The 70813-nt window shown below is 42.7% G+C and overlaps 6 protein-coding genes across 6 annotated transcripts in view; 2 read left to right on the top strand and 4 right to left on the bottom strand.

Moving 5' to 3' along the window:
* The first annotated feature begins 14214 nt into the window (after positions 1-14214).
* LOC115809395 (piwi-like protein 1) lies at positions 14215-21827 on the top strand. The gene is made up of 20 exons (XM_030771020.1): positions 14215-14283; positions 14656-14770; positions 15069-15197; positions 15507-15721; positions 16014-16135; positions 16252-16332; positions 16488-16685; positions 16909-17017; positions 17121-17247; positions 17833-17950; positions 18141-18255; positions 18632-18819; positions 18926-18998; positions 19280-19480; positions 19873-19976; positions 20232-20302; positions 20561-20714; positions 21082-21207; positions 21430-21577; positions 21711-21827. Exons 1-20 carry the CDS (start codon positions 14215-14217, stop codon positions 21825-21827), a joined length of 2580 nt encoding a protein of 859 aa, XP_030626880.1.
* Positions 21828-26883: 5056 nt separating this feature from the next.
* unc119b (unc-119 lipid binding chaperone B) lies at positions 26884-29490 on the bottom strand. The gene is made up of 5 exons (XM_030784858.1): positions 29274-29490; positions 28297-28410; positions 28000-28108; positions 27286-27458; positions 26884-26996 (listed from the first exon to the last, which is right to left on the bottom strand). Exons 1-5 carry the CDS (start codon positions 29488-29490, stop codon positions 26884-26886), a joined length of 726 nt encoding a protein of 241 aa, XP_030640718.1.
* A 4396-nt stretch (positions 29491-33886) lies between these two features.
* mlec (malectin) lies at positions 33887-37706 on the bottom strand. The gene is made up of 6 exons (XM_030786624.1): positions 37585-37706; positions 36964-37220; positions 35857-36035; positions 35386-35562; positions 34723-34780; positions 33887-34255 (listed from the first exon to the last, which is right to left on the bottom strand). Exons 2-6 carry the CDS (start codon positions 37166-37168, stop codon positions 34011-34013), a joined length of 864 nt encoding a protein of 287 aa, XP_030642484.1. The 5' UTR covers positions 37169-37220; positions 37585-37706; the 3' UTR covers positions 33887-34010.
* A 3740-nt stretch (positions 37707-41446) lies between these two features.
* cabp1a (calcium binding protein 1a) lies at positions 41447-55584 on the bottom strand. The gene is made up of 7 exons (XM_030780236.1): positions 54883-55584; positions 44218-44248; positions 43704-43847; positions 43457-43566; positions 42271-42345; positions 42054-42126; positions 41447-41472 (listed from the first exon to the last, which is right to left on the bottom strand). Exons 1-7 carry the CDS (start codon positions 55582-55584, stop codon positions 41447-41449), a joined length of 1161 nt encoding a protein of 386 aa, XP_030636096.1.
* A 6231-nt stretch (positions 55585-61815) lies between these two features.
* On the bottom strand, positions 61816-64844 carry asphd2 (aspartate beta-hydroxylase domain containing 2). Its single transcript, XM_030783227.1, has 3 exons — positions 63503-64844; positions 63013-63126; positions 61816-61977 (listed from the first exon to the last, which is right to left on the bottom strand). Exons 1-3 carry the CDS (start codon positions 64395-64397, stop codon positions 61868-61870), a joined length of 1119 nt encoding a protein of 372 aa, XP_030639087.1. The 5' UTR covers positions 64398-64844; the 3' UTR covers positions 61816-61867.
* Positions 64845-69825: 4981 nt separating this feature from the next.
* ggt5a (gamma-glutamyltransferase 5a) overlaps positions 69826-70813 on the top strand; it is an 8249-nt gene continuing 7261 nt past the window's right edge. The window contains exon 1 of the mRNA XM_030777381.1: positions 69826-70001. Within this exon, the coding sequence (XP_030633241.1) occupies positions 69826-70001 (176 nt within the window). The remainder of the gene's footprint in view (positions 70002-70813) is intronic.

Genomic DNA, 70813 nt, shown 5'->3' with positions numbered 1-70813 from the left:
TTCTTCACCAGACAGGAAACCCGAGGGGGGGGGGGGGGGTGGTTACACAAACCCAGCATTCTCATCTCTCCCCAAAGAAACATTTTCTCCTCTTACTCCACCACCATCCAACACGACATAAGAAAAATGTAGCCACATTAGCTGACTGAAAGCGTTACATAGATATTCAAAAGACTGCAACACTTTGTAGTCTTCAGTTTGAGCACTGCATCCAATAGACTCTGATGTAAGTGTTGGTGTAAAAGTTGTGATTGATGGGGTCCCCCATACAGCCACGTCCGCTTAAGAGGGTGAAGTCAGAGAGAGGGGACGGAGGGGGGGTCAGGGGGGTCGGAAGAGAGGGCAGTGCACATTGTCAGGCGTTTGGAGGCCTTTTTTCAGGGGGTTTCGGAGGACAGGGCCAGTTCATTGATATTCAAGGATTTGACCCCGAGACAACAGTGATGTCGCTGAGGTTAAGACAGCTTTGCCTCTTCTTAGAGCGCTCTGGTGAGTGTACACACACATCACACGCAATCTACACACACACACACACACACACACTTGCTCTGTTGTCATAGTGAGAAATCAGGAGAGCAGCAATTGGCCATACTTAACTTAGTTCTTCCTCTCTCTCTCTCTCTCTCTCTCTCTCTCTCTTTCACTCTCTCACTGTGTATGTGTGCATCTGTTGTCATTCTTAGCATCCCTCTCTCTGTCACACTCCTTTTACTTTAACCTGAAAAAAAATTCAGTTAACACAGGATACAATTGTCTGGTAACATGTAGCATCTCCCAGTGAAGAATGGCAAATGAACTTAGGGATTTACGGATATAAAAACCACAACTATCTCTATAATTACTGTGAACTCTCAAGTATGCAGCTGTCATGCACACAGTTGAGTTGAAATGAATTTGCGTTGTGCAACACAACACCCCAACACATAACTATGCCAAAACAGACCATCCAGTCAAAAATAAAAGCATGAGAACACACACAAAAGCAACAAAAATACCAAATTCTGGGACACTGTCTTTTCAGATGAACCTACATGTCTCTGCTTTACCTGAAATAAACCACAGAGAGAGAGAGAGAGAGAGAGAGAGAGAAGGGTGCAGGGGTTGGGGGGGGTTGCTGAGAGACAGAAAGAGAGAGAACATAGGATAAAAGCAGAACAGTGATAAGTAAAGAAAATGAGTGAGAGTGAGGCTTTGCCCTTAGGCTTTTAGGAGTCTTTAGCACATGTCTATGCACACATACACACACACGCACATATGTACACACCACACCACAAACACACACACGCACGCACACACACACACACCCCACACACACAAATGCCGCTCAGAAATTTGGTATTGATTCCACAATGGATGATGACATTCCCTGGATCAACAGGTTTAATATTACAACATAAAGAAGTATTCTCTCTGTCATTTCTCATATACACTCACTCTGTCAGGCACACTCACACACACACACACACACATACACACACACACACACAATGAAATCAGTCTTACTAGAATTGTCTTAAATTGTCTTTAATAGTCTTACATAATGTATCTGTCTCTATAATTCTTCTTTGGAACAGATTTTTTTTTTTTGTAAAATATGTTTTGGTTTTGAAATCTCCCTCTGTGGTGGAACTTGTGTGGTTTATTTAATGTGGCCTTCTGTTTTCTGTTAGAGCGCCATTAGTCGCTCGCATAACGAAACAGGTCCCGGCTGAGTTTTAATCACGCTGTTAGTGCAGCTGCTACGTCCCATTACAATGAGCATTCCAGAACATTCCATAAGTCACATGAACGTCGCACAACCCTCAAGGATCATTTCAGCCAAGCGTTGATATATAGAGACAGGATTTGGTTCAAATATTCTTAGCTATGTTCTCAGCTGTCTCGTATAGATTTCGCACCCTTTAAAAAAAAAAAATTTACTTTGTCGTGTTATTTTTGTGCCGTGACGTTTACATTGTACTGTGGTTTGCTGTGGTCACTTTTTCATTGTTCCCTGAAGAGAAATGAGATACACCAGCGAACGTAATGGTGAACCGGTTTTGCCCGTGCTATCTCGCACGCTTTTCCATACGGTTCACACCGGTGTTTTTACTGTGTGCGTCTTGTCCGGACTTTGTCCACACTGAGTTTGATATGACTGTGCAGCGTACAAGGCTCAAGTATAAAAGCTGTTCTGTTGGCATATGCAAAATTTCATGGGTCTGTAGTGGACTTAATCACATTCCATATCTCAATAAAGCTCAAAGAAGGATAATTCTCCAACTCTAATACCGTACAAACACGCTTCATGACTCACCAATTTTGCCAGTACTTGGTCGCATGTGGGTGCTAGCGTTGTTTTGTTCGTGCATACAAACCTATAGAATGTATCATCCGTCATACGTCTTTATGGGAAGCGGTTTTTCTGTCACCTCTACTGCGTTCAAGGTCGTTCCCTCTCCCTCACTCGAAGACAGCGCAATCAAGACACGGGCTGGCCTCCGCTGATCCTTAAAATCATTACTGCCAATACCAAGGATCTTTTATAACAGGTTCCAAGGACCACAGCTTACTGTTTAAATAAAACATAAACAAGGAAAATATCAAACCCATTAATCTTTCATTAAGCTAGCCAGATAAAAAAGAATCGCTTAAAGTATCGTTCGTTACCATCACTGCAAGCGCTCAGGCCCCCCTGCTAACTTCAAAGGGTTCCTCAAAGAAAAAAGAGGGGAGAGAGAGAGAGAGAGAGAGAGAGGGAGAGAGAAGGAGAGCTATGGTCGGATAGTTTCCCATTTGGCGGAGAACCAACTTGTGGTTTGGTTTTTATTCTTTCTGACTCAGAGACAGAGAGAGAGAGAGAGAGACAGAGAGAGAGAGAGAGAGAAAGAGACAGAGACAGAGACACAGACAGGGAGAGAAAAGGGATTAGAGTGGAGAGGAGAGGTTTGGAGCACTACTATGATAGTTCCTTTTAGGAACGACACACACACACACACACACACACACACAGAGCAGAGCTTCCAGTTGTGAGGATCGTCGCGGGCCAGTGGTGTCGCCACGGCAATAAGGAGTCACTGCAGGCCGGACAAGGCAGTAGAGACAGATTATTTATCGCCATAGTGATCTGGTGTTGGAATTTCATCCTCTGTAAAATATGTGAGTGTATGTTTGTGTGTGTGTGTGTGTGTGTGTGAGCGTGTATCTGTGTGTGTGTGTGGGTTGCTATTGGATGTCACGACTGGTCATGTTTATATTTCCAAAAACGTTTTTTCCAAAACGTTTTTTTTTTTTTTCTCTCTCAAGGAAGGCAGAACACGCTATGCACTGGAGGCATCTGGAGCGCTCTGCTTCTCGTTTCTCTTTGAACCTTTTCGTCACTACACATCATTAAAAATGTAAATCAAACACCCTGTCCCTGCCTTGGCGGATGGTTATCAACACCTCCCAAAAAAAACCAAACAAACAAAAAAAAAAACACAGCTGTAGTCAACAGCAAATCACAGACGCACACTTTGATATGTTACACGCAGGCTTAGACGTGGGAAGGTGCTTCACCTGTAATACGCTGATATGAGCCACGTCAAGTGGCAGCTTTGTAGCCGTGCCAACGAGACAGCGATACGGGCGTATGGCAAAAAAAAAAAGAAGAAGAAGAAGCCTCCATAGGGGTTGGACTGGCATTGCTGTGACACCGTCTCTGTGCCAAACTGCCAGATGAAAGATCGTCGATAAGATCGACGGACATATTTTGGATGCCCGCTAGGCTAAGGCGCGCAACGCGGGGTCGGGTTCTTTGACGCTACTCCGTCTGTTTTTTACGGGACGGTTTTTTTTTAACATAGAAATTCAAAAATTCGTTGCGTACTCGAGAAGCGCTTTTCTTCCTGAGAAGCACCGATAAGGAGAAAAGCAGGGCAAGATACGAGGTACGAGAGCCCTGGTCTTTACGGAAGACGTCGTCGGGCAAGATGCTGGCAGAATGGACGAGTACAGTGACGAACTGGTAACTGGCATGCTGCTGAATCGGAGAGCAAGAAATATCACAATAAAACACAATACTGAACACCTGAAAGAAAGAAAGAAAGAAAGAAAGAACGTCACTCACGTTAACAGTTCACGTCGGCATAAAAGCACACAGCTCATATGAATTATTACAGACAGCGATGAGAGGAAGATTCAAACAGGAAGGAGAGAAGAAGGCTGAGCGAACAGCGTTTGTTACACAGAACCCGCTGTGACGCTGCTTTCAGGACAATGGTTAAATGTTATTTAAAGAGAGAACGCTCGAAAAACGTGTCTAAACTCTTTCGAATAAAAACAAAGTTGTCCTACTTCAGCATCAAACACAACAAGGCCTCTGTCTCTCATATTCCTACTCTTTCTTTCCATTTCTCCTTTTTTTTTTCCTTTTTCTTTTCTTTTTTTTTTTTTCCTGAACCCTCTTCTGTCTCACCATCATATCTGACTGCTAAATCTCATAGGGGATTTCCTGTCTCCTGGAAACAACAGAAATGGAGTCCCTATCTGTTTACCAATTTCCATTTCAACACATTCACCAAACAATCTAATTGGCTGAAGGATGTGAACACAGTGTGTTTTTGGGTGTGGACGCCCTCTCTGTGTTAGTGGAAACAGTGAGTGATGATGTTTTTCAGGGATGGATGGGAGAATGGATGGATGGATGAAAGAGGAGGGGTGCTGTGGACTAATGAGGTGCCGGAGCAGTGGGAGAGACTGTTTTAATTACTGCAGAGGGCTCGTCTAAAAAAAAAATCGTGTGTGTGTGCGTGTGCGTGTGCGTGTGTGCGAGTGTGTGTGAGAGAGAGAGAGAGAGAGTGAGTGTGTGTGTGTGTGTGTGTGAGAGAGTGTATGTGTGTGAGTGTGTGTGCGTGTGTGAGTGAGTGTGTGTGAGTGTGTGTATGTGAGACAGTGTGTGTGAGTGTGTGTGTGTGTGAGAGAGAGAGAGAGAGTGAGTGAGTGTGTGTGTGTGTGTGTGTGTGTGTGTGTGTATGTGTGTGTGCGTGTGTGAGTGAGAGTGTGTGTGTATGTATGTGAGTGAGTGTGTGTGTGTGTGTGTCTGTGTGTGTGTATGTCTTAGGGTGGGAGTTCATAGTACTTCAGGAGCATGCTGAGACTCAAGGCCTTTGATGCTCGCTTCTCTGCTGTTTTTTGTCTTCTCTCTCACACACCCAGTCTGTCTCACTCTTTCTTCATTTTAGCCTACACTCTCTCCCTTTCTTTCACTCTCTCTCTCTCTCTTTGTGTCTTTTTCTACTGACTCCCCCTTCCTGCTCTTGCTGCTTATTAGATTGGAACTGCACGACACCTCCCTACACCTCCTTTTGTTTGAAATTGTTCATGCTTTCGACCAAGGCAGGCACATAAAAAAAATCTCAATTTCAAGTTGTTACAAATAGTTGTTATCACTTGCATGAAATGGAAGTTGATGTTTTGTGTGTGTGTGTGTGTGTGTGTGCGCGCGTGCACAATTGTGCATGTGTGTGTGTGTGTGTGTTTATTTAAATTATGACATTGTCAAAAGAAGCCGGAGGTACTGTTACTTCCGGCGGGATCAAACCTAGAAGCGTCATCCGCGAAAAGGCAAAAAAAAAAAAAATGTCTCCACGAACCACGAGCCACATCCAACGCGAAAAGTGTAAAATCACGGGAGTAATGATAAATAATTCAGACTGAATAAATGACATATCTTTATCTTTTATATTTAAAAAAAAAAAAGAGAAAACAGACCCTGTGAGAGATGAGTCTTGTGAATCAGCGCTGCAGTCAAGCCCCCTGCTCCCTCCGCCAGAGACTGTTGTTACGCTCCATCCCTGTGTTCGCCCTAGCCACCCAGCTGTGTCACCACTCTTTTGTTGACTTTGAAAAAAGATCACATAGCTTCCCTGCTCAGCATGGGAAGTGTGTGTGTGTGTGTGTGTGTGTGTGTGTGTGAGTGTCTGTGTTTGTGGAAAGGGGAGGGACATTCAGAATAGGGTCTCAAAAGGATTCTGCTCTGGTCAGCACAAGATATAACAACACCACCCCCCCCCCCCCACCGCCACCCTGCGCACACAATCTCCGACCCCTTTCACATCGCCCTCAACCCTCCCAGGTCCACGAGATGAAGGGACAGCAGTGCAGTGAGCTAATGTTTGCACGTGTGGGCCCCAGGCGGAGAACAGAGAAGCAGCAGTCAGGAAGAACCCAGCGTAGAAGACAGTTCTCAGTCCTGGGACTTTCCACCAAAAAACACCTTTTAAAAAGAAAATCTCACATCAAAGCTTCTGCTACTCCGTCAAACTATAAACCGTCGACTTTGGTTCGTTTTTATCATTCCATTCTGCAAGTGTAACTGTAAGTGTGAGATCTGTCTGCCTTTAGAAATGTGAGGTTAAAAAAATGAAACCGCTCACAGCTCTCAAAGCCACCATTAACACACGGTGTTCAGGTGCCAGCGAGTACACTGTTACCACTCTGAACCAAATGGACCGACCCCCTGGATTCATTGGCTTCATGTTTATGTCAATAACCTCAGAGTTATCACCCATTAACACAGGTGATAGCTATGGAATTTTTCAACACATTCACACATTCTCATAGTGTTAGTGTTTGCGTTCTGTTCTCAAAACCATACGACATGTTCTGTTTTCCCAGAATGCTATGGGCACCCTCATTCTTAACAGAGAATCCCACATCCTACCCTACAGTAAAGTCACCCATCTCCCCTATGACCTTTCCTGACCTTAATCTCCCTCAGACTCTCTCTATAAACAGCCCCTAGCACACTGACACACTTGAAGCCAGTCAAGGGCACTATGCTGGCCAGCCCTGATATGTTTTATCAAGTGTTGGAGGAAATAGCCTATGCCAAAAACCACAACACGCCTGAGGAGAATGTGCACTTGAGTCTTTGAAGGTTGCCATTGTTTATGTATTCTATATAAAAATGTTTCTATGTGTTTAACGAAGGAGAGGTTTATTTGGCACTGGAGCTAGTCCCCCTGCCCCCACACCACCAGAGTGAGCATTCATAACTGCGTTATCTGAAAATTTGCCCCCCCCTCCCCTCTACATATACATCCTGTGATATTCGTTATTTGAGTTTCACGATTTGACAAACACTAAATCGGAGACACATGTTAAAGTCACACTGTCTTGTGTGGACCATTGGCTGATACGATAGTCTGCCCCTATGAGCAAACTCTCTCTCTCTCTCTCTCTGTCTCTCTCTCCCTCGCTGTCTCTCTCTCCCCCCTGTGACTAATCGTTGTGGCATGCGCACTGATAGCTGAATTTGTCACAACAGTTTAGCCTCTGTGGTTAGCATGGCTAACAGTAGATGCTTTCAGTGAGCGGATCTGTCAGAAATGTGTGTTCTGCACAGTTTTACAAAAATCACAGTTTGACTTGTTCATTTTCAAGTTTCTTTAAAAAAAATAAATAAAACAAAACCAAAAAAAATTGGACTTGTCAGCCTCAGTCACACAGTTAGCCAATCAACTCTGTATATATATATATATATATATATATATATATATATATATATATATATATTTTTTTTTTTTTTTTTTTTTTTTTTTGTCTTTTTAAGCTCAGTGGACTTTCTCAAGGGCAACAAATAGTAATAATACTATAATGCTGAGTTACAATCAGTTGAATGTAAGAAGTTCAGGAATGAAGAAACATTAAGCTTAAAGTGTACAGTCCATCTTGAAGTACAGGCCTATGTACATTGGACAAGATCGCACTTGTCATTACATAGTATCAGTTCATGGCTTTTTTTTAAAGTCCCCCCCCCCCCACACACACACACCCCATTAAATTTTTAATTAAAAATTATCTGAAATTATTGGATGAAACATGGTAAATGCTACAGAAAAAAAACCCTCTTAGGCCCAAAGCTGCTGCATCTTGAGACAGGTCAAATTCATTTTGATAGGCTACTTTGGAACGACTCGTCTGAACGCCGTTTTTTTTTTTTTTTCCTCAGGCCCAGATAAAGACCCATTTTCATTGATCTGCACATCTGAATGATTGAGACTGTGTTAGGGACTGGAACTGTTTATCTTAGAGGAGCTGAACTTCGTTCTTTTTTGCTCTTATTTCCGAAGAGTGGTGTCATTGCTGGGCACTTTATCCCCGAGTTACGAAAGACTCCTCACTTAAGTCATTAGACGATTACGCCAGTCCCTCGGTATAAATCTTTGCTACCATGTTAATAGCTCCCTAAAGTGTATACGGTTCAAAGCTTGGAGTAAAACAGGGGGAAAAATTGCTCTCCATTTGCTCCACTTACTCCATGTACTTCAAAGCTCTCTTTCATCTCAAATAAGATAATTGAAACGCACTCATATTAAGCAGAATAGCCTACATCATATTTCACATGGCGTTGGACAGGCTAGAAGGCTAGAAAGGCTATCGCTTTTGCCCTGAGTCAAACTTGTGATCAAAAGTATTTCACTGTTCCTACGTTTCTCCACAAACGTAAAAATAAATATTTCTTTTCTTCACCTCAGTGAATAAATTATGCATAAAACCAAACCGTACTGACCATTCAGACACTAATATTTCTCTTTTCTCTTTCTTTCTTTGTTTCTTTCTTTCTCTTTTTTTTTTTCAAAGATTGTCACGGTAATGTAAAGCAAAGCGCATTTGTCAGACTTGATCACTTCACTGGCTGTGTTAAGATATGACATTTCAGCACTTTCTTTGTGCTTGGCTTCCTCCAGAGAAATCTTATCAGGCATTTGTTTCCACTTATTAGTTCAAAGCAGCTTCTTCATGTTGGTCAGTGCTGTTCAGAGCAAATTTTTGTAGATTTTCATTTCTTTTGCCTTATCAGAGAAACCGTGACGTCTTTTTCATCCCACTTTTATTTTTTACCCCAAAGAAATTCGGTTTTGCCGCCAAGCCTTTGACAATGGTCCGTTGCAGAGAATTTGGCCAAGAAAAGTGACTATAGATTATAACTAGCTGAGCAGGACTCAAAACATTTGTTTGACCATATTTGACTTTTTTCATATCACACTTGTGGGTTGTAAAGCAACTAGGGTTATCGAAGTTTGAGAGTTTGAGCGTAAAAAAGCGTTTCACTGTAACCGATAGAGCATCTCTAGTTCTCATGTGTGAGTATGGCGTCACAGATGGGCCAACACCCAGTAGGCGATTTTAAAGGGGGATGAGAGGGGGGGGGGGCACAGCCCTTGTTGGCAAAATGACCAAAAGGCATCCGCCCTTTTAATCTGTCATCCCCCTATATACTCTATAGAGTAGTTCTGAGTAACCATTGGGCCATCCCCCCGTTAAAAAATAACAAATCGCCAACAGCCTACACCGTTTCCCTCAAAAGCATTATAACAATGGATAGTCATATGAGAGAAGACCATACAGGTATCAAAACCAGTAAGATCCAGTTTAAACCACACGACGGTTCGTATCAGACAAAACACACATTCAAATGCGCACATTCTCTCCAGAGATGACACAACGCAATTTACCACTTTAGCAGGCGAACACGGCGGAAAGATTAATCTCTGCAGCAGACGACACAGTAATCTAATTTTCATAACCCGCTTACAAATATCATGCCATGATACCCTTATTATGCTAAATTCCTTCTTGTTCTATTTCTGCAATCAAACGCTCGGGCAGATGAGTCCACTGCTGGCGCGCGCGCTACATGGCATGATCCTATTGCGTTTAGTTACCTCCATACAAATGAGTCAGCGATGATGTAACGTGTTTTCAATTTTTCATTTGTATTTTATTTTTTGGTAGGGTTGCTTTGTTGGTTTTTTTTTTATTTTTGTAAAGATTTGCATGAATTTATTTGATTCAAGCAACAAGAAGACTAGGATTGAATCACAACCTCAACATATAAGTTAACATATATGTTAAGTTCTTTTCAAAAATCTAAACATATACTGCGTTTGATACAAGTTTATTACCAGGGATATGACACCAATTTTTAGATATCAAACTAAACATGTTGAATATGGTCCTACTGACATCGACGTGTTGTTCCGCTCCCTTACTTATGACACTACCCTTCTCTCTCTCTCTCTCTCTCTCTCTCTCTCTCACTCACTCACTCACTCACTCTCTCTCTCTCACTCACTCACTCACTCTCTCTCTCTCTCTCTCTCTCTCTCTCTCTCTCTCACTCACTCACTCTCTCTCTCTCTCTCTCTCTCTCTCTCTCTCTCTCTCTCACTCTCTATCTCTCTCTCTCTCTCTGTGTCAGGCTGTTCAGAGGCCTGTGGTGCATTCATCAGCGGGGGGGAGCATTTAGCCTTAGCTCAATGTTTTACAGCCCTTTCTTCATTTCAACCTCTTCTGTCGTTTTTCCTCATCTTTCTTTCATTATCTCTCCGCTCTCATTCCTCTCATTGTTTTTGCCTCTCTGTTTTAATTTGAGAGGGACATGCAAGCAAGATACAAGTTTCAGATTTTTTTTGGTGTAGGGTGATACTGTTATATTTGTGTGTTGGAGCAGGGTGGAAATTAATAATCTGATTATTATATAAGGAGTATTTTAAGTAATGGTCCTTTTTGTTGTTTTGTATTTGTAGCTGAATGGAGCTTTTGGATCACTTGAACTACTTAAATGGTTCCTACTGCTACGTTTTTTTTCATGCTGCTAGCTAACTGTTTACATATGCTGGGAAAACAGACAGTAATCTAATCTTCCCTAAACAATGCAAGAGACATCAACTATGGCATAAATCTTTCTCTTTGTAGATTTCAACAGCCTTGTTTTGACAGTAGCATTAAGATTTACTGTCACACACTTCCGGTTTCTCTCGAATGTTCAGCACAATAAATGTCAATTCTGGAAGATTCTATAAACTGCATACTATGACAGGCTAGAGAGCTGTCTGTCCACGTCACACTGTGGAGTGCGTCGCTTGGGAAGAATGTCACAAAACAACTGCACAGGAACTGAAATTTTCACTCTCCAAAGTCCTTTATCTATTAATTAATATTTAGAAGACACAAGTTCATATTAGTAGGGATACCTGAAAGTGGAATGGACTTGAGTTGTTATCATTAGTGGATTTTAAACTTGTGAGCTTATGCTATCTTTGTGTCAAGTGCGTTTGCATCACCGACAGATTTAAAGATGCTGTAATTTCCAGCAGTGTCCCTCCAGACATCACTGAACGATACTGATAACTGTTTGAACCGAACCAGACATTCAACAGCAATCCAGTATTTCAAAGGAAGAGTGGGATAAAGGGGGGGGGGGGGGGAGAGACAGAAGATGCATTACAAGAGATCAAAGCTGTCTGTCTGTCTGTATACAGCACTCATTTGCATAAAGTATAACCCTCAATGTTCATTAATCATATTCATTAAGGAAGATTGTCTTGTTTCTACACAAATAGTCAAGGTGACTTAATCAACCTAACAAAATAATGGTTGATCAATAGCCCAACACGCAAACCTGCACTAAATATCTCACTCTGTCTCTCTCTCTCTTTCTGTCTCTGTTGTGTGCGTGCGTTTATGTGTGTGTGTGTGTGTGTGTGTGCGCGCGGGTTTGCGTGTGCGTGTGTATAGAGACGACAGTGATGGAGCCTGTTCACAGGCAGGTAAATAGTGACGGAAGCTTCTCTCTCAGCTCTGAAATACCTCGGGTCAGAGCCCCTAATCATTCTCAGATCTCAGACATGAAAGCTTGCCGTTGATCTGTCTCCAAATGCCCTCCTAGGTGCCAAGCTCTCACTCGCAAGGATGAGGGTGTGAGGGTGAGACTGTGAGAATGGATGGGTGTGCGTGCAAGGGGTTCAACAGGGGCACAGTATATTTTGTCTTAACAGAGAAGGGGGGAGGGGGGAGACAGACAGACAGACAGACAGACAGACAGACAGACAGAGACAGAGACACCATGACTTTGCAGCAGAATCTTTAACATTTGAATCATTAATCTTTCATCAAAGCCTTCATGGAACAAGAGAGGTAACGGCCTAGTCTAAAAAAAAAACCGAGCACTCCTGAAATAGATGGACACCAATTTGATACATATCAGGGGTGTTAAAAAAAAAAAACGTTTGTTCCAATTTCGAGCGCTGAAGAAATAGATAAGGAACTGAATATGTAATTAAAGGGTTCAACAAATGAATTACCTTTGACTTCAGAGAGTTGGATTAGGTTATAAGTGTACTACGATTATTATTTTATGGAATAAAAGAAAGTGATTTCAGATGTAGTTATAGGCCTGCTACACCATTGCACCACTAATACTCAGCATAAGTCTGCAAACACAGCCAGCGAACTGTTAAAAAGCCACAACAACAACAACAACAAAAACATTGGAAATCTCTCTTGATGCAGATTGACTTCCCTTTGAACATGCCGGAAGAAATGAGAAGATCCATTCATTCAGAATCCATGTCAAAGCCTGTTTATGTGTATCCCCCAGCCCGGCTTTTTTCTGATCTTGTTTACATCAAAACAAATGATGTGTGATGAAATGTGAAATGAGACTGCATTGCACTGTTGGTGGTGGCAGTGGAGGTGGAGGTGGAGGTGGCGGTGGATGGGGGGGGTGGGGGGCGGTGTGGGCTGTAGGTTGGCAATTTATTTTACTTGCGAACTCACAGGGTCTGTTGCGTTCATCATTTATGAAGTAAATATAATGTAACGACAAAGTTTCAACAGACTCATTTAAAAAAAAAAACATTCAGGCGTGTATATATATATATATATATATATGTATTACTTGGAGTGCATATGGAGTTCAAACGTAGTGTGCAAACTGATTAATTTTCTACAATAAGTGATTTATTCACTCTACATCTTAGACTCAGTTGGCCACGTGGAAAGCTTCCTATAAAAACTGAGAGTGCATACCGACAGAGTGACCCAACAAGTTTAAAAAGGATTTGAAATTACCCACAATAAATGTATTACTGCTCATTTTTGCGCTATTGAATACATGTGTTTGAGATCGCAGTTGAAAACCTGCTGATGTGAACTTAGTTCAGCGTGTGTGCTAAGGTATAGTGAGAAGTGCACTTTCAATCGCTGTCACCTAAATTCTTCGTAAATTAGGGTAAATGGCCAATACAATTCACTTGGGGAAAATTTCATTTACAGGATTTGCAATGGTTGAGCACTACCTGGTGGGTACTACTTGCACTGCACGGAACAATATTCTGACAGTTCTACACGTTTACTATAGGAAAAAATAGGCACCTGCCGCATGACCTTTCAAGTAATTTTATCTCCTCCGCGCTTTGGACAACATCGAACATCATTTTAAACTGTGCTATTTGTTGGAAAACTCAAGTTAATAAAAGTAATAAAATGCAGGAAATCAAGATAGATAATGCAGAGACACTGAGTGGCTGAAAAGATGTTTTATCATTTTCATACAATAATTATGTGTTACCACAACACATTTGAAGGCGGAGAGATACTTAAGAGAGGAAAAAGTCTAGTCACTATAGTGCTGACTTGGTCAAACGCTGAAGTAAATTATTAAGGTGCAACTGAGAGCGGACGGTAGTGAGTAGAGAAGCCTCAACGCATGAAAAATTTATACCAGTGTCAGTTCGATTAGTTATCATTTCAAAATAATTATTTTCGCTTTTACAAATATACTGGTGGTTATGTTTTAGAGTCACAATTTGTTTGGGGGATAAAGTTCCTGTAAATAGCTCGCCAGTATCGCTTGTATTGCTTTACCGTTCGCTAATTTGCTACCGTTTGCTAATTTGCTGATGCAGTGTGATTCAGCAGTTTATCTTTGGCACCAGTACTTCCCATTCTGCTAAAGAATTTATGATTCTGAACTAAACATTTTCAGTGATAACGTGTATTTTTTTGTCATAATCATCACGTGAAAAATGATGCTAGGCAGATGACTTTGAAAGTGACGGAGGAGACGCGAACAGAACGCCGCAGCTAGGCGAAAATTCGCCACGTGGCTAGTTACCGTTATGCATAAAATCACACTCATTTTATAATTTAAAGTAACTAAACTCAGGTAATTGTATATTGCTTCTTTTAAACTGGAATGTTACCCCACGAAGTCTCGTTTTCCTAATGTAAATGGTAGCATAGAGGGTCGGTATGTGGTTGCCCGCGAAATCACATGGTCACGGCGTGACTAAGACGGGCTTATAAAAGAGCGCTCGCCACCAAATCCTGAACGTCGTGGTCGAGTTGTTAATGTCATTCTATCTCTTTAATGCGTGTGTTTCAGGGAATTGATAAAGTTTCAGTATGACCGGACGAGCAAGAGCAAGATCCAGGGGTAGAGCAAGAGGACAAGAGGCTGTAGCCCCTGGCTCGGTGAGAATCTTTTAGCGAGGTTAAGGTTTCTGAGACAAGTTTTGCTAACTGTGCAATTGTATTAAAACAGTGTCGTTTAATGACATCAAGAAAGTTTGAAAATGCCCGTGTATTACAGCGATAGTTACAAATACAGTGGGTCGTCAACGATCTATTATGTAATAACTCTGGGTAACGAAAGCATATTAATCAAAGTAGATCCACTAAAAAATTGTCATTGCTCCAAAAGTGGCTAGTTCGGTGTCAAGTGAATTGCATCATGCAAAAATCGGTGAAAATGCTCGTCTTTCCCGGTACGGCTGTACATCATAGACAATTAGTGGTACCTAAAGTTATGATCGTCTTAAGTGTGACTGACATTTCTGTCTGCAGTCCTCATCAGCAGAGGCAGAGAGGATCGTTCAGCCTCCGTCGGAGGGGGAACATGTAGGTCGGGGTCGCCAGCGAACTGCCCCAGGACCTGCTGTGAGCGAAGGTAATCGGCACTGTGTGTATACCTCACTTATAACAGGAAAAAAGGGCCACTTAACGTGTAATGTTTTCAGGTCTGTTTATTCACATTACGTATAACCGAAAATCATCGCCATGTAGAGGTTCCTATAGACTTTGGAATTGTATTCCTTGTTCGTTACACTCCATCAGCACCTCGGCATTCCTGTGAGCAACTGAAAATCAAGACTTTCATATCTTACGCGCAGTTGACCTAAGACGTCGACCTCAGACGTAAAGCACGGGTTGTCTTTTTGGTTTTTTGGGGGGTTTTTTTGTTTGTGTTTTTCTTACAGCGGTGTACCAGATCTCGGCCGGGTTCCAGCAGGTGAAGATCGGAGAGAGGGGGGGGCGGAGGCGAGACTTCCACGACGCCGGAATCAACACTCGCCAGCTGATCGAGCACGTCAAAGAGTCCAAGACAGGTGAGTCGGAGAGACGGGAGGAGAACCGGCCGTTTGTCGGCAAGAGAGGGGAGGGGAGGGGGGAGGGGCCGCCTGGCTGAGTGGAAAGTCCCGTTTTCACGAAATACCTCAGTCGCCTCAATGAGAACTGAAGCCGCGACGTTCTCGATCCCTCTCCGTATTCAGAGGGACAAGGTTAGAAAAGTTTAGAAAGTTAGAAAAAGTGCAGACTTTTGACCTGCGGGTACAGTCTGCTGAGACAAATCGCCGTGTGGGAGAAGCGAACCGGGGAAGGTGGACAATACACCTTTGACATTTCGCTGCCCTCAGGGACGTCTGGCTCCCCCATCGAGCTGAGGGCCAACTTCATGCGCCTGCTGTCTCGGCCGCAGTGGGCCCTGTTTCAGTACCACGTGGACTTCAACCCGCCCATGGAGTCACGCCGCCTAAGATCCGCTCTGCTCTTCCAGCATTCCGAGACGCTGGGCTCGGCACACACCTTCGACGGAGCCATCCTCTTCCTCCCTAACAGACTCCAGAATAACGTATGCCCACCCACCGTTCACCCTCACACACACACACACACACACACTATCAATATCGTGAACAGTTACAGATCTGCTCCCTGATGGGAATGCGATACTATAACCCAGAGCTCCCTCTGTGGGCCATTTAAAAGAATTTCATGCGCCCCGGCCTCTGGCCTCATTACCTATATCCTGATTTGAGGCTTTGTTGAATCCTTATATGTAGGTAACTCTAGAATTTTTTTCCTCTTTCTCTTTCTCTCTCTCTCTCTCTGTCTCTCTCTTTCTCTTTCTCTCTCTCTCTCTTTAGGAGACAGTACTGTGCAGTGAAACCAAACACGGAGAGAAAGTTCAAGTCACAGTCACGTTGACCAATGAGCTTCCACCCACTTCCCCAGTGTGTCTGCACTTCTATAACATCATCTTCAGAAGGTCAGAATATCTGACACAAAGCCATCGAACCCAAGGCTCATACTGAGTTACATCAGTCAGCGTGTTAGTAGTGAGACGTGTCACTCAGCGGGGTGTGTTTTTTCGTATATCTGTAGAGTCCTGCGGATGCTGAACATGCAACAGATTGGCCGTCATTACTACAATCCCGACGATCCACTCAACATCCCCCAGCACAGGTACCACTGCACCCAGGTGGGTGTGTGTGTGTTGAATGAAGTGAGTGCATGCCGTGTATCTGCCTCTCTCTCTCTCCCTCCTTCTTTCTTCCCCTCTCTCTCTCTCTCTCTCTCTCTCTCTCTCTCTCTCTCTCTCTCTTTCTGTCTCTCTGCAGGTTGACTATCTGGCCTGGGTTCATCACTAACATTCTCCAGTATGAGTCTAGTATAATGCTGTGTACAGACGTGAGCCATAAGGTTCTGCGCAGTGAGACGGTTCTGGACTTCATGACCAGTCTGAGGCACCAGTGTGGAGACCAGCGCTTCCCTGAAGTCTGTACCAAGGAACTGGTGGGACTTATCGTCCTCACCAAGTAAGAGTCCCAACACACACGCGAACACACACTCTCACACACACACACACACAGTTTTTCCTACATACATGCAGAGTTTCTGATAAAGATAATTTGTCAGAGTTCATTATTTTGATAAGTCTTTCATATTTATAATCTCCTCTCCTCTATATCATTGTAAAGTTTTTATCATTATGTATTTTTCTGTTTGTTTGTTTGTTCGTTTTTTTTTAACGTGTTCAAGGTATAATAATAAGACATACAGAATTGACGACATAGCCTGGGACCAGACGCCCAAGAACACCTTCACCAGGAGAGATACTGAGATCTCCTTCAAGACCTACTACAAGACGGTGGGTCTCCTCCCTGCCGCGTCGTCGAGGAGCCAGATCCTGCGCTCCACACACGCATGACATGTATGGTCACACACTCCTTCTGCTCCTTTCCTTTCCTCAGCAATATAACCTGGACATCAGAGATGAGAACCAGGTCCTGCTGATCAGCCGTGTGAAGAAACTGGGCCCTGCTGGTGCCCCTCCCCCAGGCCCCGCCCTGCTCATCCCTGAGCTCTGTTACCTCACAGGTCAGTGACGCGTCAGATAACATTTCACTGACAGCATAAGCAAATACATATGCCCTCGCTCTGTGTGTGTGTGTGTGTGTGTGTGTGTGTGTTTATACCTCTGTTTTTCCTTCTGCTACCTCACAGGTCAGTGTCACGTTAGATATAATTTCACTGACTACATAAGCTAATATATGTACACTCACTGTGTGTGTGTGTGTGTTTGTTTATACCTCTGTTTTTCCCTCTGCAACCTCACAGGTCAGTGATGCGTTAGATACGATTTCACTGACTACATAAGCTAATATATATACACTCACTGTGTGTGTGTGTGTGTGTTTGTTTATACCTCTGTTTTTCCTTCTGCTGCCTCACAGGTCAGTGATGCGTTAGATACGATTTCACTGACTACATAAGCTAATATATGTACACTCACTGTGTGTGTGTGTGTGTGTGTTTGTTTATACCTCTGTTTTTCCCTCTGCAACCTCACAGGTCAGTGGTCAGAGACACATTAGACAAAATCTCTTCGTTACTTTTAGGATGCAACCAAATACACTGTGTGTGTGTGTGTCTGTGTTTTTGTGTGTATGTTTCCCCCCCCAGGTCTGACTGATAAGATGCGCAGTGACTTTAACATCATGAAGGACTTGGCCTCCCACACCAGACTGACTCCAGAACAGCGGGAGAACAGACTAAGCCGATTCGTCTCCAACATTCACACGTAAGAGTTCTCAGCTCTGAGAGAGACCCGCTTCCAGAAAGCCAGAGACAAACACGGAAATCTCAGCCGTGGCGTACCACGCTCACAGAGCACACCTGAGCTCCTGTGTGTCGGTATCACGGCTTTTGGGTTAACGGTAGTTAGGATGATTATGTCGACGACTTGAAATCGTATTGGCTGTGTTGATCAGGAATGAAGCTGTCCAGGCTGAGCTGAATACCTGGGGAATCAGTTTTGAGAACAAACTCCTGAGACTGACAGGACGAGTGTTACCCGCGGAGAGGATTGTACAGGCAGGCAGAACGGTGAGAGAGAGAGAGAGAGAGAAAGAACCACTTCATAGAGCCAGTTCTGTTTACACACACACACACACGCATCCAAACCGCATCATCACTTGGCACCGCTTAACATTTGGCCTTCACAGCCTGAAGTGAGCATCCCCATATTAAGTATTTATTTAACCACATTCTTTCCAGGTTTTGTTTTAATACATACTTAATCTAAGGAGGTTTTTAAATTAATACCCACTCTCACCAGAACGCTGAAGGGCAAACTTTCAGAGCTCATATTTCACAGAACACCAGCTTACAAGGACACAAAATGAATTCAGATCTTTCTCTCTCTCCCTCTCTCTCTCTCTCCTTCTCTCCCTCTGTCTCTCCCTCTCTCTCTGTGCTGCAGTATGAGTATAACCCCTGGGCGGCCGACTGGTCCAAAGAGATGAGAAACGTCCCTCTGATAAGTGCTATGCCTCTGGAGAAATGGATGATGTTCTACACGCGCAGGAACAACGACGTGGCTCAGTCTTTGCTCCAAACCCTTAACAAAGTGGCTGGGCCCATGGGCATCCGCATGCAAAGAGCCGTCACGTGAGTCCATTACGGCTCAATGCTTTATGCCGTCCGTGTGTAGGACGCGTTACATTCGCAAATGTCTTCCTTCTTTTTTTCTTTTTTCTTCTCTCTCTCTTCGCAGGATCGAGTATGAGGATCGACAGGAGTCTCTCCTCAGGGCTCTCCAGCAGAACGTGCGGCCAGGGACTCAAATGGTGGGTCTCGTTATCAAAAGCAGCGGCTCCTTCAACGATTGTTTCCTTTTTTTTTGTGTGTGTGTGTCTTTTTGTAATGTATGTCAGGTTCAGTTCATCAAGTGTAGTATGTGGAGTGACCCCATGTCTGATTTTTAAAGTTTCGTCAAACTTTGGCATGTCTTGCGACCTGATCAAAGGGGTCGTCGAAACCTTGAACCCGTTGGCTCAACTTTGAAAGTCGTTTGAAAGACGTTGAGGCGAATTTTTGCTGTGTGTTGGTTTTTTTGGAAACACATCAGGTGGTCGTGATCCTGCCGACCAACCGTAAGGACAAGTACGACTGTGTGAAGAAGTACCTCTGCCTGGACTGCCCGACTCCCAGTCAGTGCGTGGTCTCTCGAACCCTCAGCCGACCCCAGGCCCTCATGACCGTGGCCACTAAGATCGCCCTGCAGATGAACTGCAAGATGGGCGGGGAGCTGTGGAGCGTAGACATTCCGGTAACACCCACATATCCACTTGCCAACCAATCACGTCGAAGTTGTTATATCTGTGACCGCACCACCAGCTGACTGACTGGTACTATCATCTTTTTTTTTCCCGCGGGCTTTGCCAACATTCAGTGTTTCCATAAACGTAGGCAGTCATCAGACTTAGCTGGTTAAAGGTGACAGTCAGAAAAAAAAAAAGAGTTAATCAACTTATCTCCAGCCGTCAAGGACAAATGGTAATAGAATGAGCCGTGTTGTGTTACGATCCACTTATTATGTAGTAATGATTAATGCTGAATTTAAAAGTGCCTTTAACAGGGAGCTGTATTTAAGAGATGACCTTGGCGTCTGGAAGGCAGGTGAGAAAGTGGTCAGCGTTTAACCCTTGTGTTCTCGCTCAGCTCAAGCAGCTCATGATCGTGGGAATCGACTGTTACCACGACACCACCGCCGGGAAGAGATCAATCGGTGCCCTGGTTTCCAGCCTTAATCAGAGCATGTCCAGGTAAAAGAGCTGAAGGTCTGTGGCACTGTTCGCCCACACTAAAGGACACATTTTAAAAAAACATGACTCTCCAAGGTCCCACCTCAGGACGTGGTGACATTAAAGGTTTTCAGTCGAGCACTAGTCACATCACGTGTCAGCTGCTAAGTTCCAGATCGTTTTAAAGGGGAGGATGCTACGAGTAAGGGTATGCTGATTTAAGATGAAAAGGAATTCTCCGGAACGTTTTAGAGTTGAATTTCCACGCTGTTCTAGGTGGTTCTCCAGGTGCGTTCTGCAGGACCGCGGTCAGGAAGTCATCGACGGCCTGAAACTGGCCTTGCAAGGTAAAGACTTAAAAAAACGACCTTTAAAAAAAGAGAACAGCAAAGGCCTACAGCTGTTTATTCTGCTCGAGTGTGCACGAATGTATCAGTAAGCAAGAGCTCACTTGGCAACAATCACTCCCAAACCCCCCCCCCCCCCCCCCCCCCCCCCCCCCCCCAACTTTACAGCTACGCTTTCCATCCGTGATATCAGAAAGCAGCGATAAGAACACGTTGCGTTGCGATGGGTCTGTGAACACCATGGTTGTGTGCACACAGATGCCCTGAAGGCCTACCTCAAGCACAACCGGTGTTTCCCCTCCCGCATCATCGTGTACAGGGACGGGGTCGGAGACGGCATGCTTCAGAGCGTGGTCAATTACGAAGTGCCTCAGATCCTGCAGTCCATCAAAGCCATGGGCACAGACTACGAGTGAGGCCCTCCCCGCACGCACACACACACACACACAAACACAGCGCTGATGGAGAATCACTCAGACAATAGCTGTCATAGTTAGAATGCTTAAGCAGAATGTGCCAACAATACACGTCTTGAATTTCTTTTGGGTTTGTCTGGTGTCAGGCGAGGCAGATGTAATTGAGGTAGAGGTGCTCATGAATGTTAAGCGTAGGCGACAGCTTTAAGAACTGATGTAACACAAAACCCAGCGCACGCGTGTTAACCTCGGTCATAAAAGTTGACTCATTTGGTGAGTTGTCATCGGTCTGTATGGCTGTGTTATTTGTTGTTGTGTTGTTTGTTTGTTGTTGTTTGTTGTTGTTGTTGTTGTTGTCTTTAGCCCCAAACTCTCAGTGCTCGTCGTGAAGAAGCGCATGTGCTCCAGGTTCTTCGCTTACATCGACGGCAAGCTGACCAACCCTCCGCCTGGGACCGTCATCGACACAGAAGTCACCCGACCTGAATGGTGTGACCGCGCTCACCCACCGTCCTGATCGAACACACTTGACGACAGTTGCTGACTTTGTTCTTTACCGTATAATGGGTTGAAGTCACTGAAGCACTCATACATAGCTTGAATCCTGCTACAGGATCATCTACATAGAAATAAGCTCATAAATATATCTTGTAAGCAGACTATGAGTGCAGTATATTAATATGCTCCCCCCCCCCTCACTCTCTCTCTCAGGTATGACTTCTACATAATCAGTCAGGCAGTGAGACTGGGCAGCGTGTCACCCACCCACTACAACGTGGTGTTTGACAGCAGTGGCCTGAAACCAGACCACATGCAGAGACTCACGCACAAACTCTGCCATTTGTACTACAACTGGCAGGTAGCACCTGACTCCAGCTGCACTGACACACAGTACAGATCATACAGTCCATCCACATCACACTCACTGTGAGCCTTGTATTTCCTCTCCGCCGGTTCTTATCATTGCATCTGTGTGGTGTTTATCTCTAAAGGGGATGGTCCGTGTGCCAGCGCCCTGCCAGTACGCCCACAAACTGGCGTTTTTGGTCGGCCAGAGCATCCACAAGGAGCCCAACGTGAATCTGGACGAGTTCCTGTACTACCTGTAGGCTGGATTGAGATAAAAGACCTTAAGAGGTCAAAGTTTACCTTAGAGAATAAGTTTCTGTAGGCTGTTGCCAAGGAGTTGTGACCTGTTGCTATGGCGTTGCTGAGCACGACAGTTTACGTTATTACCAAGTTTACCGCTTAGAGTATTACCGTAATGTTTTTGTATTATGTATCTTTTGTATTGGTTGGACAAGATGTTATAGGAAATTCGTGGTGCAAACATTGTTTGGTGACCCTCATCTCTGCTTTGGATAATGATGCAAATGTAACTGCACTTTCTTTTTAACTTCTGGAATACTCTTGTTTGTTTGTCTGAGGTGGTAACACTGATTAGGTTTGTTCAGTTAAAATGCTAAGAGCGACGAGACAGGTACAAATCGCCTACACATCGATCGTTTTCTTTTCCAAATAGAGACTAATTAAAATGGGGATTTGCGGGGTGAGTAGGCAACGAGATTGTTAGTTCACTGGTTTATTTCTGTTGAATTCCATTAATTACTGCACAGGATGTGTCCAGAGCACAGCATGCAATTAAATACATTATTTACACATGTGGTGGCCTCATTAATAACGTCCAAAGCGTAAGTGCCTTCCGTTGCGGTAAGGGAATGAGAGCTACAGCCAGTCGGCAAATGACGGGCGCAGCTTTTAATCAAAAACCGAATTTAGCGCAAGTCACGAGCTGGATTTACTTAGCAACACAGACGTGAGTAATGCCATGTCTCTGCTTAAGAGTTCGTTTTTACGTTACTCGACATGTTCACTGACCCCACTGCCTATCCGTGTCAGCAGGAATAGGCAACTCAAATTCGGTTTTCTGGCCGTTAGGATAACCGAAACAGTGCATTGCTACCCCCTACTGGGCAGGAGTGCGGTGAGGAGTCGGAATGAGGTTAGTCACTGTCACGCTACTCGCAGCTTGGCTGCATCTCAAGCCGAAATTCTTGGGAAGCCTTCGGCCCATTCAAATACAAATCATCCCATGTATAGCTCTATAGAGCATCTTAACAGATATTAACACTTGCCTAAGACAAGTGAAGTGCCAGATCTGAATATAAACTACAATTTTAAAAGGAGTACCATCTGTGCGCAAGACTACATTTCTGCCCATCAGTGTGGAGGTAGGCTGTGGATGCCTCCATTTTCCAACACTGTTTCTCATATAAGAGAATTTCAGTTAACCCACTTTAAACTAAGTAACGTTCATATTTGTTTAGAACAGAAAAGAATAAAACCCCAACAGATTAAGAAACAAATTTTATTTCTCTTTTTGTGAAACAAACCATAATTTCAGGAAGATCTGAAATTCATGAAGTACAACAGAAGGCAAACTTGGGATGACATATATTCCTATTCATTACACTTCACACAGTTTAATACCTTTTTAAGAAAAAGAACATACAAGGTGAAACTGAATGGGATGTGTACATCTCTGGGGGGAAAAAAGCATTAAGTATGTAGAGAGCACTGATAAAAAAAAAAAAAAAAAGGACTTGTGTATTACAAGCAATCCGCATGAAAGCCAATGTAGTCGTGTCAGGCGTATCAAAGCCCTCTACATCATACACAATTTTCTCATTCTACTTACATCAGACATGAAGCTTTCAAGTGATATTTCAAAAGTCTGCTTTATTCAGTTGCCGTCATAGTATACCACAACTATAGTTCGTACACTTGGTCCAATAAACTTTCATTTTAAAGGACAAAACACAATTTCTGCAACTTAACATTTGATAACTTCATTCTGATGAAATTCAGTCCTGATACAGGCTTCAACAACAACAAAAGGAACAAAATACAATAAAAGGCAAAGTAAAAAGAATAACCATTTAATAACAATAATAATAAAAAAAAAAAAAATCAAACGGATTCCAGTTTATACTCTGTGCAATGAACCAAAAGGCAATAATTCAAGACAGAAAACTTAAAAGCAGCTTTCCTGAAGTTACTGCTGTAACTAATGCCAGAAAGGTTACTGTTTATTACAGGGCGCCATGGTAACAGATCAGGAACATTCTGTAAAAACGAAGAGAAGCAGGCCACCAGTTTCTCATGCACTGATAGGATTTTCCCTCATTTTGATAGAAATTTCCACATACTGAGCAAATGAGAGTTGTGTGACCAAATAAACAAGCCCTAAAAACATGGCAAAGCATCTCTTTCTCAGTAACTTGAGGATAAAACATTCAGAACGGTTAGTCTGGAAAGTGAAGAAGTTTCTCAATGACTTTCGCAATTTTTTTTTTTTTCTCCCAAAAGTTAAAAAACAGCAGAGAGGTACAAAATACTTTTGTTTGTTTTTTTGTCCCTTCTGTTTGGAACTAATTAAGCTACATTTAACTAATTCCATTTCATGACTTACAGTAAAAACGCATGCTTCAGTATTTCACGTCCAATCAAATTAACGTCGGAAAAAGAGAGAGAGAGAAAAAAAAAAAAAAAGACCCCAAAACAACTGAACAATTGAAAAGAAGGGATGTAAGTATCTTTAATTCAAGACACCGGTCTAGCTCAGAGCAAAGAGAGATGTCAGGCCACACTAGTATCTAACTGGTCACACATAGCATTTACAAGCAGTGTATAACAGCATCATGTCATAAATCTAACTAAAGCAGACAGAGAGTATGATAAACGCTAACCTCAGCTGTCTGTTCGTGCCATTGGGTGCAATTTATGTACAGTAAAGTAGTCAACACCCTCGTTAACCCTGTATATTCTTAAGGACACTTGTAGTTATAGGTTACAGCCAATGAATTTTACGACTAGAACTGAGATTCTTCAAATGTAAACATTAGGAGTTCACACATAGTGTTTGCTTTTATTAAATCTCACACAGTTTAAAACAGAACCTGTAGTTCAGAAAAGCCATGCGTCAGTTCTTCTGATTAAAAGCAAAAACAGAACGAAGAGAGACGGTGTAGTTTTGCATCTAACTCTGGTGGAGTGACGGAGTGCATCATGGGAAAAAAGTCAGAATGCTTTACTGATTTATCCCTCCACGATTAATCCTATGTTTCAAACCTAGACAAATACCCAAACACAATATCCTCACCATTATCACTGACTGACTTCCAAATCTCAAATCTCAGTGAATAGTGCACGACAACTAACTTATGGTAACAGCTATGAAAAATTCTCAAAGAAACTGGGCTTCAAAGTGGAGATAGTTACGTATCCCAGTGCCCCCCTTCCCCCCCCCCCCCCCCCATCTTTAATCCTGCCATCATTTTTTACTATGACACATCTAATTTGGGTTAAGGAGGAGGGCTACAGAACCCTGTGTTCCTCTCTGTGTGTGTAGTCAGCTCCACCCTGTTGAGTGGATAGCGTTTGCCAGCGTAGTGCTAATGCAGCTGATTCTGACATGGAGGACTCTCACATGACACAGGCAGATTCCCTCTAGCCCACATCCACTTTCATAATCATTCGATTGAAAAACAAAACAAAAACAAACAAAAAAAAAACCCTTTTTGATTCTACTGAGGCTTTTAGAAAGAACAGAAACTAGCGGTCCCGTAAAAACCCCACAAGGCGAGATAAGACATGAACGCATTTGGACAGTAAAATAAAGGCATTTGGTCAAACGAATTTAAATTGACTGAAATGTTTTCGGAGTCAGGTTAACCTGCTCCCTCTGTGTCAGTGGTATGTATTTTGGCACTACTAAACAGTTATGGTGACACCTAACCGTTTTCAAGGTCACCCTGACAATCTGAGAAGTACACTGACAAGCTGTCTGATGAGACATGCGTTGGTCGCGTGACAGGGCGCCTGTACGGCTAACGGAGAGAGAGTTTACGGTGATGAAACCGAGAAGTGTTTACATGGAGTGGTTCCCTATCGCGCAATGCTCTATTTATTCACAGTTAATAATACACCACAGCAGCGTTAGCATCCATCTCTAACCCCCTACCACAGGTCCTTTCGCCTTCTCTCTAAGGCCCTCACATATTTCACACGTCAAATATTTCTCTCAAAAATGGTATCGGCTGATAAATTTGGGCATTCCACGCTGTAAAAGATGTCTGCGGGATTCCATCTGATCGATAAGCGTTAGAACGGCAGTTGTGTTTCTATTGACGTATTTAGAACATCTGTTACAATGTTACTATCTCAACAGGCTTTATTCATTTTGACTCATGTGATCAATTAAGCGGCAAATATGACAACATTAACAGCTGTTTTAGAGCACTGCCTTTTCTTTGATGCTATAATATTTATGCCAACAATTTAAAAAAAAAAAAAAAAAAAAAAGACAGATGGTTGCGTGGCTTTGTCAATGTAGACCTTGCAACATGATTATTGATAAAAAAAATAAAAAAAAGAAGACAAAAGAAAAGAGTTAAACTGCGTTTGCCATTGGGTTGTATGTGTTTCACCACCACATTTCAGAGGAAACTGTTGAGAGACACGTGGATGATAGTTTTGGATGACATTTAAGACTTTGATTTAGGAAAAAAAAAAAAGAAAAGAAAAAAAAAAAAAAAAGGATGGATAAAAGTGACAGCCCTATCGCTCAATCCGTCACTTTTTCTCACTCTCGGACCTCTTCTTCCAATCGATATCCCTATACCAGACCTAACACTTTACTGTCTCTCAGAGTGACCCCATTCATACCAGTCTCTTCCACACCTCAGCTGGCTCTGTGCTTCAAGCCCATTCTTTGAAACTTTCGTAAAATGGGATACGAGGCAAGACGACAAAGCCAATGGGTTTAAGCTGTTAAAAGTTAACTTCCTATGATGCGTTACAGACAACGTGGCTTTGAGGTTAAAAAAAAAAACAAAAAAAAAAACAACCCTGAAAATTGGTAACATATTAATGAAGGCAGAAGATAAGTGTGCTTTGACCAAACCTGGGAGTGACAAGTGAAGATATCTGGAATGTAGAAGGTGGAAGGATGTTTCTTCATGGCGGGGCGAGGAGCCGGGAACGTCGGGAACGCCGGGATGACGGTGTGCGTCGGTAGTGAAGGGATGGTCCTCTATTTGCATTTTACACACACACACACACACACACACACAGATATTCAAATCGCCTCTTCCCTAAGTAATGCTACTGCCCTCCATTGTAGGCGTAGTCCGCCTTATTGTGCATGATGAGTTTGTTGTCCACAAAATAGAAGCTGTCTGATCGAGTTTCGTACGGATGTTCCACCATTAGACGAACTGTGGATCGAGACAAAACAGAGCGTAAAAAAATAGATAGATAGATAGATAGATAGATAGATAAATAAATAAATAAATATAAGAATTAAAAATGACAATAACAGACAAAGCTGACAGTTGACCCTACGAGACAACACCAGACGCAACAAAAATGAACCAAAGAACTGTACAATGTGAAGCAGGGCTACACAACATTGGAAAAAGTTAGTCACACTTGTGTGAAATGTAGAGAGCTATATTGGTAAAAGCTGATGCGCTCCAGTGATGATGAAATGGTAAGTTGACTCACTGAGGTCCTCTGGGAGTTGGGGGAATTCATAGATGTGTTCACACGTGTTTCGACTGTTTGGGATACAGAAGCCAAAGTCGAAATCAAAGCTCTTCAGCAGGCGATCTTGAAAATAGTGTCTCTCGATCATTCTGAAGTTGTTAACTGGCTTGTCACCTACTGTAAACTCCACTCTGTGGGGGGGGGGGAAGTGAAAAATAAATTAAAAATAAAAGAGGAATTGGACGACGGGCATGGGCTTAATGTAAGTACACAAACACAGTAAGACCTGTAGGGGACAACACAGCGTTAATCACTGCTGAAAAAGCCAGACGCGTGCATGTTTGAGAGAGGGACGCAGTTGTGGTCAAATCATGATTTATTCATTTCTGTGGAATTTGGCCATTTGCCTGTGTCTGTCTGAGTCTGACTGGAAATATTATGACGGCTGAAACAGCCCCTTTGTTTGTAAGAGCGTGTAAACACAAAAGGTCAGAGCGGCATGAGACTTCTACCAGCAGAGACCAATATAAAACCACTCCATTATAAATGGTTAAGGAATACTATGCATAAGCAGTGATAAGCCACAAATATCGCTGAGACCACTCACTATACGGTGTTAAATAACCAAAAGTATTTGTATTAATTTATTTAATCAAATTGAGACTGCAGCCTGCTAAATTTTAATTAACGGTGATCTAATAGATCAGCGCTTGGCCGGGAATGTGAACCTACGTGGCTCCCACTGTGCGGAGTCTAAGAAACGCTGGAGTGAACTGATATCGTACAAAACGTCCAGCACTTGTGTCAATCTCGCCGTTTTCCTCATCCTCCTCCTCTAAGTCTGAGAGTGAGAGTGAGAGAGAGAGAGAAAGAGAGAGAGAGTGTCAAAATTCTTAGCAAAGAGTGATTCATTCGGGATTTCGACTGAAGAACACGAGTGATTCTGAATCATAATGAATCCTATCACAGATTAAAAAAAAAGTCTTGAAGTTCCAATAATGACGATATAATTTTGCTACACAGATTTACCGCAGTGTGGAGGTTTTGCAATCTCAAAGAGCACTGTCCCCGTCTCCAGGTCTCTAATCTTGAAGCGTGTGAAGTCAATGTTGTAGACGTTGTCCTCTGGTTTGCAGAGATAATCTAAAAGCAGGAGGATAAAAGAAAATATTCAAGAGAAAGGAAAACAGGACGCTCTTGGGATCTTTGAGTCAGCAGTGTCGTCTCGTCGGCTCCATCGACGACTGCTAGTTTTATACAATGTTGCGATAACAATGTGAAATAAACAGATCAATGTACGGCAATCTGCAATGACAAACTACAACAGAAAACCACAATTGTATTAAAGATGACCTAGCCTCAGCCTCACATGATGTCGTCCTACATATTAACAAATGTGTCTCTGTTCAGTGGTCTAACCGTTAGTCACAAACGTTAAAAATTGACCCGCAAATCAGAAATTCGTTAAGGTAACATTATCCACAAAATGTTATCAACATTACATAAGCAGCACCTTCTTTATAAACCCATGTAAATTGCGTAAATACCATCTATCTTGTTAAAAAAAGCGAAGTAACCCGACTTTACTGATTTGCTAGCTAACGCTAATTGCAATCAAACAGAATGTTTTAATTTTGATCAGATGTTGGCACATGGCAAAGAATACAGACATTTAGCAAGCAATTGTACATTAACGTTAACCACACATAGCTGATTCCTACATCATGACCTTAAATGACTGACACAGAATTTCCGTACAATTAAGACAGCAAAGGTAGCCTGCGCCAGCTAGCTAATATTGATGGAAAACTTGGCTCTTAAACCCAACTTTTGTTAGCAAGCTACGGACCACAGTTAGCCACCAAGGATACTTCACAGTCGCCGTTTGAACGCTGTTCCGTTAATTAGGTTTTAGTCGGTGTCTACTAATTTAACAAGCGAAGTATTAACTGTACTCTTAATTAGAAAGTTATGCTTCGCACGATGCGCCTTGTTTGGGTTCTTACCGCGGGTGACAGAACGGAGACCCAGAACTTCATCCGGAGTAATGTCTCTCCCCAGCGCTCGTAGCTCGTCCTCCGTAACGGGCCGTCTATCTGGCTGATTTCGTCTGGATTTCAGTCTCTTAAGAACACCGCCAGGTTTGCGATCTCTAGCATTAACTGCTGAATCTGGACCGTTGACAGCGGCTGCCACGTCCTTGCGGCTTCCTTGGCTGTTCATCTCCCCGATGTTTAGCTAACGCTACCTGATGCTTGAACCGACTTGCGTAGCTGGAGCTCCTGTTAAATTAAGATGGCGTCTTGCGTCTCTATGGAGAATCTATGCTAGAAGGTTTGGCTACTGATTGGCTGAGTAGGATAGGTGGTTGCCATAGTTACCGTCACTTCTGCCGATCTGCTCAACAACTCCCGAACTTCTTTTGATTTTGATTTAATCTTCAACATTTAGCATGTGCGGTCACATAAATTAGAGATAATCTGTTTTAAGTGTGAGGATTCCGTTTTAATCAAAATTCTATGCACCAGCCATTAAGACGTAGCTGTGTTTTGGTCAGATGGAAACTGTACTAAGGCGGCACGACCTGACCTGTTTGTTAAGTCTATGACTTTACGTATGTACACGGTCGCTCACCTGGCATGAAATCATTTCTACAACCCATTTAGATAAAATAGCACATTTATTAAAAAGAAACAGCATAAGTTTGCAGTTCCCATTTTAAGATGCATTTTCTAAACATAGACTGTGCAGAAGGGGAGTAGCCGTTGCAATCTTTTCACCAGTCCACCTGAATTTCACTGATTCCCTTGAGAGGTGAGCGGTGAGGTTGTGGTTTGGGGCGGGCGGGGGGAGGGAGACTTGCATCTTAATAAGACACCTGTCACCTCCGTCACAGAAAGGGGGGAAAAAAAAGGCCTCCATCACACTGACAGGTCGATGTGTGCAGAGGAGAATGTAAAAATGTCACAGACATTTTTGAGCGCAATACTGGAGCACAAGAGGTTTGTTTTAGGAGACAAAACAAAGCAGCCCTAGGGACAGCGAGTCTTTGGCTCTTATCCGGATGTGTGCATTTGGTGAATGCTATTCTTAAGGACGTAACAAAAACAGGTGTGACAGAGAACAAGCCATGCAGCTGACGAACCTGAATCATGCTAAAAGAATAATAATGAAAAAAACAAAAAAAACAAAACACACTCGCACACAAAAATCACGACATGACAAACGTAAAGATGTATGCATGTATTCAAAATCAAGATCAAGGCAGCAAGGAATCAACTCCGAATGAAATTGCACACAAACAAACGACAGAGAGAAAAAAAAAGTCTTTTCTTTAAAAAAAACAAAACAAAAAAAAAACACCAGGCAGTGCAAAAAAAAAAACTTCACACACCAATAAAATAGTCATCATAAAAAGTAAAAACAAATCATAGATCCTGAGGGAAAGAAATAAAAACCTACTATTTCTTAAAAAGAAAAAAAAAAATCAATATTTATCCTATTTTTTTTGTTTAAATTATACAATATCAAAAAAGTAAAGAATCCCAACTCTTGTAACTAGCCTCTTTTTCCTTATTCTTCTCTTTCTGACAAAAAGTCAGTGTGTCCACCAGGGTGTGAATTCATTTGCAATTATATTCTATGGACTTACATCCCACCACCCATTTAAATCATCGCGATCCCTCCACGTATCGCTAGCTAGCCATTTAAAAACCCCAACACCCCAATAATAATAATAATAATAACAATAACAATAATAATAATAATAACAGACAAAACAAAACAATGAACAGGTGAGAAAATAACCGCTTGACACACCAACTTGGGTGTGATCATGTACCTTATATACACACAAACTGTGTAGAACCTCTTAAATTTCAATTTAAGAAAATGAAAAAAAAAACCAAACAAACAAATAAACGAACGAAACAAAACATTTTAAAAAGAAAGCCTCTGACTTTGGTGCCTATTTGTATTTTTTTTTTTCCAACTTTCAAATAAATGAAGAAGGTGCTTCGGTCTTATTTTTATGATTGCCAAAAAGAATGTGGTCACCCTCCCTCTTCTCCAAAAGCCCGTTTCACTCGTTCCTTTCGAGAGAGAGAGAGAGAGTGAGTAGGAGGGTGATGCTAAGACCTAAATTATAATCAAAAGGTTTAGAATCAAGTTTTCCAGCATTAGGGGAACGTGGACAGGTCAAAAAGAGCAGGTCAAACAGAGAACCGACCGTAACCTCTGAGGCAAGGCTGACCTTGAACGACCCCACGCTGGATTACAGACGTGAGCAAGAAGGTATATTCAAGTCAGTTAGTTGGAAAATCAAGCCATACAAACACCTGTGACATTGAGCGCGTGTTAAAAATTAACTGCAGCCGATGGCAAACCGTCAAACTGACTTCATTAAGACAGCTATAATCCATAAAAAAAAAAAAAAGAATGTATGAGTGTAAGGGGAAATTAAAATTAGAATTAATGAGACAACAAAAACCATTTAAAAAAAAAAATGAAAAAGCGGACAGAGAATGAGAGAGAGAGAGAGAGAGAGAGAGAAAGAGAGAGAGAGATTTGGCAATGGGAATAACAAACTTAAGGGCACAGTGAAAAATCAGATGGAGAAACGCTTCTTTTTATAACGTTACGTGGACATGTGTAATTGCTGGTTCTTAAGCTCTGAACACTGATACCAAATACTCGTGCACTGCCCTACACAGAATTCTCCAGCCCTTTCTCAGTCTCAGCAATTCAGCACAGTACCGCTGCAGACACCTCCAACACAGCGTCAGTCTGCCCCACCCTAAGGAGCACATTTGTGGGATTTGTAGCACATTTTCCTTTGGGCTATTTCTGAGATTAAGGGGCATTTGTAACACTACAGCACCAATCATAACGAGCTCAAACGAAACATCTTGACCAGCGTGTCACCAGCGTGACAATGGCATTTCGTGAATTTCTGCACCGCTCACACGTGTATATAAAAAAAACAAACAAAAAAAAAAACGAAACAAAACAAAACATAAGAACACTCTTTGGTGGTACGTCGAAGGCTTATATGGCTCTGAAACGAAGAGAAGGCAGTGATGGTGGAGGGAGGGGGGGGGGCATAACTGCTTCGAGAGGATAGAAACACAAAAGACATACACACTCAAACTTAAAAAAAAAACAAAAAAAAAACAAAACAAAAACAAACAAATAAACCCCATTAGAAACGACCCTGAATGAATATCTTTTCCAGACCATTTCTTTTATGATGTTACCAGTTCATTCAACTTGTACTTTATGTAAGCACTGAATCGCCATAAATCAGGCACCCAGTATAGGGACATGGTCGCAGACGTATATGAATTATAATACGTACCATTAAAAAAAAAAAAGAAATTTAGCCTGAGTGCGCCATTAACACAGTCACTGGTTGTATATATCCATTAACACATAATTGCCAAACATAACAGCAACCCCACACACAAGCATGCCATGTTCCAGAGGCCTGCATGCTCTTAAAACGGGTCATTCCGAGCAGATTTCTCACCTTTGACAAATAACGCACAGAAATCTGTCAAGCAGCTGAATAACAGAAAGGAGGGGAACCGGACCACAAACAAAAAAAAAACCCCAAACAAACAAAAAAACAATAACAGCCCAGCGAAAAAGAAAAAAAAAAAAAAATGCAGGTAACATCATATTTGAGCAGTAAAACAAATGACGTATGATGTTACTGTACAACAGAAGTAGATGACCAGATGAAGGTGGAATGATTTACATTAGCCAACAGAACAAAACAAAACAAATAAAAGAGAGAAAAAAACAAAAAAAACACGAATGGGTAAATTCCGCAGAAATTTACATGGCGACACAGCGTGACCGCGCGACGGAGCATGGAGTGGCAGAGTCCATTTCCAAAGAACGGACTTGATTTAGGGGGGGAAAAAAAAAAAAACAGGAAAAGAAAAAAAATAATTCATCACTTCCTCAACTTTTGAAATCTAGCATTGAAATCATTTGGTTCCAAAAGTTGAGCGCCGTCTTTATCTTTTCTAAGAGGCTCGTCGTGTGGTTATGAGTGACTCGCTCACATCAGCGCCTCAGTGGAGCCCAGCCAATAAAAATAAAACACCTCAATGAAAGGGGAGCAGCCAATCACAAGAAGCACCCCAGATCTAGCTCCTTCAGTTCCTGCTGGACCAGTCAAACCTGGATTCCAAAAGTGGTTGATCCTGTCCAGGGTGTAGATGTGTGTGTGTGTGTGTGCGCGTGCATATGTGTGTGTGTGTGTGTGTGGGCTGGTTTTGTTTTTTGAGCATTGTATTTGTGAAAACCGTTTTTCTGGATTAAAAAGAAAAAAAACAAAACAAAAAACAACAAAAAAAAGAGCGTCGAATGTGAACGCACAAAGGCAAATGCGCAACCACAAACCCAAGCACCCGCATGGACTTGCTCTCCGGATCTTTCTTTCTCTCGCCTGATTATTGTGACCGACATCAACCCCTCTCCCCTGAATGCTGAGTCCACTCTCTCCCCCACCCTCCCACTCTCTCTCTCTCTCTCTCTCTCTCTCTCTCTCTCTCTCTCTCTCTCTCTCTCTCTCTCTCTCTCTCTCTCTCTCTCTCTCTCTCCCTCTCTGATGCTTTTGTGTCTTTACACTTGTTTGCCCCCATAACTGAATTCCAAATTTCTCCCCTCCTCCACAGCCTACGGTCCTTCTGTCTCCCTCATCCTTTCTCTCTCTCTTTTTTTTTTTTTTTTTTTCACAGCCTGCAGAGGCAGAAGAGAGTAGGGATGAAGACCCCGAAAGCCACCAGGATGGGAAACATCAAGCTACTGTTGTCGGCCGCGTAAGGGTTGGGCGTGCGAGGTCCTGACTTCACCCTGTTTTTATGCGCGCTGGAGGCACTCTTCTTCGCTCCGTCTTCTCCTACGTCACCTTCCTCTTCCTCTTCCTCCTCCTCTTCCCGCTTCTCGAGACCAGGATGTGGCTGCAGCTTCGGTACATCTGATGGAAAAAAAAAAAAAAGAAAAAAAAAAAAAAACGGGGCAGGAAAAGGGAGAGGTGACCGTTAGCGTCAGAGTTTACAAGAAAGAGAGGACATCATTGAGGAGGGGAGGGGGGGGGGGGGGGGTAGGGGGGCACTGCGCTGGAAGAAAGGGAAATGAAGGAAGGAGAATGAGAAAAAAAAAAAGTGAAAATAAGACGACAACTTCACGAAAAGAGTGAAAAAAACACAAGGAAAAGGGTGAAAACGAACGATGACTCAAGGGTACAGCAGTGTGTATTCAGTGTTCTCTGACTCATTGAGAAATAATGGGGTCATGAACTGGAGCTTAAAGTCACTGAAAATGTTTCATGAGAAGAGTAAAGCTGAAGCAACTCTGGAAAGCCAAACTAGGGCAAAATCGAAGCACTGCCATTTTGGCTCTACTCTTGTTAATCTCCTTGCTCTTTCGCAGTCTTTAACTTACCTTCTAGTTTGCCCTTCATCACGTAAAGTGCGCACACCTTGGGGTTGTCATAGTAACCCTGTGGACATGTAAAAGAGCAGAAGTTAGGAATTCACAATAGAAGAATAAAGAGATATGAGCCCAGAGGGTGTAGAGAATACTTATATCGACGTCATTCATCAGTTAAAAAGAAAAGGCCAGGAACAGTCAGCTATTAACTGAGTCGTCCCTTTACGAACTTAAAAGCGCTAAAATGAAAGGCTCAACTTATAGAAACACTGACCTAAATGTGCAATGTAATGAATTCTACAGCTTTCAGCAGAAGTACAACAAATTTCCCTCCGTTAAAGCTGTTAATTATTATGTGGCCAAAAAAAAAAACCCCAAAAAAAGCAAAAAAAAAAAAGAAAAAAGCAAAATGGAAGAAACAGCACATCTCAAATCTGGCTGTGAGAAGTCTGGTGGAAAAAGCAATGAAAGCATCAAGCGGTGAAAATGACAACACCTGCATTTTTACGAGCATTTTGCACTAACCTGGACGGGAGTACTGTTTCTTACATTATAATCATGATTATAAACCTTTAAAGCCTAGCGTAAAATCAGTCTGCAAACACTCTTAACGCCTTTCGGCATAGGTTGCGAAAATAAAATGCTACACATGGATATTTGACAGTTGGTGTTCACCTTTACAAACTCCACAGTGAGTTTGCTATTGAAGGTGGACACCTCTCCTTGCACGCTGAGTTTCCCCCGCTTTATGGAGAATGGAACGATCTCGTCGTGTGCCGTACTGTGGCCCACGCGGTCGAAAATATCCAGATCCTTCACCACAACGTGCCCGTTCAGACGAACGTCAAACACCTGAGAACATGGGAATAAGGGGAAGAGGAAGGAGAGAGGGAGAGAGAGAGAGAGAGAGAGAGAGAGAGAGGAAAACAGGCAAGACAAACAAAGATAAGAGACAGAAGTGAGCATGCATAAAGACAAGACAGACCAGAAGAAAGTGAGAAGGAGAGAAGGCAAGAGAGTGATTTAAAAAAAAAAAAAAAAAAAAAAAAGGGTAAGATGTATGTTCTAATGGATGTATCGATTTCAGTTTATACAAAAAAAAAGGTTGACAAATGTCCTCCTCAGCAGCCCTGTGTCGTGTCTCACCTTCTGCTGAGACTGGGCAAAGTAGACCTCAGCAAACTTCATGACCAGTATGTAGTCCCCTTCATCACGTATGGGGATCTCATACCCGAACGTGTCCTCGTTGTATCTTTCAGTTTGATAGAGAATCTGGTCTTCTGGACTAGATCGGAGAATAGGCAGACGCCTTCCATAGTCTGAAGCTGGAGACCGAGAGAGAGAGAGAAGAGAGACATCCACCATAATGCGTGAAACTGCTCTCTGAGTATATAAATGCAGTAGAATGGATCAGCCATCTCGGAAGCATTCAATCTTTAGAGAGGTCAGAGAATTCACTTTAAGAATTTGATGCAATTCCCGCCTTTTCACTTTACACATGAATTCACCACTGAGGTAGCTGCATTAATAGATAAAATAAAAGGATAATTATAATAAATGGAATAGGGTAAGTTAAGAGAAAACAAACATATTGCTAAACGTACTGTAAACAGGCAACGCAACAGGCACATGTATATAGACTCGCTTTGCATATGGACAAGCTTCATGCTTGCACTGTTTCACTTTGCTCACACAGAGGAAGTGACATTCACGCCACTATTAACTGTCACTTCCTTGGATCTTCGATTGACTACACTGACTTACGAGTACTGTCTTAAAACAAGAATTAATCGACGATTCCTATTGCAGCAGTGGAGGGAAGTCAATAACTTCAGGCCGATTTCCAACAGTAAACTCAGTTGTACACCCAACTGTCAAAGTAAACCACTAAATACGTTGGAAGTTTCATATGAACCAGAGTTTAAATCATGACGTAAACACATGGCTGGTCTCAGAGTTGTGAGGTGTGTACTATTGCTCTTTGTTCAACAGCCATTTAGATAGAAGGTTGTAATTCTTATAAAGTGTGCTTAAATGTGGAAACTACTGTAGGTAAAACAGCTACGAAACGGATAACAGACGAATCATTCATCATACACAAAACATAAACACATGCATATAATCAACATATGCACAAGCTGGTTAAGTTAATAACAACCACCACACTCTCTGGATTTGTGTTATATGGTACCGGTAAGCTAGGTATTCTAGTCCTGAAAAGGTAACTGCTCTTTACCATTCGGTTGCGCTCACCTTTCCCGACTTTTCCTTCCAATGGATCTTTCTTGAAATGAATGCCATGTGTATCCGTATGTGTGTCCCCGCCGGCGTTTACTGCCCAGATAACTCGTTCAGCCAAGCTTGGGGCCCCACTGTCCGCCCGACACTGTTCAGCCAAAAGCGACAACGTCGCTAAGAGAAGACGGGCAATCCATGGAGCTACTACTACCCGCCTCATAGCCACACACACAGGTTAGAGGAAGCCGGCACACACCCGTCGACCAAAGCAACTGAGAAAGACAGAGAAAGAGAGAGAGAAAGAAGGCGGCAGCGTTTTAGCTGTGGCAGTCTCTTTACAAGCTCTCCTGCCACACACGCTCCACACAAGACGGTAAAATGCACAGTCAAAACGATTATGCCTCTACCGACACACAGTTTCTCGCTTACTGCGACTCTGTCAGTGGTATAATCAGTAAATGTCGAGCACGTCCGTTCAGTTGATGACTGTCCGTTGTTGCTGAGCTGTCCCACTCAATGTGCATCTACCTGTCTTGACGGTTAGCTTTTGCTACTTGGCTAACTGACTTCCTCTTGCTCTGTCATCAATGTTGCCAGCTGTAACATTAGCTTGCTGGACTGCAGGTATTCTCTTACATTTGAATTCCTGTGTGCAACTTGCTTGCGTGTCTCTGCAATGAAAATCCTTCAAACTGTCGCGTATCCCTCATACAATACTCGTGAATTACGCAGTGTAACCTTTTAAAATCATCGGAAACAGAAAAGAAAATCACAAACGATTATGTCCATTGAGGGCCGCACGGCTGTGAATTCATTGGTTTGCCTGAACTCGGTGCAGGTTGCAAGCGGTGGGAGGTGGGAGGGGGGGCATGAGAGCAACCTAACCTCTGGTTGATTAAAAAAAAAAAGGGGGCCTGGACTTCGATCAAAACATCCAATCACGTTCACCCACTCGACACAGGTTCTACATTTTCATTTGCTGTTAAAAGTTAAAATATGTATTACGAGTCGGAACCAAAGATTTTGGCGAATCACAACGTGAGACCAGTGACCAATATATATATCAACTTTCACTTCCCTGTACAAATGAGGGGACGAACATCGAAATATAGGCGGGATTAGGAAAGCCGATGCACAAATCAAGAGTGGCTGGAAATCAAACCACAGTTTCGTGCTAAGTGAACGGGCGGCAGAGATATCGCCACCCAGAGTCTGTCAGCAGAGTGTCAATGCAGATGTTGAGCGATTACTTGCACCTTAGATTCGATCATTAGCCCATTATCAGTTCAGTTAACTGTATCACATCTAGTCCTTCTGAGCAATTATCAAAAACTTTGAACTAATCATCTTATCGCGTACCCCTATAGCATGTTCCGTGTTTGGATCCCTCTCAGTCAAGAATCAGGTCCCATAATTTCTATCAGAATTAACCATCATGTGTTCCTTTGAGCGATCCCTGTCAAACAAACAAGAAAACAAAAAATACTTACGTTTCTAAGAAATGTGCACATTCGTCTTAAAATATATGTGATATGGCTGATAAACCTTTGTATGTAAACACCGTGAAACAAAACAAATACAAACAATACACACTCAAATTTACAGTTGGAAAAGAGACACCCTAGTGAAACTCTGTCTTATTTAGTGGTAAACCTGGCTTTGCAGAGTTCAGAGTTCAGGGTTAGTTTCCTTTCAGAAATATTGTTCTGTGGTCACATGGAACTTATAAGGGTTCCGTATGTGAATTGCGTCACCTGAAGCCCCATAAAAACGTAACAAAGAAATAAAATGAAAATACAAGTGACTTACACATCTGTTTAGACGTCTTTCATTTAATACCAAACTAAACTTGGGGAGGGTGCAGTAAGAACACGATTTCTTAAATTCTCTCTTTATACGTTACTGTGGATATAAGGACCACTACCAAACGTTTACGATACTCAGCCACTAGAGGCTGATAGTCGAGTGAATCACAAGACGTTAAAAGAGGCAGAGTCAAGGATCATCTTTCAGCAATAGACCGATTTGGGGAAACGGTCCTCAGTCCTCAGCAAGTTTGGTTGATTTGCAACAGTGTTCAGTTGGCAAAATGCGGAAGACAAGACCACAGCAACACGACCACAGGGGGGGATTCTAAATTTAACAAAAAGATCTGTTTTAATTTGGTACATGCATATATTGAATCTTCACGGGGTGACACGACACTGAATAATGTTTAGAGAAAAATTATTTTAGAAACCATGAAGCGCCTTTCCTCAAAATGGTTTTACTTACGTTCTTGCCGCGGAAGTTATGTTACACACTTACTCGAAGCTAGAGCTGCAGAGTACCTTTTTAACGATCACAAATACACTCTTTTCTGCAAAAATAGCGGCTATTTTTAATAGGAAAGAGAAGATACTGGACATGTATGGCAATTTGATGATCTGGATGAATCGACATGTATTACCAAAATGGTTTGATACTTCTTGTGATGTCCAATCACGTTGCTCCAACGCGTTGCGATACAGCGCATTCTTGGCTCTCTCCAATAGAATGAATGAAGGATCGAGTTGTTATAGTAACAAGGGACGCTTTGCGTGTCACCGAGCATGCAAACTAACCTTGAAGTGGATTATGGTTTCAGGTGACCAATCCAAAGATTAAAACCCCACGACAGCATTTTTAAATTAAATTAAATTACATGCATTAAAATTGAATCTGCTATAAAGAGCAAATAATTAAACTTTCCAATTCCTCCATGTGTGTCCGTGGTAGAGTCCCTCGTGGATAATACGACACACTTCACGCCCGTCATAGTGCAGGATTTAGAGTATTTAGCGCAGTTTTTATTTGATGCAGAAATCCACCTGATATTTGTAAATTGCTTATGAATATTTCCACGTTTTAACCACATGGTGGAGTCAGTTTTGTTATCAACTAAGCTTACTGGCATGTGGTGAAGGAACGATAAAAAACCTGTCCCGTCTGGGTCTGAAGAGAGCTTGTTGCCATGACGACTTGAACGTTCTGTTCCAATCGCTGGGAAAGTCAACCGCGTTGATAATTTTGTATACTATGTAAAAACAGAAACATGCCAAAAACATCAGGGCATCAAGGTTCACTTAAAAGTGGACGTAACTTACAAGTATCCGACCACAGCTGTAAAAGTGTCAATACGTGGTCATCCTTTGGCCATGTTTTAAAGAGCTTTCATCGTCCGTGGAATTAGTAGGGCCAATGATAACACAACTCCTTGATTTAACACAAATATTTATTTCAAGACGACATATTAAAATGACTTTTTCACAGGTGAGTGCAGATAGGATTTTTGGCATGCAAAAAATTGGCATAAAAAAAAGAATACATTTAAAATGCAGACAACCAGTATCTGTAAATATTTCCACACAGACAGACAAAGACAGGGTCAAGTTTGATCAGTCTACACAGGCCCTCAAACATACTGATCTGGATGACAGAATGAACATGAGAAGAATTATGACATGCTTTGTCAAAGGACTTGCTGGCAAAAACAAAACAAAAAACAAAACAGCCATCCATCAGATCAGACCACATAAACTCTAGCTAAGTACATCATACTCTGGGTCCAATTACAGTTCTGAGCTCAGTGATACATTAAACAGACAAGACTGACTTTTGTCTAGTGTCAGATGTAGTAGAGGACAGAGAGAGTTTTGATCTATGAGGAGACAGAGGTGAGTTTTTCATGTCTATGCTAAAACTTTGAAGTTTGCGTTTCTCCGTTTCTCCTTGAAAGTTTTTCTCTTTTTTTGGGGGGGGGGGGGGGGGGGGTGGGGGGGTGGGGATGGGGGTCCACACAGAATGGAGGTGTCAGTCTGTTCAGCAGCGTAAATGAATAGGGTTTTAACCTTTTGTCGGTTCGTAAGATTAACTATACACACACGGACCACGGTGCATGTTCTTCTTTGAAAAAAAAAAGAAAGAAAAAGACACTCTAGAACATTTCATCTCTTTCTCATACACATATAGAGACACCATTTAGTAGACATCATATTGCCATATTGAAGGAGAGGGGGGCCACTATCCCCAAATTATATGCACAAAAGATTTATATGCTCTTTATGTCAAAATAAAACAAAAAAGAGAGAGAGAGAGAGAAAGTGCAGATACAGCTACAAGTGTGTGAAAGTGTGAGTGTTAGAGTGTGTGTGTGTGTGTGCGTGTGTGTGTGTGTGTGTGTGTGTGCGTGTGTGTGTGCGTGTGTGAGTGTGTGAGTGTGTGAGTGTGTGTGTTTTGGGAGAGAGCTGTTGTGGTGATCACTTTTCTTCTCTGAGGTCCAGACTCCTTTGTTGTTGGGTTTTTTTTTTGTGTTGGTTTTTTTTTTTTTTCCAGTTTTTGTCCTTGGGAAAGTTGGCTCAGTTCAGCACCTCTTTCCGGAACATTCCGCCCATCGTCTTACTGCACTGACCAATGGGAGTCAGGACGTTAATCTAATGTTCGCTAGAGATGTTGGACCACCCCAGAGTTTACCTCTCGCTCAACGAGACATCATACGCACAAATTCTAGGAATTAAAAAGAGATTTAAATCGATCAAAAACCTGAAAAATGTCACATTCTGTGTCAAAATATATCACTAATAAGGGAAAACATATGTGCGTGGTTTCTCAGTTTAAAAGCACGGAAAGTTCTAGACAACTGCATCAAAACTTGTCGCGTTCTGAAGCAGTAACAGTGTAACAACCAATCAGCTGAGAGAGCACAAAACTTGGCGTGTTCCGAAGCAGTAACAGAATAACAACCAATCAGCACAGAGAAGACATGTTTGTTTCTCACACTCTCTCTGCCCCAGCACAAAATGGCAGACATAAAGCCAAGCCAAACACTCAGAAGACCATACTTTCAATATTTTTGAGGTTTCCTTTTAAATTTGTATCGGTTTCCAAACGAATAACACCCTGATTGTCTTTCCTATCATCTTCCTGTTTTATATCAGGCCACAAGTTGACTTATGTTCCTATGTCCATATATTGATTTATCTTCATTTAAAAAAAATCAGTGTCTCTTAAGTACAATAAATTAATACCTTAGATGCAAATAAGGTGTGTATATAATAAGTGCTGGACTTGGTGAAAAGCCACTGTACCTTCAAAATCCACCCGTCCGTCCCCGTTCAAGTCAATATCTCTCAGAATATCCTCCAAGTCCCGATGGCCAACCTAAGAGAAAGAAAATCTTATGACAGGTGTGGCTAACGCCATTTCTCCAGACAATAACAGCCTGATGACACATACGTGAACAAACACTTAGATATGTCTCAGTACAAGTTTGGACAGAGAGAGAGAGATCCTGATCTAACCCACCTGTTGCCCTAGCAACTTCCTCATGGCTTCCCTTAGCTCTGCTGTGCTGATCTCCCCATCACCGTTTGTGTCAAACTATGTGAGAGAGAGAGAAAGAGAGAGAGGGGAATAAATGAGTGTGTGTGTGTGTGTGTGTGTGTGTGTGTGTGTGTGTGTGTGTGTGTGTGTGAGTTTGTCTCTGTTTTGGGGGTGTGCATGTGTGTGTTTCGGTTTTGATGTGTCCATTTGTGTGTGTGTGTGTGTGCGCGCGTCTGTATATTTCTGTGACATTTAGTGCACATTTGATGCCTGTAATGTGTACAAGTTGAAGTGTTTTGTAAAACAGAGTGAGAGAGAAAAAATGTGTCTGAGTGACTTTTATATTTACCTCTTTCTATTTTGGGGTGCGCATGTGTGTGTGTGTTTCTGTTTTTGTGAGTGCACGTGTGTGTGTGTGTGTTTATGTTTTTCTCGGTGTTTGTGTATGAGTGTTTATGAAATATGTAGCGCACGTGTACAGGTTGGAATGTTTTGTAAAACAGTGTGAGAGATAAAATGTGTCAGTTGATAGCTCTTTTCCACCAGGACGGTGCCGGCGCTGGTGTGAAGCCAGTTCTGCTTGCTGCCTTTTGAGAGCCCGGCACGCATTTCGACAGGTTTGAGAACTGAACGTCACACAGTGGAAGTTAGGGTACTTTCCGTGGAAAAAAAATCATGGCCGGCAGAACGCATCTGCTTTGCTTGCTTTTTATAAATGTACTTTTAAAGTCATTGCATCTCACACTTAGCGACCGCAAACAGCACTCATAACAGATTACGTTCCAGACGACGGGTAAGTATCGTTTTTGAGTTTGTTAGCCAAACGATAGTTTTGATGCAGATGCATTAATACTGCAGTTAAAAGTAGTTGCTGATTGTCTGATGCATTGGCTTTTTCCTTTCGCTATTTACATTTTGCGGCTCCTCAGAAGAGGAGCATCTCCCGTTGTTTGGATATTTCCACGAACAAGCCATTGGCCATTAGTCACTGACGTCAGTGGTTCCAACTTTTGGACCAGCAATTCTGGGGAGCCGTGCCGGTGCCAGCTTTTTGGCACCGGCAACAGTCTTTTTTTGTTGGAAATGCGTGGAACTGGTTCTAGATTAGGCACCGGCACCGGCACCAGCACCGGCACCGCATCAGTGAAAAAGTGAGTTTTCTATTCACCTCTTTAAAGGCATCTCTCAATTCCTTTACTCCAATCATGTCTGCGGTTTCAGCCAGCAGCTTTGGTCCCATCAACCCCACAAAGTCATCGAAATCCACGTGCCCCCCCACTGAGAGTGAAAGAGAGAGAGAGAGAGAGAGAGAGAGAGAGAGAAAGAGGTTTACATATAAATATTTTAGGCTTGAACTTAGCACTTGGCTTGTCACTCCAGAAATGTGGGTTAGCTCACCAGGAGTGCACACTCACAGTTCATGTTGATCTGTTGGCTCAGTTCTATAAGTTCCATCTCTGTGGGCATGTAGCCCATCGTTCTCATACAGTTGCCAAGGTCCTTACAGCCAATGAAGCCGTCTTTGTCCTTATCAAACTCCTTAAAAGCTTCCCGTAACTCTGCGGCACAACAAGCATCACATAAAATTGGTAAACGGAATTATAATACTCCTGTTTTTTCAAGTATTTCCATAGCTCTCACTTCCTCTAAAACCAGCTATGCGGTAAAAACAATTGCCAACGATTTTAAATCTGATTGTGATTATGATCCATGTCACAAATGTAATTGATAGTATTTTCCAGTTAAATATGCGATAAGCATTTAAGTACTCTATTCTGTGGAATATTTATAAACAGGCATTTTGAAACTGCAAAGCTTCAGATAAAGATCTGACATCAATGGAGAAAGTTTACAGTACAAAGAACAGGCATAAGCGTTTATACAAAGAGGAATAGCCTCCTGTGATCCAAAAAATCACTGATTACTCACCGTCGATTTCCTCAGGTCTCAGAGCACGATCCTAGGGGGACAGAAAGAGAGAGAGAGAGAGAGAGAGAGAGAGAGAGATGAGTAAGCCATGAGAAAGGAAGAATTCTACATTCACAGACACAAAGCAACGGCAAATGAGGAATCTGAGTAATACCAGAAATGAGGTTCTAGTCAGTGAGACTTTCACAAGAGACAGGGTAGCCATCATCTTCATGGAATATTTGTATCTAAACCAAAGACCTTGTTCTGGCAAGTGTTAGCCTGGAACTGTTACGAACACCTTTATACTGGTTGATGGCGTCACCAGTATAAATTAAGGGAGAGGTGGTGCTTCCACTGAAATGTTATTAAGAATTGTTGGACCGTTCTCAGCATCAGCATTTACTTGACGAATCCGGTGGAAGCATGTGTGACGCCATGTAGGAATTCATCTGGGGCTTAAGTATGGCAACAACCTTTAAAGGACATGGAGGAAAGAGTGAGACAGAGAGAGAGAGTGAGACAGAGTGAGAGAGAGAGAGAGAGAGAGAGAGAGATAGAGAACAGTGGCCTTAGGGTTAACTTCAGAGAAAAGAAAGAAGTGTAAACATGCTGTCTTAACAGATGCCAGATGAGCACACACACAGTCACACACACACACACACACACACACACACACACACACACACACACACACACACACACACACACAGACACACACACACACACACACACGTAAAAACACACAAAGACAGGTGACCTGAAACGGCTGAAAAAACGGACGCCAGGGCTGAAAGTTATTCTATGCGTACAGACATACACACAAGACATATGCAACGCGCGTCACTCAAAGTAAAACAAAGGGGCACATGTACGCGTTCAACGTACTGCTGACCACACATGCATTCAGTGAGACGTTACATGATTCGTGTTCGCGTGCAAATACATGACAATGGGGTCATATTTTTGTCTATACGTTACCCAGACTGTATGACTCTGGCAGTATATAAATTGTAAGTAAGACTGCATCTGTGAGTGTGTGTGTGTGTGTGTGTGTGTGGCATACTGATTCAGTTTCAGGCTGAGGTTTGTCAGTTCTTGACAAAGTCTGTCGAAGAAAAATATTTTGGCTCCAGGTCGTTGTGTAAGGACTGGAGAGCCTCCTGAACCACTCCCTGCGTCTGAACCAATGACACAAGCCAGCAACTACACCCCTGGCTCCGCAGGAGCTACAGCCACAGAGAGAAGGTGGATGTTGGAGATTAAACGTGGAGAAGCTGGACGCCGAGATGCATTTTATAAAAAGATTAGCGCGAGAAATTTGAGGTGAAAATCGGAGGAAGTGTAGTCATAAAAGAGGCCAAATGTTATTGGGTGTGGTCAGAACGCAACCGTGGTTACTGGGGCCGCAGGTAGACGGGCAGCGGATAGACGCGTTCGCGGTGGAGAATCTGCATTATGATTGAGGGGAAGGAAAAACAGGGTGGTGGTGATGGTAACACAAAGACTTGGAAGCGGACGGAGGAGAAGTCGGGTTCGTGATGAAACACTGACTCAGGACAGTCACAGCCAGTAGCCGCCGGGCAAAACACTGAAGGAAAATTCAATTAAACTGCAAACGTGGACCTGAGTGTGCACAGAGTACGAAAATAGAACAGAGAACCCACTAATCTCATTCCGACTCATTCTAGAACTCTCTAGATCAGTTTAAAAATCCATGCTGCACTTCAGCAGGCAGATGTATCCAGAATTAAACGGATATTTCTTGAGCTCTCACTACAAACCGCAATTAAAAAAACGCATGCGCAAGGGTATCTGTTTCAAGTATGTTACTGGCAAACTTCCAAAGTTGTCCTCCGTGATTTACGTAACATCATAATATGTTACATGGAGATCTAGGACAAAGCAAACATTCCTGACCTTTCGCAGAGAGACATATTCCACTTGACTTTCAAATGTGATCAGAAACAGACAATAAACCGCCACCATGACTCAATACTGTCTTCATTCATTTAGCAGTATACAGTGTTTTTATTCTGCCTATGTGTATGTGTGTCTGTGTGTGTGTGTCCGTGTGTGTGTGTGTACTTTTACAGCTATCCTTGTGAGGACGGTTTGAGTTTTAGAGCTTGGGAGTGAGGAGATTTTGGGAAAGTGAGGACATTTTGGCTGGTCCTCACTTCTTCAAAGGGCTGTTTGAGGGTTAGGACTTGGTTTAAGGATTCAGGTTAGAGTTAGGATTAGGGTAAAGGTTAGGGTTAGGCATTTAGTTGTCATGGTTGAGGTTAGGGTAAGGGGCTAAGGAATGCATTATGTCAATGAGTGTCCTCAAAAAGATAGAAGTACAAGTGTGTGTGTGTGTGTGTGTGTGTGTGTGTGTTTGGGTGAATGGATAAGGGAAACTGAATTTAGTCTCACCTAAAAGTGTTTGTTTAATAATCCACTACAATGCTCAAGACAGAACTTAGTGCTGTAATACTGTAGCAATTATACACAGTTTTGCCTTGACACAGGGCAAACAACAGCACCGTTTCTGTTTGGATTCAGATGACGGGTAGACCTCTCTGTGTGATTTAAGATGTGTTGTGTTGAGATGTTTTTGTTACTTTGCTATTTGTGTGTGTACCTACATATGATGTGAATTGAGAAAGGAGAGAGAGAGAGAGAGAGAGAGAGCAGGACAGCATTCACATTAATAATAAACAAACACGTCTCTGATTTTCCATTCATTTATCATAACAGTTTACTGAGCACATGCGTGGACTGGCACTTCAACCCTATACACTGTCAGAACAGCTGTAAACAGACAGACAGACAAACACAGAGAGAGAGAGAGAGAGGGAGGGAGGGAGAAAGAGAGAGAGAAAGAGAGAGAGACAGAGAGAGAGAGAGTCTAGATCACTTAGCTACTGTTTCCATTGATGAGAAATATTAAAAAAAGGTCTCTACGAACGAAAGAAGTTTAGTATTAAAAGACCACAACCGAAAGACATTAGGACTAAAGTCAAAAAGTGATACATGGCAGAAACGATACATCTGAAGACTATGACTGTCCAAAAAATACTAAACCATGATCTATGGACTAAGCCATCTCAGAGAATGTTGTAAACAAAACAAAAAATAGAAGATTAATGCACGATAGAGAGGAAAACGGAGGTGCTCGCTTATTCTCTCTCATGGTGAGAATAACTAGAACCTGACTGAAACCATTCATCCGTAATGTGATCATAATCTGTTAACCTGGGTGCCAAAAATTGTGCCGCTCTGTAATCTAGCCTACCAATCAGAGTCTACCGGGAGCAATTTACAACAACAAACATTACATCACTGATCCAGAAAATGTAGAGCACTAACATGGACACGTGCCCCTGAGAAACACAGAAAAATCATTCCGGCACATTCTAAACTGACGGAATTCATGCTCACTGATGCCTGAGAGATTCTTTTTTTTTTTTTTTTTTAGGAGTAAACGAACAAAAACAACACAAACAAACAAACAAACAAACAAAACTGACACACTATGTTTTCTGTCAAACCAAATCTCAATTCTCCTCTAGCCGTTTTTTGTGGGTCATATAGCGAGTAATTAGCTTGTCTTCTTAGCCATTCATGTTTAATCCAACATTTTCAGATAAAACCAGCTCAGAGCAGCTGTTAATGCAGCTTAACATAGTGCGTGAAAAAAAAAAAAAAAACAATGATTAGGGCTCCAGGCGTGACCAGTAAAACCATTGATACATTCAGTAATACTTTAGTTAACATATTTTATCACTTCAGTTGACCCTTTGACATCGTTAACGGCGTAATTAATGTGACATAACACGCGTCAGAAGATGATGCGCCTTTATATGATCTCATATGTCACAGCATATTTGTTTTGATAGCACCTATAGTTTTTGCCAAACATAGGGCCTTCGACAGATTTTCAACATCATTTCAAATGTCGCTGGAGGCTCTCAGTGATTCAGACAGTGAATTCGTCAGCAAACTGACTAAATTATACAGCTGGCAGCGAATGGAAGTATTTCTTCTGACACGTTTTCCATTCTACTACTGACAGTGAAAACCTACAAACCTTGAAAACCCCTTACATACATCTCCACACTGGTTGTTGTTTCAAAATTGTCAAACTGAATTGAACACACGTGACGGTATCCGTGGCTTTTCTTCTTGTACACAAAGCAACAACAACAACAACAACAAAAACATCAACAACAACAACTGCAGTGAATGAGTGCCCTTGTCTCCTATTTTCTTTCAGTCAGGCTTTGAAAGTCTTCCACTGATACACCTACTGGATTTCAAAATAAAAACAAAACAACAAAACACACTGGTAAATATTGGTCCCCTGATATTTTCCTGTTACTGTTATTAAAACGGAATTAATGTTTTAATTTCTGGGAGTTAAATGTCATGACGTAATTGTATACCATTCTCTTTAAGGTGTTCATTTATTTATTTATTTATTTTATTTTTATTTCAGAAAAGACTGCAAAGGCTGAGAAGGTCTGTCTTTAAAAGAGACAAGATGTAAGGAAATGGAGAGAAGGAGGGAGAGAGGTGTTGGATTTACAGAACAAGAGTGAGAGAAAGATTGCCAGAGAGAGATAGAGAGAGAGAGAGAGAGAGAGAGAGAGAGAGGGAGAATAAAGTTAGGTGGGTGTGTGAGAAAGAGAGCTGCCATTGTCTTTTTGCCAAAAACCATTCTTAATATCCGTCACTCTGTTTCTGCTGGAGGGAGAGAGGAAAGCGGAGAAGAGAGAGTCATTCAGACATGCATAGTACCATTCTCTCAGCAGGAGCACAAGACATTAATCCAAACACTCATTTATACAGGCTGCTAAAAATACCACACGCAGAAACACACACACACACACACACACACACAGACACACACACACACACACACACACACACACACAGACACCCACAAACCCATATAAATGGTAAGTGGCCTTTAACTCAATGAGGTAACAGACTAGCTGAAATTATGCCACAGTAATGTTGGTTATGATGGGAATCAGGTCTTCCATACTCTGGTATTCTGCCCCAGTACAGGATGTCCTGACTGGCTCTCTGCAGGACACATACATCACACTGCTATCAGCTGTCTTCCCCTCACTTAACTCAACACAGGGTTATTAAACCGCTATTAACTATTTATCAGTCTCTCTCTCAGACTAATCAGAACAATTCTGGCCTGTTTTCAATCTTCTCTTTTTTCATTCATTTCCTCGGTCTGTAACACCTTCATTTCGCCTGTCTCTTCCCCCCCCCCCTCTCTTTCTCTCTCTCTCCCCCCACCCCCCCATCTCTCTCTCTTTCTCCCCCCCTCTTTTTCTCTCTCTCACTCTTTTTCTCTCTCTTGCTCTCTCTCACTCTTTCTCCCCCCCCATCTCTCTCTCTCTCTCTCTCTCTCTTTCTCTCTCATACACAAGAAAAAACACATGCAATTTCTCAATTTCTCCCTGACTGGTCTGTCTCTCTCCATCTATCTCTAATTTCTCCTCTGTCATTTTCTCTCGCTGTGAGAGATGATTCATCCTGAGGAGTGTGGGGTGTTGGAGCCCTTGCTCCTTCTTCTCTCTTCCATTATCCCCCCTGATCTATCTTCATCTCCTCAGGCTCTCTGTGAACTTTCAACCCATCACACTATGTCTGTTCACTCGCATCAAGTCAACACAAGCACGCATACATGCAAACATACACATTCCATCACAGACCTACACACACACACACACACAAACAAACAAAAAAACACATACACACACACAAACACACACACGCACACATGCACATACACACACACACACTCCTAACATCTAATAAACTTTCTTCCATATTCTAACTTTTACGTGCACATCATAACACACAGAGAGAGAGAGAATAAATTTGTGTATTTTGCAAAAAGAATTCTCAGTAAAAATCGATTAAATAAGCCATTCAAGTTTAAATATGTAAAAGAATAACTGTGAACAGCAATGCCCTAAGATATCAAGTCAGATACTACAATCACTTTTCTTGTGGCAACAGCGCTGACAAGATACCATGTTCCAGAGAAGATCAAAGACCTCATTCTGGACTACTACAATAGTTTCACTTTGAGGTTCACTTCTGGGACAACAACATCTGCATCATGGCATCACCTAGAAAAAGGTATCGTCACTGGTTGCACCATATCCATGTCTTTCTTTGTCTTGGCGATGCACACGCTCGTCAAGTCAGCAGAAGTGGAATGTAAGGGCCCCCTGTCCAGATCTGACACGCTTCAACCCCCAATCAGAGCCTTCACGGACGACCCGACCGTCACGGCAACATCGGTACCAGGATGCTGATGGCTCCTCCAAGGGTTGGAAAGGCTCATTACATAAGAAAGAATGAGTCTCAAGCCGGCCAGACCCAGGTCCTTGGTCCCGATGAAGGGAAGAGTGTCTGAAAAGCGCTGTTTCTCTTTGGGAGGAGTCCAAATTCCATCAGTGTCCGAGAAGCCCGCGAAGAGCGTGGGAAAGATCTTCTACCGCACCCTGAGATCCACTGAGACGGTCCAGTCAACTCGTACAGAGCTGAAAGCGTGGCTATCAGCAGTGGATAAGCCAGGACTTCCAGGGAAGTTCAAGACAGGGATTTATCAGCGTGGTATCTTGCCAAGACTTCTCTGGCCGCTGCTGATATATGACGTTCCAATGACCATCGTGGAGGGGCTTCGTGCGCAACATCAGCCAGTTCCTTCGTAGGTGGCTGGGCCTGCCAAAGAGCCTAAGCAGCATTGCCCTTTATGGGCACACCAACAAGATGCGGCTTCTTTTCACCAGCCTGACGGGGGAGTTTAGGGTCACCAGAGGAGAGGTCCTACTCTACAGAGACTCAACGAACACCAGAGTCTCCTCTGCAGGCATCACAGTTAGAATTGGGAGGAAGTGATGGGCACAGGAGGCAGCTGAACAGGCAGGAGCGAGGCTGAGACATAGCATTCCGGTAGGCTCTGTGGAAGCAGGACGAGCCGGGATTGGTAGCCACGCAAGACCTACGCAAGCTCAACTGGGCTGCTAGCCTCAGCTCGTGACTGGCAGCTGAAGGTCGACCTAGGGAAGCAGCTGAAGTTTCCGGAACAGATTGCAAGGATGACACTCAGGCCAGATTTGGTCGTAACATCTGACTGTTCTAAACAAGTGGGTATGTTGGAACTCGCTGTCCCCTGAGAAGACTGGATGGAGCAGGCCCACGCGCACAAGAAGGCCAAATATCTTGAACTGGTAGAGGAATGTAGGAGCCATGGGTGGAAGGCCCGCTGCAAGCCCATTGAGGTGGGCTTCAGGGGCTTTGCAGGGCAGTCTCTACATCAGACACTCAGTCTCCTTGGCATTAGAGGGTTGCAGGAAAGGAGAACCACCAACAAGAACATCATCGAAACCGTAGAAATAGCATTGAGGTGGCTGTGGATCAAGAGAGGTAATCCATGGTGTAGCCTGTTACTTGGACACAAGCCGGTGACTGATCAACCCCGACTGGGTCACCTGGGTGAGGGTGTCTAATGATCTAAGACCCAAAATACCCCATGACCCTGGGCTCATCCCTGACGATGTGTCCAAGTCGCACCATATGGTGTTTCAAGACAATATCTGCTACTCAAAACGCCTCACACTCACACGCTTCACACTCGTCCTCTAATCTCTTTCTCCTTTCTTCCGTTCCTTCTAATTACCAGTCCAATTCACTCCATCTTTCCCCCTGTTCTTCGTCATTTGCCCTTGAAGCTTTATGTCACATTAATGAGATGTTGACCTTCAACATCTACATGCGCAGTCTCCTTGGAGGAGCACACGTGTGCATGTGTGTGTGTGTGTGTGTATGTGTGTGTGTGTTCTGTCATGCGTTTACCGTGATCTAATCCATCCATCATACTCCTGGAAGATGAGAGATGGACGTACAATTCGATACAAACGAATGTATCAAATGGAATCATTTCTGTCAGCTTGACCCACTGCCTCTGAATTTCTCTCTCTCAGATGCTCCATTTTCTCTGTGATCTCTCTTTAGTCCCCTCACTCTCTCTCTCTCTCTCTCTCTCTCTCTCTTTTCTCTATCCATCTCCCAGAAGACCACAACAAGGTCACACTGACCTCTAGAAAGCCTCATGAAGCCAAAGGAACATAGAGAGAGAAAGAGAAACAGAGACAAATAGAGAGAGAGAGAGAGAGAGAGAGAGAGAACGAGAGAACGAGAGAACGAGAGAGAGAGAGACGGCAGAGAATGTAATAGACAATTTTGTTCACTGAGGGAATGTACCAGAAAATATTCTATCTCAGTGGAATGCACAATAACGCATGAAGGAAAATAATAAAGTCATGAGCAGAGGCAGGCAAACAAAGAGAGAGAGAGAGAGAGAGAGAGAGAGAGAGAGAGAGAGAGGGAGGGAGGAAAAACAGATATTGAGAGGGGGAAAGGGAATGGAATTTCATTCAAGGACATTTTTTTTCACTCTGGTGACATCTGTATGTGGTAGCATATGTTTGGAACGCAGACAGTGTGTGTGCGCGAGTTTGTGTATGTGTGTCACCTCAATCGGGAACGACATTTCGAGAAGACTTATGTGTTTGTGCTTCGCCCAGTTCCGTTTCCCATAATCACCCCCTTCTTTTGCCTCACCACACACACACATACACACACACACACACACACAAACACACACACACACACACACACACACACACACACACACACGTACACGTACACACACAAATTCTCTCCTATGCGTCACCCCAGAGCAGCTACAGACGGTGTCTATGCCAAACACACTGATTCACACAGTGGGTGAGAAGCCGTCAGGCAAAACAACACACTGATAAACAGCATGGCGACGCTTCATTAGGCATTATTATTAAATTAGGGCCTCAAACACAATGCCTATTGGGCAGCAATTGTGAGATCAGGAAATTGTCACTTTGTGGCATTGAAAAAAAAAAAAAACAGTTATTAAGGCATCATTTGCTAGTAATCGTTGTTAGTCTTCAAAATTAATCTGAAATTTTTTTGTTGTTCTTTTTTTTTTTAGATTATGTATAATTCCATGAGTCGGTGAAGTAGTCAGCTGGTCTAAGATAAGGCTTGCACACACTGATAGTTGATTATTCACTGGTTTGTCCCTAGATCATAGATATGTTAGAAATTGTTAGAATAAACTAACTATATCAAATGCAAATAGAATGCAGAGGTCCATCCAGTTGTACCCTGCTTCAAAGCAAGAAAAAAACTGGCCATTGGTCAGAGGACATCACAGCTCAGCTTTTCATCAAGCGGCATCAAATGCATGCGTCACATAGATTTGGTTAAAAAAAAATTTACACTTCACAAGCTCACATGTAGTTTAATCCTTCAAAGCAAACATTGACACATGCGCACAAACAAACAAGAACACAAATATGAAAAAAAAAGACACACACTCACACACACCCACACACACGCATAAAATCAATTTCTCGGTCTTGTCATTTCCTCTGTTGATAAACAAGCCAGTTAAACTCTGTAAAGTCTATATACAGATGTTTATAGACTTTACAGACATGTTACCATAGACTGACACATAAAGTTACAGTCTGAACCTGGCCTACGCACCTTGTAACACTAAGTTCTGTGTGCAATGAATGTATGAAGTGGCCTGAAGGTCACACACTGAATACAAATGTAAACTCAAATTTGTACATTTTCACATCAAGGAACCATTTATAATAAAAACACTTTTGGGTGTTTAAGCCAAAATTTTGATCACGGAGAAGGCACTGAATGTCCATATCAATCCACAGCCCACATGATCTGAGACTGTGATATGCACGTCGGCCTATATCTTACATAGTCAATTCTACTGCCAATCTGTTAACGTGAAGAAACCGTTAAAACTCTCATTTTACGTTCAGAGGAGAACCATTGTGTAAGCACTATACAGATGAGATTCTCTGACTTTGTTCAGTTAGTCATGTTCATTACTGAAGCTGACAAGGAAGCTGAGGTTTAGCCATTGGTCTCAGCTCGTTGATGAAGTCGAAGAGCGCGTGTCCGTGTACATGAAACCCCATTCTTCCCACTAAATCTCTTTCATAATTAATGTGAGCGGTTTTCGAATTTCTGCGATACATTCCCCATAGCCAAGATTCCACAACACAGTGGACATCTGGTATTTACCGGTCTCCTCATAATTACAGAGAACGGTTCAGCCACGGCAGCAAGCTTTGAGATATTAGAATACCTGAGATATAACAATAACGAACTCACAAAAGTTCATTTTCATGTTTTCTGTGTACGTGTAAAGGACGCTCGACTGTTAGTATCTAAGATAAAAATGAGATGTTCACTACCTGGCTACAGGACTGAACAGTGAGGAACCATGATACTGTGTTATTATGTAGTTACTGCCTATACGGGATCACATTCACATAATCTCAATAAACGTCACTTTGGGTTTTGTCCCGCTATGACAGCACTTTTGTTTACAATATGAAATTGTACTACCTGTCTAATAAGACTTACTTAAAAGACAATCATGCTCAGGCCACCTGTGGCGTCTAGAAAGGTCAGTTATCTTATGTAATAATAGGCTATTCTGTCTTTCCAAGCCTTAGTTTGTTTGTTGGCTGTTGTTGTTGCCTTCATATTTATATTTGTTGTTGCACATACAGTGTGGCTATGCTTTACCTGTCCAAAGACGGAGTTAAGAATAGGGCGAAGGTTGAAGTCTGATTCAGAGGATGTTGTGCTTGATCTTCCAGACCGGCGAGAGGAGCGACTGGAGGATGGGGGTACAGGTGAAGACGAAGCCGTAGACGGCGGAGCTGCCTCCCCGCTTGTGGACGAGCTGGGTCGTGTGTGGTCCCGTGGCTCAAAGAAAAACGCCGTGTCATCTGAGCATTCGGAGAAAGACTGAGTTCGGGTGGGCATTCGAGCCGCGTGAGAGTGTTTATGTCGTGGCTCCGTGGGCAGGTCGTCCCGGGCACTCCGATGGTGGTGATGGTGGTGTCGGTGCGCGTGTCTCGTCGTCTTCCGTTCCCTCCCTCCCCGGCTGACACCTGGCCGCTCAGATAAATCCTCCTGACTACGGGCGGACGAGAGACCGTGTCCGTGGGAGTGGGTTTGGTGGGACTGGGTTTTGCCTGAACGCCTCGCTGCGCTATTCCGGTTACCTACCAGCGAGGGGTGACACAGAGGTCTCCGCGAACTGGCATCGCAGTCGGCCGACCAAAACGACTCCTCTGCAGGGGTGCCAACTCCAGAAGCAGCTGCAGAACGATGATGGCTCCGGCGGGCTCCGCTCTGTGGAAGCTGAACAGGTTTCTGGTTCGCCGCAGAGGATCTGAGCAAGGAAGTCGTCGATTCGCTTTTTGGTAGTGAGAAGCTCATAATCGGCTCTTTCTAGTTTCGATTCGCCAAAACCTTAACAGATGAGAACCTTCACATCATTTTTTGGGATCGCCTTAAATGATGTCATATTATCAATCACAGGTATTGAACGAACTGACAATGCGTACAGCTAATCGAAGCACCCTCGCTGACATTTTCAGTGCAGGAACAGGCAGCTATAGCTGTTTCTCCCCCTAAAAGTTAGCATCAGCCACCTGATTGCACTGTTACACAGTAGCGCTATTCTGGTAGAGGGCGCGTAGGAAAGCGTGAGTGTAGTGCATTTTGTGGGGGAGATGGACTGAGGTATGGAGAGAGAGAGAGAGAGAGAGAGAGAGCGTCAGTACTCACATTGCATCACCAAATGAATGCGCACAGCCTTGGCACGCGGTGGTGCATCCTCGCGCAAAACATGACGACTAACATGACCTTACAGATTCATGAATTGTGACTGGGCATCTTGCATATGTCAATCTATTCCTAGTTTCATTCACGCGCTGCTCAAGGATTTCCATATTCTATTAAACGGCCCCATAATCACTCACTTAATCATAAACGGCGAGTAGACTAAGTAAGGAATGATCTTTCTCTCAGAGAGCAGCTCTTACTCAGACCCGATGGATAGAATATTCAAAAGTTTTAAATGATCTTATGTTTTATTTCAAGCTCATACAGTAGCGGTAGAAAAAGTTGGCCGATAAGAGCGTTTCTAAATTCATTCGTTCATTTATTCATTCATTTTCTAAGGCTTATCCTAATTAGGGCCGCGGGATTCTAAATTCAGTACGTTTAAAATATGCCTTAATGCAAATCAGCATGTGATATTTAACAGTCATTTAAACCTCATTAATGAAGAGCTGTCAGTTGAAATGCTGATGTCTTAGTAAGTGTCTTGGAGGTAAATAAATGGGTCCGTTAAGAAATAAAAAAACAGCATAAGATTTTTGAATTTGAATAAACAGCCTATTGCAGTTATCAAAATGATGGTGGGAAAAATTGTACGCAGACCCTCTCAGACGGCTCTCTGAGCACAGAGGTTCTGTAACCCCGTGTTATCCGCATGCTGGAAAAGCAACCAGCTGAGTGGAGAGAATGGTCGCCTGATTGGTTCGTTTCATCAAGGTCAAAAACCCACTACCCCACTCTAATGAAGGAGTGGCCACGCTTTACATATGCATGAATGAAAGTGAAAGGCAAGGAAAAGAATGAAAGAGGATGAGGAGGAGGCGGTGAAATATCGGAATAAATTTATTTTCCAGTTTGGAACCCCTTTTGGTGTTCTGTTTTTATTTGTGCATTGTACTCCTTTACAGCGTTTCTCTTGTCATAACTCATAACTCTGGTATTTACCTTTCATTTATGTTTTCTGAATCACATTGGGGTTTTTTTGGGTTAATCTCTATTGCAGCTATAAGCCGATTCCTCAATACTTTCACCTACAACCTTTTTTGTCTTTTGTCTCACACCAAGAAGTCTAAGGTTCTGATGCACCCCCTCCACCCCCCCCCCACCCCCCTCCACCCTTTACCATCTTGCTTCTATTCTTTTTTCCCCCAGGGTGCTAAAGTTTTCAGAACGAATCACATTAAGGAGTCCTTGGCTTTCTCGCCCACAGACTCTCACTTGATTACACATTGCATCCGTACTCGGGACATCTCAGCTGCGGGCTACACCACGGCCCATTTCATCTTCAGTTTCTGCAGACAAAAATCTCTGAATAATGGATGACATCTAAACACAGAGGCCCATCTTACCCTTGACTAATGTTCTTTACCTCATCTCACTCCCAGACACCTTAAAATTTCCCCCCAAACAAAGCTGCTCAGCACCGCACGGGACCCTGTTCAATGTAAGAATAGAATTAAGAATCAAGAATGTGAGAATAGAATTAAGAATCAAGAATTTAAGAATAGAATTAAGAATCAAGAATGTAAGAATAGAATTAAGAATCTCTGTTGATTCAAGCCTCACGTATCATGTGTCCATGTGCTGTTAACTTTGTTATACAACTTAGAGTAGACAACTTCCCGTGCCATTTCAATATACCATTAATACTCTATGAGCTTTGCAAATGGTTGGAGGTACGGTACTGTCTGGGGCAATTAAATAGTTTATTTCATAAGTTTACGGAAGCCATGCCAACCAATTTGTAAGGTCCGTGGATACCATTACCGTCGGCTGAGCATCTAGGAAATACCCAAACAAAAGAATTCGTTTAAAGGAGGGTAAGGTTATTAACATGTAAACATGTCAGAAAGAATGGATCTGCTTTTAGACGTGTGTGTGTGTGTGTGTGCGTGTGTGTGTGTGCGTGTGTGTGTCTGTGTGTGTGTCTTTTTCATGACGTCAGATGTGGACAAATGGGGGGGGGGGGGGGAGAGTATCAAGGTTACTGAGACAAGGACAAGACTTAGCATTTAGCTTAGTGAAATTATTTTAGTGACTGTTTTCTGGGTTCAGGTCAGGAGAAACAGGGTCTTGTTTAGTCCAGTGTAATGTGTGGTATGTACTGGGAGTAGAACCCTGAACAGAGCTGTCACCTACAATAGGGAATATGGCTCTTTGAATCCAGGCAGCTACACAACACCACAGGGCTTGAGTTGAACTTTTGAGTTCACAGAGCTTAAGCTAGGTGCTAGCAGCTAGCGTTCCTCCTCAGATTCAGAATGATCCTGTGAAGAGAAGGCGACAGCAAAGAAATGTGATTTTTGTTTTTGTTCCATTCCAGCTGCTACATTATTTTGCCTCTGAATAATTAGTAAGGAAGGGAAAGGTGAAACTTTCAACATCTCATCTTATATTGTTATCTCTAATTGGATATATTTGACCTTGATTTTAAATTAACTTCATACTTGTTAGGGCTTTTTTGGTAAGGAGAGAAAATGCTGCATTAATGAGGTCATATTTGCAAGGGAAAAAAAAATGCCTGAAGTTTAATGCTTGTTCTTAATAAACTCCTTCCCATGTCTGCACCCATAATTGTACAACTTTGAAATAATCCAAAATTAAATTTCGCCTTGGTGAGGAGTGTTCAAGGCTTTGTTGACCTTTGGGATTGATAAATCACTCACTGTTAAACATTGCTCATTAAATGCTTCCTCATGCATAAACAGATTCAGAACTCTCCTAGGCTCAGAGGTTACCTCACAGGCTTTGGTAGCAGATGAAAAAAAAAAAAAAATTCCCCACAGAACACTCACTCATGGTAAATGATGCATGAGTTTCTCTAGAACATACAGTGACAGTTAAATTCAGGGCAGCACTGTTTGTCTCGGAGCAGTAATCGTATTTGTGCAGCTAAATTTTTTTTTTTTTACTGAAATCTTACCATTTCTTGTTTACGGTCCATGCTGACATATTCATTTGTCATATGAAATTCTAAAATAAAACTTGCCCGTTTCGTCAGTCACTATTGTCACTTTCTCAATAATGATTAGTGCCGCATAAACTCATGACAGATGACTGTGAGTGTACTAGAGTCTAATTAGTCTCGCTTTAATTTCATATTAGCACCTATTTAGAGGTGTTTTCACGTTTCACACGGAGCTGTTCATTAATATAGCATGACTATCTGAGAGGCGGCAGCCCCCGGTTACAGTCATTTATTTATTTATTTATTTATTTATTTTTTCGGCCGAGGGGCTGTTTTTAAGCAGGAGCGTACTAAGCGATGTCTCCTGCAACAGATCGTGACTGTGTGCCCTGCTGTGTCCCTGCCTGCCTCAGAGAGTCGCCCAACCATCGTGAGCCTCCCAACCCCTCCTTGTCGCTTGAAAAAAAAACAAAAAAACAGCAGTACTGTGACGCAGCTCCTGCTCCCCCTTGCGGCACTACTGTAGCATTGCATCAAAGGTGTATTTTTTTTTTCTTTTTTCAGCAGTGACTAGTGAATTCATCTTTGGCAAAACAGAGTCCCTTTAATCACAAAACGTATTACCAATAATGAAGGACATATTTGTTATTGTTGAGCTTAAGGGTGACATCTGTTGCCCTAAGACTGTCTGCTATGAAGGACAGAGCACAACAGTTCATCAAAGGAAAAAGTATGACAATCTACCACAGAGATCTTCTTTTTCTCTAAAACTATATTCAATGAAAGGCAAAGAAAAACAGCACACCGCTCAATAGCACCTTCAAAAGGAGCAACATTAAGCCACAATCTATATGCGTAGTCGCTACTGAAAGTTATGTTCTTTGAAATTTACCTTGAAAGATCTGTCTTAACGCTTGGTCGATATCTCTATCTATATTCGATGAGCAGTCTGGGGTTTTTTTTTTTTTTTTAGATGACGTTGGGTGCCAGGAACAGCTGCGGTCTCGGCATGTAAGCAAGACTTTGATGTCTTTAGAGTGCTGCGTCTTCAGAAAGAAGAGGAGTCAGAGGAGAGAGAGAGAGAGAGCTCTGCAGACAGCTCGAGTCAATCTCACAGCCGCAGTTTCAGTCATCTGCTATTCAAGCGCAGGCTCCGACGCACCAAGGACGAGGGTTCCGCACGGAGTTCAGGGTGCACACCTTGAAAGTCAAAATTTAACTTCTGTAAATATTTTATCAGTTACTCGGAGCTGATTCTTGTATTTGATTTTGTTTTTTGTTTTTTTAATATTCAAACATTTACCAAATTTGTGCCGTGCTGGAATAGAATTCATTCATTTTGAAGGTACATTCACCCTGTGTCACTCTCTCCCACACACACACACACACACACACACACACACACATTTCCTTGGCTTCAAGTCAACACAGTAAATTTTTTTGCTTCACTTTACACAAATCCTTGTATGACTTGAAGACTTTTCATCCTTTCTGCACTAAGACACAGAAGGGACTAAAATTTCACAACATACAAGTACATCAACAAACATTTCACATTAAAAAAAAAGACAAGGCAAACGTTTTACAATTAGCTCTTTATTAAATCTACAGAATTACCGGACTATTGTAAAATGGCACAAGATTGGAAACATGAAGTAGGAACATCGTCATAAAATCGATAACGCGGCTGCAAAACCCCCACACGACGCTATAAAATGTCACTCGTTGACAAACCCCCGTTTTTTGTTTTTTTTTAAAACGCAGTCCAAATCTGTACAAAAGGAATGTATCAGCGTCACAGAACAAAGCAACTGCCTAAGCCCGCAAGACAGGCAAATACGAGATCACACAAGAAGAGAAAGTCTAGCTCACACAACAGCTATAACATTGTAAACTTCGAAAGATGGGTCAAATGTGTGTTGTGTCCTGATTCTATTGTGTGTGTGTGTGTCTGTTGTCTTTTGTTTTTTTTTTTTTTTTTACAGTAATACAAAGTGGTGTGTTCTTGTATCATTCCTGTCTGGTTTATAATAATACAGAATAGGAAAAAGAGTCTAGGTAAAAGTCTGTAGGTTGTTGTGTTGTGTGTTGAGTTGTGTGTTGTGCTGATAAATATGCTAATTCAGCCCTGGTTTGTACCTCAAAGGACGAAACAAAAATCACCGAAAGCAAAAAGTGCTCTGTAAGATGAAAAACAAACAAAAAAAAACAAAAAAAAAGAAATTCAAGCTCCGGCTGACAACGTTTCTTTCTACGCAACACTCTCTGTCATAAAAGCTCTATAAACGTGTCACAACAGTGTGCCATCGTTGTTTATGACAGTTTATAACTGTTTACGTTACAGCCGCGCAGGCCTGTTCCGACACGTATGTGTACAGCAGTAAATCCATCTAGAGCGCTTTTAAAAGTGCATTTTCTTAGAAACTGGTCATTTGGTTCTGTTTTGTTTTGTTGTTTTTTTTCAAACCCATGACCTGATAAATCTACCCTGACCTGTGAAGCTGTATTCTAATTGTGTGCTGTACGATTCACAAAAGTCAAAAAGTCATTACTTTACATTAGAGTAAGTGCTGAGAAACAAACACGGTCTGCTGATCTCTCTCTAACAGTAAGAGTGTAAGGAGTCTGTAAACATTGTGAATGTACATTAGAAACCGTCTGGGCTGTAAAGGACTCTCTGAGGGAGCAGAGATAGTGCTAAGATGGGATCGCTAGTACAAAGGATATGTACACGTGCACTACAGCCAAAGATGTTCTCTCTCGCTTTATATCTCTCTTTGTCTCTCTGTTTTCTAGCTTACATCTCTCTCTCTCTCTCTCTCTCTCTCTCTCTCTCTCCATTTTGTCCTTACTCTCTCTCTCTCTCTCTCTCTTGCTCTCTCTCTTTTGTCTTCTGTCTAACTCTGTCTGATCTCTATTAATCTCTCTTCCCTGTTTCGCGGTCTGTTTCTCTTTCTCTCGCTCTCTGTCTCAGCGTCCAGGAGTGAAGATATAGTCCAGAGCCTGCCTCTCAGCTGCTGCCACATTTGGATGCCAGAGATCCACCATGAAGACCACCCTTGGGCCATCTTCCGCAGTGCCTGAAAACACACACACACACACACACACACAAAACTGGTAAATGCTCTTTGAATTTAAAACCCCTCCTCTTTTCTTTAAAACAGATTCCAGACGACAATGACATTTTGCCCTAAAAGGTGACTGTTGCCATGCAACACCTGCGTTTCTGCTGGTTTGTGTTCCGGCCACACGAACACAAGAATCACATTCAATTTATCAACTTAGAACAACTACCTTAGATTATTTGATATTAAAATGATACACTGGCCCACAGACTGAATAAAGAGAACAAAATAAGGAACACTGCTGAAATTTTTTTTGGAAGTTTTGGAACAATGTTGATTATCTTCTGTTTTCTTCATATTTTTCCATTTTAAAATGTTCTCTCACTGGTACCATGATATATTGTAGATGATGGCAAAGCACTTCCAAAAAAAAAATGTAATTGTTTTTATATCAATGTATTGCAAGTTTAATAAACTTGCTAACATCAATTCGTAATAGCAGTTATCACAAAGTTTATCACAGCTTCAGTAACTCCCTCAGATTTAAAGAGAATATTTGCTTTTGCTGAATAGTGTCTATTTGAGCGTATGTTTTCTGCACATAAACATATTCATTTTCTCCACGCATGCTTTCTGTCGTTGAATGACTTGCAGTAAAAGCATGACGGATTTGACAACAGCTGCGATGCTGTTCGAATGAATGACTGTGTCACGCGTCAGGATAAGCTTTTTTACCAGTCTGCACGCTGAGGTTTGACTTAGCTGTGGTTGTAGTTTTCCCTGATGAGGCCATTTAGCATCTTAAATGCAAACACTTTGTGCGCGCCCGCCCCCCCCCCCCTTCATTACGATGTTGTATAAACACGTTAATCGACTAATCTTTCATTGCTCCTATTTTTAACGCTTAACTGGCAAAATAAAGAGCTTTTAAAAGCGTCTCTTCTCCTCCTCTTTCTCACCTTCCCTTCCCCTCCCTTTCCCTTTTTTTTTTTTTTAACACCCCCACTCCCCCCAGCTCGCTCCCTCTCTCTCTCTCTCTCTCTCTCTCACCCTCATGGAAAGCAGTGTGCAAAAACGAGTCGTCGAATAAAAGGCAGCTTCCCTCAGACCAGCACTGCGGCTCTCCTCCAACCACCAACTCACAACCAGATGGCACCTTCAGTCCTGTACACACACAGAAACATAGAGGAAAACACTGTTAAATACATGACATACCCACACACGCACACACACACACACACACACACACACACAGTATTGTTGTTCGTCTATCTTTCTTTTTTTAGAGTAACACACAGATTTCTCAGTTCTTGCTGTGACTCACATACCAGTCTTCAGTTCTGCATACACACACACACATACACCCACACAAATAATCAATCTGTCTCACACTCCAATTCAATATGATTCGTGTCAACTCTTACCTCAGATCTCTCTCATACTCACAAATACAACAATGATACTGACATTAGCAACTCTCACACTTTCATTACGACACAGATGTAGCAGAGACACAACAGTTTACAGGCGGTACTCTTACCCAGATGGCATCGCAGTCGCACGTTCGTGGGCCCGTAGTGTTCGGAGATGGTGGCGCCGGGGCTGAGCACTGAGAAGCAGGCGTTGCCAAACACGTTGTTGGCAACGAAGGTCCTCAGCTGGCCAAGCACGCGCCAGGTTCTGGGGCAGCGCCTGGCGTTCAGTGCCAACGGAGTGCCCTGATTCACCAAGTAGAAGGTCCACCACTGACCCCGCGGCGTGCTATTGGCCTTCCAGCCAGGTGGCAGGCCAGAGCCGGACCGGGCCGGGGGCAACCGGTAGACGCTCTCGAATTCGGCCAGCAACGCCGGGTAACTCCTCTCCAGCAGCTCCACGTCGTGTTTCTGGGCCTCCCTGGAGAAGAAGGGCGCGGAAGGCAGGTCGGGCAAGAAGAAGACCTCGGGTTTTTGGATGGACGGACGGCTGCAGAGGAGATAGCGACCCTGCTCCCGGACGCCCTTGTGCACCCGGCCCATGCCCGCCCAGGTGTAGCGTTTGGCGTACTCCTGGAGGCTGTGATAGAGGCGCTGGTTGAGGCCCTCCCCAGGACGGGCGCAGCGGAAGCACTCGGGCGACTGGCAGTAGGCAAAGCCGTTCAGCTCCTCGCCCGCGGCTCCGCCTAACTGCCTGCCTTTAGCCCCGCCCCCTCGACCCAAGCCGTCGGCGGCCAGCAGGGCGGCCGCGGCCCCTACACCGCTGGCCACGCCGCGGGTTTCAGACCCGCTGAATCCCCCTCTCAGAGTGGGTACGCTGTGTTCGCAACCCACGCGGTAGCAGTACCAGACGAAGAGCAACACCAGACAGAGGGCGGTACCGAGGGCGCTGGACTCGCACTCGCGGACCGACTGCATGCCACCCGCCACCCATTCCCGCATGCGCTCCAACGACCACTCCATAACAACGCGATCAGTCAGACTCTCACACGCATCAACACTCGAAACGCCGGAACTTTCCGACACAGAGACACGCCGGACAGATTGAGCACTATCCGATATAAGCGCGTTTGTCACACAAACATGCAAACATACACGCACGCACGCACGCACGTACGCACACCCACACCCCCCCACACGCACACTCTCACACAAACACAAACACACGCGGCTTCTCACATACACTCTGCGGACAGAGGGCTTTATTTGGTCATCTTCAGCTCGGGCTTGTTTAATACATCTTCGACCCCCTGAGCACAGTTTGGCTTTAAGTTCACGTCTGACATTTTCCACCAGACAGTTGAACTGAAGGGGGATATCGCCAGGGAGGAGCTTTGGTGAGACACTATGCAGTACTGTGATGATCCAGCTGTTCAAACCACAGGGATCAGTGAGGTGACTGGTCCGAATGAGCTGTCAGAAGTGAGAAAAAAAAACAACAACAAAAAACCAAAAAACAAACGGATTGATTCAAACTGTTAAATGGTGAAAGTCAAGCATATTCCACAGAATTCTGCAGTGAAGTCTCTCAGCTGTTTTTGTTCCTGTCGTCCAGACTAACGCAGAAAGACACACTAAGCCCTAGGCCACCTGGGAGAGAGAGAAAGAGAGAGAGAGAGAGAGAGAGAGAGAGAGAGAGAGAGAGAGAAAGAGAGGGTATTTCAGACAAGGACACAGTAAAACAAATATGGGTAGTAGCAAAGTGACCAACTGCAGCACAGACACACAAAATCACACACACACACACACAAAATCACACACACACACACACACACACACACACACACCTGCTTCTCTCTGACAGCCTAGATGCCCACATGATCTGCTCTACATGCCTCCCCCTCACTCTCCTACGGATTTCCACCCATCCACACACAAACCGAATAAACACACAGTTAGATGGTTTCACAGACAAGGACTGCAGCACATACAAGTGCAGCATTTGAAATTCAGGGTTTTTTTTTTTTTTGCACACACCTCCGCATTGCTCTGCTTAAAACCATGACTCATGAGAGCAGAACTGTGATTATAGTCACACAGACACACATAGACACACAGACACACACACACACACACACACACAGTCTGTCTCAGTTTCTTTCTTTCTCTCTCTCTCACACACACACATACACACACACACTCACTGTCTGTCTCAGTTTCTTTCTCTTTCTCTTTCTTTCTTTCTTTCTTTCTTTCTCTCTCTCTCTCTCTCTCTCTCACACACACACACACACTTGGTTCCTTCAGTCTCTCTTTTCCAAAATCCTTTTCCTTTTCTCTTCCTCCCCCTCTCTCTCCCACACACAAGCACTCGTGCGCGCACACACACACACATACACACACACACACACACACACACTGTCCACAAAATAACAACGTAGGTAGCTAAATATTTCTGCTAAAATAACACGAGTCAAAAACACGCTCATCGAGAACCTTTCACTGACTCATGGTGACAAGATACAGACACAAAAAGAAGACAAGATACAGAAAGTGACAAGATAGAGCTGACTGTACCAGGAGAAAAGGGGATTAAAAGGTGAAGTAAAACAATGCAAATCTCAGCAGTTCTCAGAAAGCTGTCAACAAAGACGTAATAAACGTAGCAAACGATAGTCAGTGACCAGAACGTTATAACTGACTGTCGTAACTGGACAAACAAAACATATGAATATATTGTAGCTACTATCGAGAACAACACATATAAACACACAAAGGAACGCAACATTAAACAGACACTGACTCTACCGAACCAATGCGGCCATCTCACCCGTCAGATGAAGACTGGCAACACCGAATAACCAACGGCCCTTTGATTTTGCAGAGAAAACCTTTTACACGTTACCAAGACGCCCACACCCTCTTGCGTACGCAGCCATCCACATGCTTAAGTATTTATGACTGTCTTCATCTGACAGATTCGATTAAGTGACCACGGTTATGCCGTTTTGCGCGACCAGTTTCTCCACCCCTCTATCCGCTCCCTACTCTTGAACGCCCCCCCCCCCTCCAATCTCTCTATCATCCTGCTTTCAGCCCTGCCCTCTGCCTACGAAACGTTGTCATTCGTCATCCTAAGCGTCAGTAATTCATGGACTAAAAAATGAGACAGATGCTCTTTTAAAACCCCCAAATACCAGAGAGTAATACATGTTCTTATATAACTACACAACCCACAACAACTTGGTGCTGCCGTATAATGGTAGTAGTAGAAGTAGTGGTAGTAGCTGTAATAATAATAATAATAATAATAATAATAATAATAATAATAATAATAATAATAATATGCGTTTCTCGCTTTTGGTTGAATTTAAGTTCATTTAAGTTTGCTTCGTAGGGCGATCTAAATTCTGGGTATGAAGTCCATTGGTGTGTGTGTGTGGGCACTGTCACGGTCAGCCATTGGAGAACCCACCTGTATCGCTGTCCGCGTAGCCTCCAGATAGTGGTTCAAACGCAAGCTATACACAGGCTACAGTGCAAACGCCGCAGTGCAACAGGAACTGTCGATTACGTCGGAATCGAACCCAGATAAAACAAACAAGCAGACTGCCAACTGTCTGAAGACTGACTATTGTCTGATACTTCTCGACAGAGTATTGAAATGGTCTCAAATACAATAGCAACTTAAGAATTAAACCGAACACTCTACACAGCGTGTAACAAGTGTTTTAGCAATACTACACCACGATTCCCGTCGTGCATAGCACTTGGAAAGGAACTTCCGCAAACACAGGAGAATCACTCAGCATACAAACAGGCTGTGTCACGAATGCAAAGTTGCAAGTCTGCGTTTGATAAGTTGCGGCTTTGTATTGCTTTGTCTGAAATATTAAACAGAATAAAAAACACCGACCCTGTCTCTCTTGAAACATAAGAATTGGTTCAGCCTTCTCTCTTGTCACTTTCTGTTACTTGAGCTCTCAAGCAAAGATGCCATTACCGAGCTTTCGTTTAGCTAACTTCTCTAGCGTGATTCTCTTATCTACTTTTGAGCAATATATAGTTTAAACACGCAACACGATACAAAGTCATACTTACTGAGTTAAGTTTGAGTTACATTTAAAAAAAAACGGCAAACGCGGCTCACATCAGCCTACGTCATCATCTGTCCCTTTCACTCAAGAGGACATACGCTAATTAATGTTCGCTAACAACCAATAAGCGTATCCCCTTGATCTATTCCAGCCCACTAATTCGGTTTTATAAAAGGGAGGGTTCCTTTAGCATTCGTAAACTTGGTGTATGGCAAACACTCACTCTGCAAGCGAGAACTGCAGTCCATAGATTTTATGGAGTAATATTGCTCCCTGTATGTTTTGTCCGTATTCAGCTGTCTGTAGGCTACTGTTTGGTGCTTGTAAGCGGATTGTCAAACAGGTTTCAGTTAAAGCTCCTTCTAGTGGAAATATACTCAGCTGTTTCATTCTGAATTAAAATGGAATAATCAAACCAAATTTTAAATAAAATACTTAGGAGCAATTCCTGAAACATTGTTTTTTGTTTGTTTATGTGTCTTTTCTACATTTCTGTATGACCAAAAGGGCGAATGGGCGTCTATGTGTCTCTCTCTCATACAGTACAAGCATAGCTTATAAAATCACGATGGCCTCTATTATAGTGTTATCATAAAATGGTACTTTTGTGTCCTAAATCTTATCAGGTCACATGACTGGTTCGTAATTACACATGGTAGAGGCCAGTAGCCTTCTCAGTTATTTATCATGATGTTGACACAAATACTCATGTTTACAGTTTACACCTTTTTATAATTTAGCCTACATCGTTTATTAACATTATTAATCAGCACTGTGTAACATGCATTCAGCTTTCCTTTAACATTATATAAGACGCCATTCATAATTCTAAACACCTTTTTAAAAGAACTTTTATAACGTATCTCTATACGCTATATGAATCTACAAGTTAAATAGTGACATGCACTACGCAACAAATTGTATTATGAATGTTATTTCATATAATTCTTTTTTGTTATTCACTGGGAAACAAAGAGGGGGAAATGTGATAAGACGAACGACACAGATGAACAATAACTCTGCACAGTTGGTGTGCGACTGTGTTCCTGCCCACAATACAAACACTATCGTTAAATATGCGGACGATACCACAGTGATAGGGTTGGTCGGAGACAACGATGAGGCTTCCCACAGAGAGAAGGTCAAGCGCCTGGCGAGATAGTGCTCAGAGAACACTTTATCTCTTAACACCAGTAAGTCCAAAGAGCTTATCATGGACTTCAGGAAAGGCGGTGGTGTACACGTTCCGCTCTTCGTCAATGGAGACATGGTGGAGAGAGTGCCAAGCTTCAAGTCTCTGGGTGTCCACATGTCGGAGGATATAGGCTACATGGACTGCCAATACCAAAGCACTATTAAAGAAGGCACAACGACGGCTCTAACTTTCTAAAATCGCAAAAAGAAAGTAAACCTTAGCAAAGATCTGCTTGTCACCTTCTACCGCTGTAGCTACTACTGAGAGCATCGTGACGTATTGCATCTCGACATAGTGTGCCCAGCTGTCACCTGTTGAAGACATCTACAACTCCCGCTGTCTCCATAGAGCCATCACCGTCTGCAACGACTCTACACACCCCTGTCACCACCTTTTCGCTCTCCGGACGGCGCTACAGGTTGTAACAGAATCCACACTGCCAGACTGAGGAACAATTTTTTACCCCAGAGCAGTAAACCTCCCGAACCAGTCCGCCAAAACACCTCAGATTACAAGACTATAAAATGATATTTTAAACGAATATATGTGTGTATACGTCAGTATATCATCATGTGAAGCTACTACCTTACCTGCCCTGTACTGACGTGTCTGCACTAACTTGTACACTTTATACAGCTTTGTTGCTATGTTTTCTACCCAAAATTGACACTGACTGCGCTGTCATTTTAAAAATCACAACTCCATACACATGCTGATCAATGCTCAGTTCTACATCCAGGGACATACAAGACTAGGACCTAGGCATACATAGCCGACGATGTGCACAAGGCCTTACTTCTATACATGCTCATCTATCCTTTTTAAACTCTTTTTACTTTATATTTATAATTTTTTAATATCTCTATTTTCTTTATATTTATCTTTTATATTTAAATTTTATATTTTAATACCTTCTACGTAGCTCGGTACTGCACACTGAATCTCGTTGTACATGTACAATGACAATAAAGGTATTCATATTCGTATTCGTTAAGGTAAACCGGTATGCACTCAGGTATTTCAGATAATCCATCTTTTCTTCACCCTCATGCGTAACTTCTCCAGTGGGTGTGGTTTGACTCCATGTAATGTCAGCTTGACCGGCGACAAACTGTGTAGATGGCTCCAAAATACCGCGCTGGTTAGGAGTGTAGTAGTTATGGCAAGACCTAGAGACCGATTGTGTAGGCCTATGTGTGTGTGTTTTGCAGTTGTATGCGTTGTTATCATAATTATAGTTTGTGCCACTCACTACGGTTACCAGAGGTGTTCTGGCGAAGTTTTCAGGAGAGCAGCAGTTGCCGCCGATTCGGAAACCTGTTCTAAGGTCGGCCGGTAAGTCATTTCAGGTAGTGGACTTAAAACAAATTCAGTTCATGTTTACTGCTTGAATGCATTGCGTTGTGTTCTCGGAGTCTGAACATGGCTTTGTTTTCATCCAAATTTCAAAAAAACTGTTTACTTTTACAAAGTGGAAAAAACCCCAAAAAGATTTCAGTGGCTTCTAAAGCCTTCCTAAGGAAAGATGTTGGGAAACTTCTCATCAAGGCTTGTGAGAAACGACATAACGTGTTTATGGTTCATCATTCAAAGAAGTGCTACGAAAAGACTGATAGTCAAAGTAGTCCCGAGCCCGTGGTCGGGTAGCTTTCAGGAACTGAGTCCGGAAGGCAGTAGTCTAAATTTGAGAGAAGTACATGTCTGCAATCCGTTAAAACAGCGAGCCCCCTCACTTTTCGTCAGTAAGGGACTAAGAAAAGTTCACCTGAATTGTTCATTTGTTCCGTTAAAAGGGTCCTGTTAAAAGGATGATTACATCTTTGACATCTATCAAGTTCCCATATCAGCACACTGATCACTTCAAAAAACTGTTATCGTTTTTCTTGGAGAATGGGAAAAGACTTGCATTACTTTGTACTGGATAAGGACTAGGGAAAAACTTGTTTCAGATTTTGTATCAGAATAAAACACAATGTATCCGCTACAGCTCCAGGGTGCAAATGACATAGCCTGTTATTTTCCCGTCACACTATAGTTTACAAAGACTAAAGAGTTTAGCAGCACACATGAGTGCGTGTCCTGTCGTACTCTAATTTGTTTTTTGAAGTTCTGAATGTCGGTTGAATTATTTACTGAGAGTAGTCTAA

Source organism: Chanos chanos, chromosome 1 (assembly GCF_902362185.1).
Source record: "Chanos chanos chromosome 1, fChaCha1.1, whole genome shotgun sequence".
NCBI lineage: Eukaryota > Metazoa > Chordata > Actinopteri > Gonorynchiformes > Chanidae > Chanos > Chanos chanos.
Note: the sequence above shows the minus strand (reverse complement) of the source record. Positions and strands in the feature narration are given on the sequence as shown.

Coding starts and splice junctions, on each gene's coding strand:
- LOC115809395 (XM_030771020.1), top strand. CDS start 14,215: ATGACCGGACGAGCAAGAGCAAGATCCAGGGGTAGAGCAAGAGGACAA. Junction 16,686..16,908: donor GGACTTATCGTCCTCACCAA/GTAAGAGTCCCA, acceptor AACGTGTTCAAG/GTATAATAATAAGACATACA. Junction 21,578..21,710: donor ATTTGTACTACAACTGGCAG/GTAGCACCTGAC, acceptor TTATCTCTAAAG/GGGATGGTCCGTGTGCCAGC.
- unc119b (XM_030784858.1), bottom strand. CDS start 29,490: ATGAACAGCCAAGGAAGCCGCAAGGACGTGGCAGCCGCTGTCAACGGT. Junction 28,411..29,273: donor TCTCCGTTCTGTCACCCGCG/GTAAGAACCCAA, acceptor TCCTGCTTTTAG/ATTATCTCTGCAAACCAGAG. Junction 28,109..28,296: donor TGCAAAACCTCCACACTGCG/GTAAATCTGTGT, acceptor TCTCACTCTCAG/ACTTAGAGGAGGAGGATGAG.
- mlec (XM_030786624.1), bottom strand. CDS start 37,168: ATGAGGCGGGTAGTAGTAGCTCCATGGATTGCCCGTCTTCTCTTAGCG. Junction 35,563..35,856: donor TTGCCCAGTCTCAGCAGAAG/GTGAGACACGAC, acceptor CCATGTTCTCAG/GTGTTTGACGTTCGTCTGAA. Junction 34,256..34,722: donor GATGAAGGGCAAACTAGAAG/GTAAGTTAAAGA, acceptor TTTTTCCATCAG/ATGTACCGAAGCTGCAGCCA.
- cabp1a (XM_030780236.1), bottom strand. CDS start 55,584: ATGAGCTTCTCACTACCAAAAAGCGAATCGACGACTTCCTTGCTCAGA. Junction 42,346..43,456: donor TGAGAGATGCCTTTAAAGAG/GTGAATAGAAAA, acceptor TCTCTCACATAG/TTTGACACAAACGGTGATGG. Junction 41,473..42,053: donor CGGACGGGTGGATTTTGAAG/GTACAGTGGCTT, acceptor TTTAATTCCTAG/AATTTGTGCGTATGATGTCT.
- asphd2 (XM_030783227.1), bottom strand. CDS start 64,397: ATGGAGTGGTCGTTGGAGCGCATGCGGGAATGGGTGGCGGGTGGCATG. Junction 63,127..63,502: donor GCGACTGCGATGCCATCTGG/GTAAGAGTACCG, acceptor GTGTGTGTACAG/GACTGAAGGTGCCATCTGGT. Junction 61,978..63,012: donor GCACACTGCTTTCCATGAGG/GTGAGAGAGAGA, acceptor GTGTGTTTTCAG/GCACTGCGGAAGATGGCCCA.